This window comes from Arachis hypogaea, chromosome 19 (genome assembly GCF_003086295.3).
Source record: "Arachis hypogaea cultivar Tifrunner chromosome 19, arahy.Tifrunner.gnm2.J5K5, whole genome shotgun sequence".
NCBI classification, from domain to species: domain Eukaryota; kingdom Viridiplantae; phylum Streptophyta; class Magnoliopsida; order Fabales; family Fabaceae; genus Arachis; species Arachis hypogaea.
In genome coordinates, this window is record NC_092054.1 from 155,620,816 (window position 1) to 155,692,904 (window position 72,089).

General features: G+C 32.0%; 7 protein-coding genes and 1 long non-coding RNA gene across 18 annotated transcripts; 4 read left to right on the top strand and 4 right to left on the bottom strand.

The window, feature by feature from the left end:
• Positions 1 to 9,689: 9,689 nt before the first annotated feature.
• On the top strand, positions 9,690 to 11,629 carry LOC112775124 (adenylate isopentenyltransferase-like). Its single transcript, XM_025818595.3, has one exon. The coding sequence runs from the start codon at positions 10,048 to 10,050 to the stop codon at positions 11,044 to 11,046; it is 999 nt and encodes a 332-aa protein (XP_025674380.1). The 5' UTR covers positions 9,690 to 10,047; the 3' UTR covers positions 11,047 to 11,629.
• Positions 11,630 to 23,401: 11,772 nt separating this feature from the next.
• On the top strand, positions 23,402 to 24,571 carry LOC112779567 (uncharacterized). The gene has a single exon (XM_025823883.3). The coding sequence runs from the start codon at positions 23,544 to 23,546 to the stop codon at positions 24,168 to 24,170; it is 627 nt and encodes a 208-aa protein (XP_025679668.1). The 5' UTR covers positions 23,402 to 23,543; the 3' UTR covers positions 24,171 to 24,571.
• A 2,747-nt stretch (positions 24,572 to 27,318) lies between these two features.
• Positions 27,319 to 28,182, bottom strand: LOC112779155 (uncharacterized). The gene has a single exon (XM_025823404.1). The coding sequence runs from the start codon at positions 28,180 to 28,182 to the stop codon at positions 27,319 to 27,321; it is 864 nt and encodes a 287-aa protein (XP_025679189.1).
• A 6,738-nt stretch (positions 28,183 to 34,920) lies between these two features.
• On the bottom strand, positions 34,921 to 37,811 carry LOC112776813 (uncharacterized). Its single transcript, XR_003190190.3, has 3 exons — positions 37,451 to 37,811; positions 37,308 to 37,365; positions 34,921 to 35,444 (listed from the first exon to the last, which is right to left on the bottom strand). It is a non-coding gene; the product is annotated as an uncharacterized lncRNA (long non-coding RNA).
• A 7,593-nt stretch (positions 37,812 to 45,404) lies between these two features.
• On the top strand, positions 45,405 to 47,702 carry LOC112777505 (endonuclease 2). The gene is made up of 9 exons (XM_025821892.3): positions 45,405 to 45,646; positions 45,748 to 45,922; positions 45,990 to 46,097; positions 46,196 to 46,251; positions 46,331 to 46,414; positions 46,503 to 46,595; positions 46,681 to 46,748; positions 47,159 to 47,232; positions 47,325 to 47,702. Exons 1-9 carry the CDS (start codon positions 45,536 to 45,538, stop codon positions 47,417 to 47,419), a joined length of 864 nt encoding a protein of 287 aa, XP_025677677.1. The 5' UTR covers positions 45,405 to 45,535; the 3' UTR covers positions 47,420 to 47,702.
• Positions 47,703 to 47,744: 42 nt separating this feature from the next.
• Positions 47,745 to 50,298, bottom strand: LOC112777506 (uncharacterized). 11 transcript variants are annotated; one of them, XR_011878009.1, is made up of 5 exons: positions 49,911 to 50,298; positions 48,889 to 49,122; positions 48,558 to 48,794; positions 48,298 to 48,389; positions 47,745 to 48,196 (listed from the first exon to the last, which is right to left on the bottom strand). XR_011878009.1 is itself a non-coding variant. In XM_025821895.3 (5 exons), the coding sequence occupies exons 2-5, from the start codon at positions 49,054 to 49,056 to the stop codon at positions 48,155 to 48,157; spliced, it is 405 nt and encodes a 134-aa protein (XP_025677680.1). In that variant the 5' UTR covers positions 49,057 to 49,122; positions 49,911 to 50,271; the 3' UTR covers positions 47,745 to 48,154. The 11 variants fall into 11 exon arrangements, 2 of the variants coding, with proteins under 2 accessions (XP_025677680.1, XP_025677678.1); XR_003190443.3 differs by having other exon boundaries at positions 48,298 to 48,347; positions 48,625 to 48,747; positions 49,911 to 50,271; XR_003190442.3 differs by having other exon boundaries at positions 48,625 to 48,747; positions 49,911 to 50,271.
• A 4,015-nt stretch (positions 50,299 to 54,313) lies between these two features.
• LOC112775085 (uncharacterized) lies at positions 54,314 to 55,812 on the top strand. The gene is made up of 3 exons (XM_025818552.2): positions 54,314 to 54,525; positions 54,621 to 54,750; positions 54,840 to 55,812. Exons 1-3 carry the CDS (start codon positions 54,369 to 54,371, stop codon positions 55,552 to 55,554), a joined length of 1,002 nt encoding a protein of 333 aa, XP_025674337.1. The 5' UTR covers positions 54,314 to 54,368; the 3' UTR covers positions 55,555 to 55,812.
• Positions 55,813 to 65,380: 9,568 nt separating this feature from the next.
• LOC112775630 (glutamine--tRNA ligase) lies at positions 65,381 to 71,513 on the bottom strand. The gene is made up of 23 exons (XM_025819385.3): positions 71,093 to 71,513; positions 70,910 to 70,960; positions 70,651 to 70,722; positions 70,458 to 70,557; positions 70,172 to 70,267; positions 69,817 to 69,878; positions 69,613 to 69,714; positions 69,439 to 69,531; positions 68,962 to 69,114; positions 68,812 to 68,867; positions 68,434 to 68,524; positions 68,267 to 68,353; positions 67,762 to 67,959; positions 67,574 to 67,672; positions 67,362 to 67,493; positions 67,125 to 67,261; positions 66,931 to 67,030; positions 66,741 to 66,836; positions 66,436 to 66,536; positions 66,254 to 66,359; positions 66,081 to 66,170; positions 65,850 to 65,979; positions 65,381 to 65,719 (listed from the first exon to the last, which is right to left on the bottom strand). The coding sequence occupies exons 1-23, from the start codon at positions 71,228 to 71,230 to the stop codon at positions 65,625 to 65,627; spliced, it is 2,385 nt and encodes a 794-aa protein (XP_025675170.1). The 5' UTR covers positions 71,231 to 71,513; the 3' UTR covers positions 65,381 to 65,624.
• Positions 71,514 to 72,089: the final 576 nt, after the last annotated feature.

The following is a 72,089-nucleotide window of genomic DNA, read 5'->3' on the forward strand; positions in this document are numbered from 1 at the left end:
ACAATAATTTTGCTATTTAGAGTACAATATAATGTATTAATCATATTTTATTTTAATTACAGAAATTTAAAAGAGATTTTTGTCTTATATTTTCTTTTTTTGCTATATACTCCAATATATTCTTTCATTTTAATGTAATCCTAAGGTTATATTTTATTTAATTTTATTTTTCTATATATAAAGTTAAATCTCTTTGTAATTATAATTCATTTTATTTATTTTTACCTTGCAGAGGTGAAATGAGATTTTTTTTATATGAAATAAAGTTGTCACATGCATTTTTTTTAAATAAACTTTATTAATATATATTCATTTTTAATGGTTTTTTCACATTTTTTGTAGTCTATAACTATGATATTCATTAGGGTACAGTTTGGTAACTAATTTTTTATTAGCTTGAAGGCACTCCAATAAATAAAATAATTTCAAAAGAATTTTAAGGATTTCTGATCTCTAATCATTTATTATTTTACTTGAATATTAACTCTATTTAAAATATTTATGAATGAATATTTTTAATATTATTTCTACATTTTGTGATTAATTAATAAAATTAACAAATAATGTCAATAATTACTTCATTTCTAATAAGATGGTAAATTAAAAATAACTAATGGAAATAAATTTATATTAAATACTTACTCATAATAAATAACACTTGAACTCTCAAATACTCAACCATTTCTACATGGTTGGATGGAAGTCGGGTTTAGATTATATCTACCTTTACTTGCTCTTAATATATATATTCTTTTGAAGTTTAATAATTTTATTTGTTGGATTTTAATAGTTTTAAGGCAGAGTAAGTTTTATCCAAGTTAAAAAAGGGTGAAGTTAAATAAGATGAGAAAAAATTTATCCCTACTTATTCCATTGTTATCTCTCTCCATGGTTTATTTAACAGAGAATAATCTTTTTATATATATGAAATTATTGCAAAGACAAAATATAATAAATCTATATTTTGGGCTAAAAAATAGTTAAGAGGTCATATTCTTATGGTTAAAATTTAACTTATGTTGAGTTTTTAACCAAATTTATTTGTAATTAAAAGAAGATATTTCATAATTGAAAGATTGATCCATGTGATTGAAGTAACGATTAGTTTATATTCAACTTTGTCTCTAATGTTTAATGATTAAATTCAAAGGCTGGCCACCGCCTTGCAAGGTTAGGGGCAGCAACCTCCTTCCAAGATAACAATAAAGACGAAAAGGAGAGAGAACAAGTTGAAACTCTTAACAGAAAAAAAAAGAATAAAGCTCTACATCCAAGCAAAATAGAGTAAATACTCATAGTTGTCCCTGAGATTCGCGTAAATACTCAATGTAATCCTCAAGATCCCGATTTCCCTATTTTAGTCCCCAGATAGAGCTTCGAGTACTCAAAATGGTCCCTAGACATATTTCTGGTAATGAGTCATCACCGGAGCACTGATGTGGCCTCTGTTTGCCACGCTGGAGGGGTCCAACAGCTATCTGAGCTGGTGAATTTCCAATTTGTACCCACATTGGTCCCTCATTTTATATTTAACCCTAAATCCCCAAATTTTTGTAAACTTCATCTCTTTTTCTTGTTCATCACACTCTCCTCATTCTTCTATCGGGGGCTGTTACTCATGTCGATGATGGATGGGAGTAGCACTGCAGGTGAAAGCTCTGTTCGTTTCCCCTAAGATCAAGAGCCTCAAAAGTACCAATTTACTCAAGTTTCTTGTCAATTGTAACGTCCACTCTACTAATGTAGAAAGCAGCAGAACTTTAAACCTTGAGAGATTAGCCATCTCAGAAGCTTCAAGACCATCCAAGTAAGCATTGATTACTGTTTCGTATTGAGCAAGACAGAGTATAAGCTGTTAAAAAATACACAAAAACAATGAGCATATTGTTGCTTCTGTAAGCCGCAAGGATAAAATTTTGGTGACATCATAATGCGCATAACAACTTGCAGTGACATTTAAACTTATTACACTTTGAATTACGTTTCTAACAGTCAACAAATTTCTGTATCACAAGTCTGAATCTTTTTTCTCAATATGGAAGATCAGAATAATGAGTTCAACAATGTGATTCAATAGAATTTACCCAAATTTTTTTATCTAGAGTTTATACCTTTGGCTTAATCACAAGAGATAAAGTAAATAAAAAAGTATATCACAACCTACTTCAAATCTATATTCTATGCAAAACATTATGTATTGAAAATCAAGTACAAAAGAAAACTTACCTCAACTGTTCACTGTAAGCATTTGATATAGTTATGGCTCTTTCAAAATTCTGCCAAGTAAGAAGATTGTAAAGGAATTAAATGCAATACAAAAAAGAAGTTTGCTGTTAAAGATGAAGATGAAGATAAATCATAAAGTATCGCGGGGTTGCTAGTAACACCCCTGATTCCAGCAACAACGAATGGAGAAAGCAAATCAGAAATTTTGATACAGGGTAAGCAATTTTCTTAACAAAATTAAATTTGATAGCTAAATTAAATTCAAAGCATCTGAAATTTTGTAGTGATCTAGTTGGAATCGGACGAAAACGCCAACCAAGAGCAGAAGATCGGGGCCGCCAGAATGGTGCGGTTGTGAAGACAATGAAGGTGTCTGAAATCGTTCATAGAAAAAGTTGTATTGTTGGGTCAATGGATATTCTACATGAGAAGGTACAAGTGTTAAGCAAAGAATGACGGAGATGTGGGAGATTATGGGCCAAAGCTGTGGATCCTTCATCTGACATTGTTTGCCCAGAAAAGGGCTTCCCCAGATGTTGAGTTGTATTAGAGAGGTAGGCAGCTTTTTTCCTTCCATATTCTTCAACTTGGGACAATCAACAGTGGCTAAATATTGGAGGGAGGTGAGGTGAGGTGAGGAGAGTGCGATGAATAAGAAGAAGAGATGAAGTTTACGAGAATTTGGGATATAGGGTTAGATATAAAGGGAGGGACCAATGTGGGTACAAATTGAAAATTAGACCCTCTAGTGTGGCAAACAGAGGTCACGTCAGTACTCCGGTGATGACTCATCACCAAAAATATGCCCAAGGACCACTTTGAGTAGTCGGAGCTCTATCTGGAGGACTAAAATGGGAAAATCGGAATCTTGAGGATTACATTGAGTATTTACGCGAATCTCAGGGACAATTATGGGTATTTACTTAAGCAAAATACTTAATCAAGTCTAACCAAGTTGTTATAACAACTTTTTAAATCACGCGCCTCCTTCCCCTTTTCCTTTTCCTTATCAGTTTTCTCCTTCTTCTCCTTCTCCTTCTCCTTCTCTGTTTCTTTCTCCTTTTCCTCCTCCTCTTCTTCTTCTTCTCCTCCTCCTCCTCCTTCTTCCCCAATGTTGCGTCTTGTTTTTTTTATTCTTTAAGTAATTTTTTAACTGTTTGTTCAAATCTGAATCGAATTCGGTTCATTTGTGAATTGAGTTAGGTTCACTTGATACTACTTTTAAGTATTCACCAAATCTGTTATTTCTTAAAAAATTCGGTTCATCTCTTTGTTTAATTGAGTTTATTAGCATAATGAATTGAAATGTGCTTTTCTTATTGATTGAATGTTTATCACTTTTTGTTCAAATCTGAACCGAATTCGGTTCATTTGTGAATTGAGTTAGGTTCACTTAATACTACTTTTAAGTATTCACTAAATCTGTTATTCCTTAAGAAATTTGGTTCATCTCTTAGTTTAATTGATTTCATTTACATGCAAAAATGAATTGAAATGCACTTTTCTTGTTGATTGAATGATTATCACTTTTTGTTCAAATCTGAACCGAATTCAGTTCAGTTGTGAATTGAGTTAGGTTCACTTGATACTACTTTTAAATATTTACCAAATCTGTTATTCCTTAAGAAATTCAGTTCATCTCTTAATTTAATTGAGTTCATTTGAATGCAAAAATGAATTGAAATGTACTTTTTTGCTGATTAAATGTTTATCACTTTTTGTTCAAATCTGAATCGAATTTGGTTCATTTGTGAATTGAATTAGGTTCACTTGATACTACTGTTAAGTATTCACCAAATTTGAACCAAATTCGGTTCATTTTTTTATCCAAATGAACCTCAATTAACAGAAAAAGAAAAAGAAAAAATGTAGCAACAATAAAAGAATGACGATTGAGAGAAGAAGAAGGAAGGCGAAAAAGAAAAAGGAGGAAGGCGAAGAAGAAAAAGAAAGAACGCGAAGAAAAAGAAGAAGGAATGTGAAGACGAAGAAGGAGGAAAGCGAAGAAGAAGAAGGAAGAAAGCAAAGACGAAGACAAAAAAACGTTATTGAAACGCGCGTGTGTATATACTGGTGTAATGAAAATGTTTTTTTATTGAGTTTGGCCTACTTGGTTGGACTTAGATACAAAAATACTTGAATATGTAGTTAGGCTAAAAAAAAAAGTAAATGTTTATACATAAGATGTTACAATTTTCTAACTTATATTCAATGTTATCACCAAATAAATAATATATAAAAAAAATTATGTTATAGTTTCAATATTTTTGTCATATTAACAGAATACTTTATAATTTTATAGTTTAATATTACTCCTTTAAAAATTCAAGGACTAAAATCCATTTATAAAAACTAAATGATTAACATTTTTACAATTAACAATTTTGTTAGTTCAAAATAATTTTCTTGAAATTATGGGACTTAAATCTAATCTAATTAGAGAAACTAAATTGTACACTAGATATCCTTGGAAATCAAAAGAAAAAAAAGTCAACAATAGTCCAAACGCCTAGTCCATCCATTGAAGTTCTACTACATCCGGAATTGCTAAATGCTTTGAACCTTGCTATTCTTTATTAGGAATTGGAGAAGGATAATACAAATTGGGGTAAGAGTTCCCTTATATAAAAGCAAAGGAAAAAAGGATTTATCTATAAAGCATAACTTTTCAATTTGTCAACATTTTGAGAGAGAAAGTCCCCTATAAAAATCATTGTCCTACACCAAATGGATACTAGCTAGGCTTCTAATGTTACCTCATAAAACATACTTGTTAGAAATTCTGTCATTGACGTTGCATGCATTACGCTACAACCAAATAGTCCAGATAGTGGCATATATTGCATAGTGCTACAAAGATTTTGGTTCTTTATTGCTTGGAAACCCAATAAACCTAGTCAAAAGAAGTTGATCTATGGTTGTAGCCTTGTAGGGCACACCCAACACTTATCAAAGATGCAAAATAAATTGTTCCATGAAAATACGGCCATCAGGGAATGCAAAAATATATGTAAATTTGAGTCAGAATTTTCTCCACACACCAGGGGAGATAGCCTTATTTAGTCTTAAACATGCAACATGTTATTGGTATTAGTTCTGTTAATCACAACTGCCCATATGAAATGTTTGACATAGAGGCAACTCTGGACTTCCAAATGGGTTTGTCTAGATGGGAAGAGGTTGTACCAGAAAATTGAGTTAGAAATCGGAAGGTTTACAAGTAAAATACTAGAGAAGACAAGAGATCATATCCTTTTCTCAAGTGTGTTAAAAGTTCAAGGGATTTCCTATTATTTTGGATACCAAAGAAGGGGAAGTCCCAAACGAAATAACCCTATGTAATCCAATGTTTAATGAGTAAATTTGAAGGCTTAACATCATGTACTCTACTACATCTATTTTATTTAGTTTGTTGATGCTATAAAAAAAATTCAACAATGCTAGGAACCAAGAGGGTATCAGCAAAAAATCAGCCAAATACCTTTGAGTGAATCTAAAACCTTTACGTAGATAATGTTTATATTAAACATTAGGATGTTTCTTCTACTAAGTATCATAATGTTTCTTTTTCATACTAAATGGATGTTCTTTTATATATTTTATAATTTTTTTTATATACTAAGAATCGAGATTGTTGGAAGTTCCATGATCCCCGCCCTTATTTCTCCAACGTATCATTCAAAATTTTAATTTGGGATGAGAAACAATTAATATCAAATATATTAAATTAAAAAGAAATAAAATTAATTAAATATAATTATAAATTAATTAAATTTTTTATTTTTTGGCTAATCACTTATTAGTTCCATATACTTTTCCAAAAAATTTAGATAACTTAACTACTATAATTTAATACTGTATCGACTACAAAATTCTGTTATTGTATAGGAGAATAAGGGTCTTATTTTTACCTAAATAATAGGTTAAAAAAAATTAATCTTAATTTTAAATTTTGAATTAGTTAAGTTTATTCATGTTCAATAAACTTGAGATGTAATCTATTGTTTACAATCTTCGTTGTCCACTTACCGAAATTAAAAAAAAATAATTTGCTATGCATATATTACTACCTCATAAATGCTTTGAAAGTGGAGTTTTAACTAATATTTTTTTAAAAATAATAAAATTATTACCAGTAGCTTTGCATAAATACTCAAAAGAATTTATGAATTTTCAAAGACACTGGGACAACAAAAGGAATTTTCTATCATTTTTAGAATTTAATATCACCTGAGATTCGCCTAAAGAGTGACACGTGCTAAATGTTATTTTAAGTGACACTGCATATTTACTTATTATCAATATGGGTGATGCTAGGTAACCAAAAAATAATTACAATATAGAAATATCACATAAAAATTCTAATTCTCTTGATAAGCAAGTAACATACACCTTTTTATCACTTATTCTCTTTATCACTTATTATTTTGCTGCATGTTTGGAGTCATTAATGTTCTTTCCAAAATCAATTTCAGTTTCTCCCAAATCAAATCCATAGCATCTCTCAATCACATTATTATCCATTAAAATGCAATAATTCGCTGCAAAAATCATGAAAATTAAATTAAAAATTTTTAACAACTTTTACTATACAACTTATATTTTACATATAGACTATTAAAAAATAAAACATAAAATATAAACAAAAATTAAAAAATAATTTTTTAAAAATAATTATTAACTCGTTATATTAAAATCAATAAATAAGCATACATATGAATATTAAATAAAAATATTAAAATAATTAAAATCATGACCTATTAGTGCACATATGAGATAATTTGAAAAATACAATAAGACGTATAGTTTAAAATTTGATAATATTAATTATAAAAATTTATTAATTATAGACATCATGTAGGTATGAAATTATGAATATTATGAGTACAAATTATGGATGTTATTAACATGAAATAATGGATGTTATGTGTATGAATCTATGGATGTTATGAGTAAATTTATCAATTGAATAAATTAATTTAAGAATTTGATATTTTTTAAATTCAATTATGATAAAATTTAAAAACATCTGTATTAATTTTATAAGAGTAAAGTATCGTTTTTGTCCCCAACGTTTGGGGTAAGTCCCAAAGTTGTCCCTAACGTTTCAATCGTCCTATTTAAGTCCCTAACGTTTCAAAATTGACTCAATGTTGTCCTGCCGTTAGGGATCCATTAACAGAATTGACGGCAGGACAAAATTGAGACGATTTTGAAACGTTAGGGACTTAAATAGGACGAAAACGTTGGGGACAAAAACGATACATAGAAATAAATTTTAATTTTATCCTTCAATAATATCAATGTTTTACTATACACAGTATTCAATTATTTTTTAATCACATCTAAGTAAATTACACTTAATCATATTCCTTTCATTCTAAATAAATTAATTTTTTTTATAATTTTACTCTTAAAGATTTTTAGTTATCATGAAATATTTGTAGAATGATTAGTATATAAACTTGCGGAAAAGAAAAAAATAATATATATACAATAAAATATAAATTATATCTTTTATCTCTAATGTATCAAAATTCTTTAAAATTATAAAAAAATAATTTTATTTAAAATAAAAATAATGTGATTAAGTGTAATTTACTTAAATGTAATTAAAAAATAGTTGAACACTATGTACAGTAAAAAATTGATATTATTGAAAGACAAAATTGAATTAAAAATTATTTTTATGTATCATTTTTGTCCCCAACGTTTTCGTCCTATTTAAGTCCCTAACGTTTCAAAATTGTTTCAATTTTGTCCCGCCGTCAATTCTGTTAACGGATCTCTAACGGCAGGACAACATTTAGTCAATTTTGAAACGTTAGGGACTTAAATAGGACGATTGAAACGTTAGGGACAACTTTGGGATTTACCCCAAACGTTGGGGACAAAAATGATACTTTACTCATTTTATAATTACTTATGCAATAACTAGAAAATGATATGTGTATGGATGTAATATCTAATAAGCATGAATTTAATTTATAGATGTTAGTTGTATGTAATTATGGATGTTATGTATATAACGTATGAATGTTATGTGTATGAACTTAATTAGTACAATATAATTATAAATGCACATAAAAAAAATTAAAACAGTTTATTATCGTACCTCATCAAAGCTAGTGTAGTTTTTCATATTCTCGAAAATTGATTGATTGGCAATAACTTCGTCGGGTGGGTCCATCTGTTGTTCAAATTCTTCAACACTTTTTACCATAAGTACCGTATTAAGGTCGAATTCAAATGTCATACTATTTGTAATGATAAAGATGATTTCTTATAAAATTCCTTGACATATTCTAATTGTGCTTGCAATGGTATTAGAGTTGTGAATTTTGAATAAACATAATTGAATTAACGGAAACAAAATCATATTAAGGTAGCAGATTTTGTATCTCTCCATTGAATGATAATAAATGACTTAACAAAAATAGAAAATTAATTACAATAAAAAACGATAATGATAATAATAAAAAAAATAAAAAAGCGTGTATGATAATAATCAATTATAATTATTGATTTTATGTGATATTATTGTATTTAGACGAAAGAATAAAGCAAGAATCAATTTCAATGATAAATCATAATCGTTATTAATTATTATTATTAATTTTTATATGAACATACCAGAGGAACTATATATGCTATTTAGTGTGTTTTAGGACAATTAATGTCATATAATCATTTTTATTTTATTCTTAAATATAAAAATCAAATTATAAAAAGGATTATTAAGTATTGATTATAAGAATATCTAATAGTAAGGGATATGATATTATAATTAATATTATTAATAATAAGTGGAGTTGATAAGAATATGATAAGTGGAATGATAAGTAGAATGATAAGAGAATGGGCTAAAAAATAAAATTGTTATTAAATGATGTAAATGAAGTATATTATAGAAAGTTTTGGCTAATTATGGCTGGAATTTTTTTGTTACCAAACTTTTTCCTAACAATATACAGAGGGATGAGATAGATTAGTTCAAATAACATAATTTTTCCGTACTCATTTAAGAAGTCGCCAGTTTGTGAGTTCCCTTATTTTTGGTAAAAAAATATATAGAAAGAGGGATGAGATACATTTAATGTTTAAAATATCAATAAATATAATTTAAAATTTCATATGGAACATCTAATCCCATTCCACTCAAGTAATATTAGTAAGAATCAAAATTTCAATTTGGGAAAATGTTTCTATGTTAGTAAGAATGAAATTTCAAACTTTTAGTTGGAATAAAAATTATATAATTGTAAATATAATAAATTAATAAGAAAGGAGATATTTTTGAGATTTGATTTATATAAATTTTAAATTAATCTGTAGTGTAATTAAATAAAAAAATAATTAATAGTGTAAATGAATTAAATAGAGTAATTGAAGGGTATTATTTTTGACTCATTACATTGATCATGCAGTAGTGGGGGTGTTTAAATAGGGCGTGATTGGTAGTCCCTGAGCAATCTGAGAGGATGAGTGAAGCAATTGAAAAGCTGGAAAGTGCAAAAACAAATTGTAGCAGCGAATAAGAGGCATCATATGATTGGATTTGGTGGTACATGTTTATTATCTGTCAAATGACAAAGCAAATGCAGTGTGTGTAGCAGTAAGTAGTAGTGTGTGTTTTCCGCCCCGCTCCATCCCCTCCCTCCACTTCCAAAATATTCATTCCACAACACCCACTCACTCACTACTCACTACTCACTGCTGTCTAACCGTCTACGCAAACACACGCACTTTCTGCATTTTTTCTCTCTTCAAACCGCACATACATCACCCCATTCATTTTCTTTTTCTCTTTCTCCTTTTCCTATGAGACTCTCCCTCTTCTCACTCTTACCCCACCGCCATCCCAATATCATCACAACCACGCCCCGCTCCTCCCGCATGGACGCATCCTTCCACCGCCGCAAGGACAAGGTCGTCGTCATCGTCGGTGCCACCGGCTCAGGCAAATCCCGTCTCTCTCTCGACCTCGCCTCCCTCTCCTTCCCCTTCTCCGAACTCATCAACTCTGACAAAATGCAAGTCTACAACGGCCTCGAAATCACAACCAACAAGATCCCCATTCACGAGCGCAAAGGCGTCCCTCACCACCTCCTCGGCGACGTATCCCCTGCACACGGCGAGTTCTCCCCCTCCGACTTCCGCCGACGCGCCGGAGAAATCATCTCCGATATCACCTCCCGAAATAAGCTCCCCATAGTCGTTGGCGGCTCCAACTCCTTCGTCCACGCACTTCTGGTGGAACGATTCGACCCGGAGTTGAACGTGTTTGATGGGGACGCTGAGATATCGCCGGAGTTGAGGTACGAGTGCTGCTTCCTCTGGGTGGATATATCGTTCAATGTGTTGAGGGATTACTTGTTGAAGCGAGTGGACGACATGCTTGACTCAGGAATGGTGGAAGAGTTAGCTGAGTTCTTCGACCGCGACTCGCCCGATTTAGAACTCGAATCGGCCAGCCGAACCGGTTTGAGAAAAGCCATTGGGGTGCCTGAGTTCGACCGCTTTTTTAAATTGTACCCTCCTGGTTGCCACGATTCACTGCGGGCGGGTGCATACGAGAAAGCCGTGAGGGCCATAAAGGATAACACGTGTCAGCTGGCCAAGAGGCAGATACAAAAGATCCACCGGTTAAAAGCTGCCGGGTGGGACCTACGGAGGCTAGATGCCACGGAGGCGTTTCGGGTGCTCATGACGTCAGGGCGTGACGGCGGCGCCAACGGCGGAGATAGGTGGTCCGATGTGTGGGGGAGGGATGTGTTGGAACCAAGCGTGAAGATTGTGAGGCGCTTCTTGATGGAGTAGGTCTTCCAGCTAAATCCAGCTACTACTCTAACTCTCTTTCTTTTTTTTTTTTAATTTAATTTCATTGTGTTTATTTTACCACCAAAAAAGAGAGGGGAAAAAACAAGCTGACAAAATTGTTTGGGGGAGGGGGGATTGTACAAAAAAAATGGAAATGGGTAAATGCGACTTTGGATAAATTAGGTTGTGCTCTCGGGAGATTGGAGGAATGGGAAATGGCCATGGTCGTGACCATTGGCTACCAAATTTTGGTTTCTGTTCATGTGAGGTTCTACAGTTTTACTCAAGGCTGATTTTCGTGGCAACAATGTAAGAAAGAAAACAAAAAGAAAAAATATATCGATAATAGTACTACAGAAAAAAGATGAGAATTTTTGTTAGCGTTAGATTTTTTATTTTTTATTTTCACCCTTTCCTCCTGGAGCTTTGGCTGGCGTTGTTGTTAATTATTAAAAGGAAAATATTGCAACCTGAAACTGTGAACGAATGTTTGTTGCTGTCGAAGTTATTCATGTGTTTCCCACTCTTGTTTGTTTGTTTTCTCTCACTCATATATTGGGCGTGGACGTTGAAATGATGAGCAAATCACATAACATAGGGAACTTTCTAACAGCAAGTAAGGCACATATTTATTTGTGTTTGGTATATACTAGTAATAACATTACAACATATAACTTATAACCAATAATAAATAAATGGGTACAAAAGATGAGAGGAGAATCTTATTGTGGAATCTGGATTAAGGTTTTAGGAGTTGGGGATGGCAGGCAACAAACACCCAAATTCTCTCCAACCCCACTTTTCATTCCTCCCCTCCAATTAACTAAAGGACAACCATGCGCTTTTCTCCCTTTTTCCTTTTCACCTTTTTTTTTTCTTCTCATATTTAATTCTTTTGTTTTAGGACGGAGTATGTACTACATTATCATTTATCAGGAGGCGAATGACTCTGATGAATTTGTCTTGGCTATGAAACAAATCCTGCTTCCTTTAGTTTTATTCTTTATGTGTAATCATTTCGCATTTACGCTCTCTCAAAATTTCTCAACTAATTGTTTGTTGTTTCCTTCGGCAACGGTGACAACATAAATATCAGAAACCGCTTTTAATTAGATGAAAGGAATACTTGGTTGAGAGAGTGTTAAACCACGTAAATCTACGATTTGTTTCCTTATTTTATGAGCTTTTGAAAGTTTGTTTATGACTTCCTTAGCTTTATTTATCCTACCGTGGCCATTGAGAATCTTAATAAATGGACCCTGTCAATAAACCTACTAAGGTTCCTAACTATATATTTGTCTTGTCCGTGAAAGAATGATTTGGATTAGAAAAAATAGTTGTCTATAGATAGATGGCAGATATAAATTGTGGATACTATCACCTTCTATTCATCGTTATATAAATAAAAATGCTACTTATCCTTTTAAATTTAGTTTTTGGTTAATCTTTTTAAGAATTTATTATTATTTAATTAATTTAAATATCTATTTTTAAATATTAATTATTCAAAAAATAAAAAAAGTTATTTATTTTTTATTTATTTTTTAAATTAAATAAAAGACAATATTTAAAGAATACCTAGTTGTACTAACGTCTCATAAATTGGGTCTACAACTAAATATACACATAATGCAACTCTTTTATTAATTATCCTTCTATTATTGTTTGACAAAATTATTCCGCTTTGGTTTTGTGCAATTATGAAGAAGGCCATGGCATTTTTATTTAGTCAATCCTCCATCAGCAGACTAACAGCACAGATATATAATACTGCTATAAAATATCATATAATAATATATATCTTATCATAGAAGAAGTTCACATATAGTATATCTAATCTAAACTAATATTTTCCAAGGCTGCAGGAATCGGGTGAAAATCGTGAAGCCACCTGAAATAATTTATTGTGTAATCTAATATAATATAATTCCTTGTATATCATGAATTATCAATCTGAATCAGCATGAGATATTCCTTTCCTCTCTTGTAGTATTATCACCTTAGCTTGACTTGTTACACAACAACTATCCAACAAGTGCGCCAATCGTAGCAAAGGAGGAAAGTCCTCAACTATCTCCCATAGGGTCGGAGCAAAATGCTGTTACATCAACCATAAATTAAAGAAGAAAATAATAATAATAACAACCTTTTTATATCAATTCTCACAATTCATGGCATCGAGATGTGAATAGGTCACCGAACAACCAAAAAGTTGGCAATGCTGCTAGGGTTTTAGAGGTCTGCATAACAAGTTGAATATACCATAGTATCAGATATTTATGATTTATATCTTTATTGTAACTCTGTTTTATTTGTCTTAACAACTTAACGATCCCCGTATTGAAAGGAAGCTGTCTAAAAAGGTATTATGAAAAAAATAAGGGAAAAATGGAAAGAAGAAAGAAAACTAGTAGTTAACTGTTGGAGTGGAGGTGATGTGGTGAGGTTGGTTCTCTTTCAGGGTGTCCTTTTAGATGATGTTGATGTGGTTGAGTTTGTTGGAAGCACAGGGGGAGGAGAGTAGCATTTCGTTTTCATAGAATTAAAGGCTACTAGAGCGCATAGGTATATAGTGTTATGAGTGCAATGCAGTTGTCATGTAGTTGCTGCAAGCAACAATGCACAAGTCCCATGAATGCCACAATTTAATTTTGTGTTATATATATCCATCTTCATCCCCCACCCCACCCTGCAAGATTTTCGAAGCTCTCCATGTACCTCTTGGGGCCTGTGGGGGCCGACTCCCATACATGCTCTTTGCTCTCATTATCTTAGGGGAAAAGGGGTCCCCTGCATTTTCAAGGGAGCATGTTCTTTTTCCCCCTTCAATTTTCGCATCACTTTTTATTTTTTTTATTAAAATTTAATTTTAATGCACTGTACCACATTTTATATAATTATTTAATTTATTTTTTAGATGATTATTTACGTAATTAATATAAAAAAAACTAAAAACTACAAATTATTATTATTATTATTAATATAATATTTTGTAATTAAATATGCGTATATTAAAATAGAGGCGGAACTAGACTCCATTTAAAAAAAAAAGACCAAAATTTAATTTTATAATATAAATAAGAATAAAATAAATATTTTAGAGAAGATTAAATTAAAATTTACATATAATTTATAAAAAAAATTGGGAGGGGCAATTGTTCTCTGTTTTTGTGAGAGGTTTCGCCCTATATTAAAGTATATTTAAATTAAATTCTTTTGATAAAAGAAAATATTATAATGTATTATTTTTTTTACATATATTTTGTTTTAATATTAAAAATAATTAATAAAAAACAAAAAATTATCTTTTATATTATAAAAAATATAAAATAAATAGATTAATATTACATGACTAATAAAATTTATCATTTTTGTTAATATTTTACTAATTTTAAATACTAAATACTAAATTTTAAATTCTAATAGTATAAAAATAAAATATTAGTTCAAAATATTAATTAATATCGATAAAAATTATTAATTTTTAAATATTTTTCAAATAAAAATATATGAAAATAATATAATTTTTTTTCCATGAAAATAGTGGTCAATTCTTCTCGAAAAGGAAGGGTGGCAAGAAATGACACACTCAGGATGGACCCCTCCTCTACTTTTGTTCAAGCATCTCTTTCCATCATAATAAATTTTTCTCACCAAACTACACATTCAAGATGCATTATACTCAACATAACAAAAGAATATCACATATAACTATAACCTTCATTTATTATTTATTTTTCTATTTATTTCATAATAAATATAATGAATTAATAGTATTCTAATAATGATTCGAAAACACAACATGCATTTAAAGAAATATATAAAGATTTAAGCTAGCATGAAGTTTTAAGTGGCAATAATATAAGCAAATTGATATTTCAAATTTAAGTGAAGAGTCCTTAATTAGCTTGTTAGGTGCTAGTTGCTATTACTAAACACAAAGTTGCCTAGAGCATGCATGTTTCCCTTGTTCTTTGGTCCAACTAAGTAGAACAGTGTGGTTGTATTTTCATGATTACACGTTCTGCATCAGTTTTTAAGAATAGCTCTCCTAGTAGGCTGCATCAGCATCATCATAATTATTATTCAAACGCGTCCTAGAAGAACCCAAATTTTTCTGACATGGATCATAGGTGGAAGCACATACATAAAGTAGTTTAGTTAGCTGTATGAGGAGGCAATTTGTCAAGCCATTATTTAATGTTACACTTACACTTAAACATAAGTGGGATGATGACAAAGCAAGGGGTTTATGTATGTCATGCCATTAATTTTAAGCAAATGGATCATTTTAATTTACCTAAACTACAGCTTGTGGTCTCAAATGGAAAATAATAATGGAAACGTTCAAAATTAATTGGGGCATGTGCTATGTAGACAAGCCAGGAAATTCTAGATTAGTACTGCTTTTCTCAGATACCAAAAGTCCAAGATTAAGGTTAATCATAACATGTACTAGATTCTCTTGATTAATTAATCATAAATTGTTACAAGTTACAATTTTTTTCTATCAATTGGAAGTGTAATAAATAAATCTTTTTTTTTCCTTATAGTTTATGAAATATTTAGAATCAATTATAGGCTTCAATAATAAAATTAAAGAAACATGTACCTTGACATCAAATACATCATCACATTTGGAGTCAAACATGATCTTAGTTAATGGCATTGAATGGCACAGGGGAATTAAAGAATATGCCATTATCACATTCCGCACGCTAAAGGATAAATTGTATACTCCTTAGTTATGGATCGATAACTTAAAAAAATGTGTGTTCCGACTAGTATGAAATTATTAACACTAAACATTTTTAATGAGAGAATGTCTTGTAGTACAATGATTATAGTGACTGCTACTGGATGGTCACTATAGTTGAATGTTTTTAACCAAAATCTTGATGATGTTTCTCCCCCAATTTCCTTTTTCTTGAAGTAACCTTGCTTCAGGTTATTATTGGCACTAATTAGAATAAGGTCTCCTATGCACCCAAAAACTAAAAAGAAATACTATCATGTGCCAAAGAAGATAAACAAAACAAAATAATATGAGAATTGTCGTCATTAATCATTATCAATTTATCATGCATCTTACAAAAATTGTATTATATTGTTGCAATTTGGCGGAAGATTACAAGCAATCTAGCGCGACTTCACTATTCTATATTCGGACCAATAATAATAACTTTTATGTACACATATACATCTTAGGAGAGGATGTGAAACTCTTAAAAGAGAAAGTAAGGAGGACAACACTTTTTTTAAACAACATATATAATAAGTTAAAAAATAAAAATTAATTTTAATTTTAAAAATTTAATTTTGAATTAATTAGGTTTAATTATAATTTTAAATCTTTTTTATTTTTGAATCATTACCGTTTTTTTGCAATTCTGCACCACTACCACCACTACTGTATCACAATTCCAGTGTTTTTCGCAGTTACTGTCTCGTTACTTATTTTTTATCAACTAAGTCGGATGTTCATTTTATTATATATGCGAATGATTCTTTTTCATTCTAAAGTGGATGTTTATTTGAGTATATCATTAGTATTTTACTTGATTTGCTTGATTCTATATGCACATACTCCGCAAGATGTTAATTGTGGATATTATTTATGTCATACTATTTGGGTGAACGAAGAGCGATAGAAGTGACGAAAACACGATGCAACGGCGTGGAAGCAAGGATAGAAGTGCAACGTTGGAGTAGCGGCGGAACAAAGTCTTTGGCTCGGCGACGGTGCAACGTCACATAAGGAAGAAGAAGGCGCGCAGCGACAGCGGGATCGGAGAACAGGGCAGCGCAACGCATGGGAGAGGAGCGGGGGCGCGACACACGGAAGAAAAAGGTGCAGCGGCGGTGTCGGTTGCAAGGAGTCCAGGAGGCGCAGTGCAGGGAAGAAGAAGGTGTCGTGACGGTGCAGTGCTTTGCTTCTTCAGACGATGGCGGCGACGGTGAGATGCATTGGTGACGGTGCGATAGAAAAGGGGAGTGAAGCAGCTCGATAAAAAGAGAGAAAGGTAGAAGATGAGAAATTAGAATTGTGATGGATAAATATAGTATAATATATTTTGTTTTAATAGACCTAAAATACAACTTAATATTCACCTTGTTCACACCCCATTATCTATCTAATAGAACTTATTGTTAAAAGATTTTTCGAAATCTCTTTATAATAAGGAAATTTGTTAGTTAGCCGTGATTACTTTGTTTAGTTGAATATTTTAACCTAAAAGATTACTTTCATTTATTTTTAGATTACGAACTTATTTAGGTACTATTAAATTATTAAAAAAAATACTTTTTAATGTGTTTAATAAAATTTTAATAATAAAAGTAAAAATATTAAAAAATAAAAATATATATTAAAAAATTATAATTTATATTTTTTTAAAAATATTTTTTATTTACAAAAATATTTTTAATTTAATAAATAAAAAAATATTTTTATATTATTATATATTCAAATATAATTATTAAATAAAAAATATTTTTATATAAAATATTTAAATATAAAATTATTTATAAATTTTTAAAAAAATAAAAAAAATCACTTAAATTTTTTTTAATAAAAATTCACTCAAACAAATTTATATATCTCAAAGTAAACGGGTGGCATTGCTATTGGAGAACTCAATCATACAACAAGTGAAGAAAAAGTTTTTGAACTAATAGATCTCAAATTACAACTATATTAAATGTATACTAAAATTAATCATTAAAATTATAATTATATTGAAATACAAAATATATATTTAAATGAATTAAATAACATATATATAAAATATATAAATATATTGTGACTGATTTTAGTAGTTTATCTTAATGTACAATTTTACTTAAATGATTATGCTACTTATAAAACAAAGTTATAGTTGTAACTTGGCGAAATATTACAAGAAATGTAGCACAATCCAAAGAATTTTATATGATATTAGTCAAAGTAACGAGACATGAAACCAGAGCATGTAGTGGCAATATTGCAATTTGCAGCATCTGAATGGCTGGCGACATATTGGCATGAGCTTCTTCCTAGCTGGTTCTCTATATGCACTCATTTTAATTATAGTGAAACACACTCACAAAAGGACTTAATTATTACTTATTAATCCTTAATTAAGCAAACCACTCTAAATATATGTCAATTATTATGATAAAATTAATGATCACACACCCATTTGTTAATTGGCAGAATCAATTGAGATGAGATTCAAAGAAGAAGTATATGTAGTAAATTGGCAACTTAATATATGTGAGAAAAAGAAGGAAATTAAATAGAATATTATGATATGATGTGGAGTGGAAGTATGTAGTATGTGATATAATGTCCGTGTCAGTCCTGGTTGGAAGTGAACATGCTGGTTTTAATGAGGCTGTCCTTCTAAGAATGTTACCTTGAAGAATTAAGTATTGATAAAGCAAACAATAAATCAATGGCAAAAAGAGTGGGGATGGGAGATCCAAGGAATAAAAGGACAAAAAAGAAATGCTTCGAAAAGAGAGAGTGGCCCTGCCCCCTGGCCTGGCCTCTGTGTGTTCTGTGTTGAGCTTAATGGGCCAAGTGCACCAAACAGGAATATTATTTTATATATATTTGGACTCAGAAGAAGCAACACATGATGGGCAATTGTGTCAGGGAGAGTAGGGAGAGAGTGCGCGTGCGGCTTCTCTTGCGCATGATCCTATCACACCCCCTAATATTTTTTTTTTATGCTTGTGGACTTATGGGGCTGTGGGGGGCATGCCATTTCCATCGTTCTCTCTGGATTTTGGAGCACTACTTCTTCATAGAATGCCGTGTTTGCTTCACCATCCATCACAATATCATCACTTTTATACACTTAACTTCCTTCTAATTTGTTCTTATACTATAAAATAACCACGTTTTAAACTCTCTCTTCTTGTTAAGAGGTGCCAATAATGCAAATGCTGCCTTATTCTTTTGATCTACTTTAGCATTTTTTTTTTATGAGAAAAGCTAAAGGCACGTAGAATTTATGAGTTAATAGTTAAATTGATTTTGAAAGATAGAATATTTTTTAAATTTGTTGCTAAAATATTTTTTAATCAAATTAATCTTTAAAAAATTATGAATTGATCATATTTGTTTTTTAGTGATTCTATTAACAAATTTCGTCAACAATTGATAATACGATATGTTAATTGATAATATACATCGTATTTGACATGTATAATTGGACATTTACTAGATATATTTATGAAAATTTATTAATTTAGTATACTTTTTTCAATTACATAACTATATTTTCAATATGACTTAAATTGATAGGTTTTCATAAATATATTTGGTCAGTGTCTAATTGGATATGTTTTATATCATGTATGTTATTGGTAAATATTCTACGTCATCGTTGACAAAAATCATTAATGAAGAAAGACAAATATGATTAATTTATAATTTTTGAAGGATCAATTTGATTGAAAAAATATTTCAGAGACAAATTTAAAGAATATCCCATTTTTCATGACTAATTTAACTATTAATTCTAGAATTTATTATTTTTTGTCAGTATTTTTAGCCATTAGTCTAATATTTTTAGTCTATTAATTAAACAGTATATTTTTAGTTCCGAAAATATTTGGTAACCAAAGAAAATCAGTAAAAAACAGCCATAACTTGCCTTATTTAGCATTCATTAATAATTGCGACAATTAATGAATGCTAAATAAGGCAAGTTTTGGCTGTTTTTTTTTTTGTCTCCCTAATATTACCCTTTTAGTTCATAGTTTTAAACATTGTTGACTAACTGTTAGCTAAAAACAATAAATTCTATCTACCCTTAGTATTTTTTTTTTTTTCATATATCACCTCTCTATGTTTCCATTTTAACTTTAAAAGCCACATGGTTAGAGTTGTCTTATCATAATGTTATAATATGTTACAATTTGAAATAAAATAAGAAAAATGTTAGGTGTAAATGCTTTTAATTAAAACGAATAAGAGTTGATTAGTGTTGGTTTAAATATAAAGTAAAAATAACAACAACAAAAAATATATTGATTACCTAATATTTATGATGTTTGAGACGAAATTCTCCCAATATACGCCACACCTGCTATATAGTTGATACTCGATAATATGCTAACTAACTTCTCCCTACATATGATATTGAAGAAGACACGCCGAATGAATTTTAAATTATTTTCTGGAAGGATCAATTTTGTTCGTTAGTAGCTTCGGCTAGTTGGTGGCAGACATAGATGTTTCATGCCATGTCAGACCTTAGGAGAAATGGCCGAACTCTATAAAAAACAATATATATAGGTTAAAAGTAGAAAAGTACTACTTAGAATAATTTTTATACAAAACAATAACGTAAAACAGCTTTAGTATACGAAATTTTTTCCTTTAAATTGGTTGTATAAATAATGAAATGAAAGTGTTTATTGTAGTGTATGGAGTCATTCTTACTTCTTCTCACCGTTTTTGGACATGTTACATCTTATCATTTAATAATACTTTTGGGCCGAGCCATAACTGAAGACCCCAATGACTAGTTGGACCACTGCAAAAGTAACATGAGCCCAATAACAAAAATGCTGCCTTCGATTATTTTCTTTTTTATTAGGCTTCTGAAAATTAGCTGGACCGTAAACAGGCCGTACAGTTTTAACTTTCCAAGTCCATGACCAAAAATAACGACTTTCCAATTCAAAAAAGGGGTTTAGCTTTCACAAAATTTTATTAAATTACGCGAGACTAATCTAATAATCTAATAAATTAAGTAAAGGTCGTACTGAAAGTATTTTAGCACATACGTTTCATAAAATTAAGGCTGGTGTCATGCATAACATCAACAAGAGTTCAATATGTAATTATTATATAAAAAGAAGTATTTATGATTTTTGCCTCAAATATCTCAATGAAAAAATGTTAGAGGCCAATAGAATTTATTTTTTTAGTTAGTAATTAGCTATCAATATTTATAAATATAAATTAAAAATATATTATTAAATTATTAAATTTAAAAAAAATAAATTAATAACTAAAAATAATAACAAAAAATAATAAATTTGGCTGATTCTTGAACATTCTTCTATTTCAATTACATAACTTGGGGTCATTAAATTCAATATAATTCTCTTGGTTGACATCAAGACGAAGAAACGTATGTACGTACGTAGTATAATATATATATGGAAAAGTATAAGTAGACAATGAAAATACTAAACAATGAATATATCAGATGTTTAATTTACTAGATATGCAGATGGTTATCTTCATATTAAGATTTAGGTGAATAATTTAGAAATATAATATATTTTTATTTTATTGGACCAATTTTAGAACCTATTGTTCATATTATTCATAAAAATCATTGTCTACTTAGCAAAGTTCTGATATATAACATACCAGTTCGTAGATGTTATATTGTTATGTCAACATGGCAATTCAATACAGTATACTTGTTGAAATAGTGAGAAGTGTGAACTAAAACAAATATTAATTAATTAAAGATTGACCAAAAATATGAGATTAAGCTAAAAGGCTAAGCAAGCAATTAAGTAATTAAGAAGAAAACCTGCAGTTGGTGGATATGATATATACGCTCGTCGCCAGAACCAACCACCCAAGCAGTCAACGCAGCAACAAAGGTTTATTTTTTTCAAAGCTGCTTTCTTGCCTCTTGCATCCCTGCGGAAATTCAACATTATTTGCAACTGTATATCATCGGTTATTATAGTTTCTATCTTCCTTTTTTTTTTTTAAATATTTTTTTGTCAATTATTGACCCCAGCATTTCTGCCCTTCAATTTATAAGTAACGAAATGTATGTGTATTTGCGCCTACAAACATTTTTTATAACTATATAGAAATTAGAAAATTAGGGATCTCGGAATTTGACTTTTAAGATGACATTGGCTAGCAGCCTAGCACATTAATAATTCAGAGTCAAAGCTCAACTTGAATTCATCCATGGAGGTTATTGCTGCACGTACGCAGTTAGCGTTAAATAAATAAAGTAATTTAACCCACCCACCTGCATACTTGTAATTTGTAAATGCCATGTTGTCATGATTTGATTTAATTATATAATTCACAAATACGTACCGTGTCAGCCGCATTCTATTTTATACAAAGAAAGTAAATAATTAAGTGCTGCATTCTATTCTATATATAGATAGGAGTACTACTAATTTCTAATATTATAATAGAACAGAAAGAGAATATATAGTTTTGAAAAAATATTATCTAGAGACTAAAAATTATCAATAAATCATTGTTACACATACATTATTTTATATTTTAATACTTATTTTATACAAATAACTAAGATTCAGTTAATAATAGACAAAATGCTTAAAAAAAAGGTAAAGTATCGTTTTTGTCCTCAACGTTTGGGATAAGTCTTATTTGTGTCCCTGACGTTTAAATCGTCCTATTTGTATCCTTAACGTTTATAAAAGTGATTCAATGTTATCCTACTATCAATTATACTAAGAAATCAGATTATATTTTTTAATTATTCTTACTTGGATGTATTCATTCTCAATTAGGTCTCACTTGGATGTATTCGATTTTAATATTATACTCACTGTTTGTGTTTAGATTCAATTATGTCCCTAAAAAAGTGATTTATGTAAATGTTGTAGGAATTAGTTTCAACATTTGATGAGCTATTTTTCGGAGTAGATTATCGATTCTATCATAGACATTTGTATTCTAACTTCAAGAAGAGATTTTTAAAACTCAAATTAAAGCGCTCATGATGTGTAATTGATGGCAGGATAATATTGAATCACTTTTATAAACGTTATGGATACAAATAGGACGATTTAAACAAAAACGATACTTTACTAAAAAAATGCAAAGTTTTGCGCCGTGTCTAGTAGAAAATAGATCCTCTCCAATTTTTCTATCACTTGAGGAAATGAAGTGTGATCTCTCACCATTAATTTTATAAGTGGGATTAAAATTAAATATGAGAGAAAAAATAATAAAAGATTAAAGATCACAATTGACACCATCCAATTTTTTCTTTATTAAAGAGGATCCACTCTCTGTAGTATTATTGCAAGGCGGCTTATAGCTAGGTACGACAAAGGAGGCTAAAAGTTACTACTATTGTTTATAGCAATATAAAAACACCAACTTAATTGGAAATTTAATACAATCTTCATCATCGATTTTATCCTTTTCTATTTTTCTTGTGTTGCACGTATCTTCTTGGCCACTTTAATTTTCTTTCATGACGCTAGTAAATCTAATGTTTTCACACATGCAAGTTTCAAAGAAATTAAAGAAACTAGCATAATAAAATAATAACGGAGGAAGCAAGCTAAGGGATTATAATTATATGTATCTGTATTTAATATTGACAAGTAGTTAATTGTTAAAGTGTCAACGGTCAGAATAGTTGGCTAAAAAGCTTTCTCCTTTAACGTGTGAGTACATATATAAGAAGTTGAACCTCTTCCCCATTTACCGTACCATTAATAATCATCACATCAAACATTAATTACAATCCAAGATGAGGCGTGATTCAAGGTTCTTCCATGGCTTTCAGGAAGAGAAGAAGACAACGACAAAGAAGGCAGTGATCAATGGCCCACGGCCTTCTCCCTTGATGATCAACAAGGATTCCCATTTGATTCAGAAGCCTTCTTCAGAGCAGAGAAAACCAATCATCATATACACAGTCTCACCAAAGATTATCCACACCAAGGCCCAGGATTTCATGGCTCTTGTTCAGAGACTCACTGGCATGTCATCATCAAATTCCAATAATGAGGCCTCTGAGAATTTTGGGTCGTCTTTGTCAGATGTTTCCAACAACAGCAGCGGCATCAAGCAGCAGCAGATGAATGAAACTAGCTCAGCTCTTAGGAGGGATAATGATATTATTCATGAAGATAATGATGATGATTATGGTGATAATAAGAAACCGGGTGCAAGTATTCATCAGTATAGTCCCAATACTACTAGTCTCATGAATTTTGCTGATATGCCACTCTTCACTCCAAATTCTTCATCAGATATCTTCTGTTCATCAAGATCGCTACTCTTTAAACATTCCGATTCATCACCTTATGGGATTTTGGGTAATTTGATATCTCCTTCAGGCCTCGAATTCATCAAGGAACTTCCTGAATATTGATACCACACCAGCTCATGAGTTTGGCTACTTTACTTGTTCTTGTTAAGTCACTTGATTCCATCATATATAGCTTCTTCTAGCTAGTGAATATTTTAATTTTGCTTCTTCTTCTTTTTTCTTTGTAGATTTGGTTATATTAGTTGTGCTTTTGGAGTTGTTCAGGCATATGCCACCAGGGATGACCAAAATAATAATGTGAATTAGGATATTTAATTCATTCTTTCTGGACATAAACAAGAAAATTAAACTTGATCAATTTGATGTAATAATTTGACTTTCCCTCTTGTATTGTTATGTTACCATGTTTGTTTCTCATTAATTACGTACCATGTATAAAAGTTGTCAATTTGTAATCTTGTTATCTAAAACAAAGTTATCATTAATTAAGTTTACTTCAGCAATTCCCATTTTCATCAGTTCAGTTGTTCATAACTAATGAGTCTTTTATTCTATATATGAATTCAAGCATTATTTAAGTTAGTCAAATTCAAAGTAAACACATTAATGGAAACAAGTTTAATTTCATAGCTTGGATCACCGACAGGTCTGGTTTGGCATATTTGTCAACATGTATGTCCTTGAGCTGTCTGATTTCAAATCCATTACAGAGCTGTACCTACTAAATAAAGCGAAAGTCAACTCCTTGCTAATAGTTGAAAAATCTATAACTTGATGCTTACAATTATTTACATATTAATAGTAATATTTAACATTTGATTATTGTAGGATAAGTACAAAGAGAGAATAGGGCCCCTATTATTGACTCCACTCACTAGTCCATTCCTTTGAGTTAATATATTGAACCGCCAATTAATGATCTTTCTAAATAATGAAAGAAACATATGATTCAAATATTGATTAAGGAAGCTACCAAGAAGGAAATATCGTTTTCTGAATTTAGAGTCAAATTCAATACAACCAATATTCATCCAAGTCAAACAATCCCTCCTTCCGAAAGTGGAGAATAAATAACTTACACGAATTTCAAGAAGAATAAATTAGGGTAGTAAAGTTTTAAAACTATGCTCAACAGAAAAATTAAAAGAATATATAATTCCTAATTTTGTTTGCTAAAAGAAAATGTTAACCAGATTGAGTTGTGCCTTACAAGATGGCAAAATGTCTAATTAATTTACTCTATCAACCATCAATCATGTATAAATCACTCCTTCCAATATCACAAATGTATGTATTTAGCGTCTCAGATCACAACTTTTAATAATGTATATCCGTGTATTCGTTTGAGGAAATACAAATTAAACCAACATATATCTAAGTGTGAACACGATTTATATAAGTAGGACTAAACATTCAATTCGGTTATTGTCTATTTTTACAAAAGATAAAGTAATTTCTGTAAAAAAAATGATATTTTTATTTTTAATTTTTTTTATTTTGGAATAATAGAAGATTATTTTTCTGTTAAAAAATCCGTTAAATAATAACAAAAATTAGTTTTGTGGAATTTTATTTGTATTTTATGGGGTTTTAAATTTTTACAAACTATTAATAAGTTTGTTTTTGAAATTTTCTTTTATTAATGGTGGTTAAATGAAAAAAAACTATTGACAAAAATGATGCCCCAAAAAAAATTAAAGCAATTGTAGTACAAATACATTTTAAAGGAAAAAAAACATCGAATAAGAAATAAAAGAAGAGAACTTTAATGTTGATAATATTTATATTGGTGATGATGACGGTAGAAGAGATAATAATGATGATGATAAAGCAATAAAAATAATAGAGGTATGAGTGATAATAACGAGGATGAAGAAGGTAGTGATATAGTAGTCGCGGTAGTAATTGGTTATATTGTTGAAAAGAATTTGTGGAGGTTTACAACCCCCACAAAATTAATTTTTATTATTATTTATCAAATTTTTTAACAGAAAAGAATTGTATTGTCCCAAAATAAAAAGGTTGAGAACTGAAGTGTCTATTTTTTTAACAGAGATCGCGTTATCTTTTCTGAAAATGGACAAAGACCGCAGAATTAGGTCTTTACTCATATAAATAGTAATTAATTAAGAGAAATTTTTAGAGATGAATAATTTTTAATATTTTTTGTTATTATTTGGTTAGTAAAGATATTAAATTATTTTTAATATTTAGATATAAATTATATTGATTTATGTGTGTAAAACTCTGATAAATATAAATACAAATTATTATTGATAAAAAATAATAATATTTATTGGCCATGCAATATTGTTCATTAATTAATACAAAATAGAGTAATTTTGGACTAATTTAAACTAATTTATATTATTTTCAAATATTTTTGTAAAAACAATGTTAAAATACAAGATAAGAATATCAATAAGATCTGCTGAGGCAGGAGGTTATATGTCATGGTTAGAGAAAAGTTCACCCCCGTAATTTGTGTTGTAACTTATGAAGGCAAGCATTTTGCTCCATTATACACGAAGCTGAAGGGACAAACAATAATGCTTTTTTGCTTCTCACTCATACATACTAGCATATCAATATACATCCATATTTTTCAAAACGCAATGAATTAGTTTTTGCGTTCACCAGCAAGGCTTTCTAAATTTAGAAGAGACGAATGCATGTGTGAGTGAGTGGGGCGCAAATATCCCAATTCCCTGCTAATAAAGCTTTGCGGAAATCTTTTTTAGATGCACCTAGATATATGCATATTTTCCCTTCATGTATTATATAAATTTAACTCGACTTATTTTTATAAATAACGTTTAATTTTTTATTATTCTTATTTATTAAATTGTTTGTATAAATGGATTACTAGTAACAATCATTAATTATATATTGAGATAAACACAAATTAGCAATTATGCCAGGGATATATAAAATATTTCATAAAAAATTGTTTTGATAGTAACTAATTATTTACTAAAAAATGTATAAAATAAATGCATATTCTTTATATAATATTTAATGACTGACTTAATATGAACTTTTTGTATTTAATATTTAACTTTTTTATTATAATAGTAATCATAAAGGGAAAATTTCCAGGGTCAAATAAAGACTTACACGAACATATTATAACCTACTTTTCTAATTTATTGCACGTATTCATAATTTACAGTGACTTACTCATAATTTACAAATTCTAAAGAATAATAATATATTTTTTCATAATTTTCCATTATTAGTTTATTATTTATTAAATTGGAGGAAGAAGAAGGTGGAAGGAGTTAGGCCACCACGTATTATCTATGTAGGATGCTTTGACGTTCGCTAACGGCAACTTGACGTTCCTTATGTCACCAACTCTCAACACGTAACGACCGTCATCTCTGACGTAAGCCTTATCAACCCCGTCGGATGTAGGCCCCCACTCTGCAACCACCGCCGGCGATCGTTTCCGGATCCTGCTGTCCCAAAGCCTCACTGCCAAATTCCCCGATGCGCTCTCTCCACCTAAAACCACGACCGCGGGCGATGCTGATGCGCAAGACATCACCGGAGCCGGAGGGTTGCCGGAGGCAACGGAGCAGGTTCCCGGTTCCTCATTGTGATCGTAAACAGATTCGTCGTCTGAGCAATCAGAATTATCAAAACCTAACCTCAGCCCTAATCCTATGGTGTCCCATAGCTTCACAACGCTCTTGCTGTTGGCGATTTCCGCAAGCGAGAAGAGGTCGCCGATGCTTCGCCGGCGCAAGAATCCTCCGTCATCGTTGCTTGTGCCTCTAACACGGAAATATTCTCCATCTCTGTGTTTAGCTGTGTCTTCTTCGCTTTCATCTTCGGGATCGGAATTAGACGAGGATACAGAAACGACATCGTCTTCGTCAATGTCACTAAAGTCATCGTCATCGAGGATGGAGGAGAGAGAAGGAGCGGTTTGGCTGAACCTGATGATGAGAATGTTGGTGATGGTGCGGAAGGTGGCGAGGAATGCGATAACGAGAACACCCCATTTGCAGAAGGAGTAAATGGAATTTGTGAAAACGTAATTAGGGTTTTTCTTTTGCAGAGAGATTATTGCAGTTTCGAGATTGTTGTGAATGGAAGGAAGTTGCATGTTTTAATATGGTTAAGCTTTTAACTAAGAAAAAAGAGAAATGAAAGGGTGATTTTATAGGGAAAATTAGTTGTTAGAACTTAGAAACGAAAGAATATTCGTTCCGTCTAAGAAAAAGGTGATGGTTTGATTGAGTCATTGCTTCGCTGTTTAACTTTGCTTGTTATCTTTTTTGCCAATTATATGTCTATGTGTCAACTGTCAAGGGTGAGATTTGATTATGAACTTATGATATACAGTCAGATTTGAATACACGCCTATTCGCATTGTATATTGTGTGGTCCAAACAAATAGGGGAACTATATATATTATTATATTAATGCTACTAATTTATCCATGTGCGTCTCGTGCGTAGTAATATACAAAATCTTTAATCTAACTATTGCTGGCCCCCATGGAAACGTGTAATACTATTAGGGGAACTGTGTTTCACCGAAATTTCCCTAATTCGTTATCCTTATTACTTGAGGATATACATACAAGGAAAATTTTATAGTTGCCTTGTTTTAATTTGGGTAGATTTCTTTGCATCTACACTATATCCTTAATCGGCCAAAGTATTATTATTAAGAAAAGTACTTAGTTAATCGTTATAACAATTTACCAGTGGCCAAGGTGATGCTAATAACAATGGTTAAAGATTGCACAAATTAAAGGAGAACGCTAACCTAGCTTTTGTGAGCCTCTATAGGGTAACAATTTCACTTTTTTGTATCATACGATATAAAAAAATATGTTATTTATACACTAAAATTAATTATTATATTTTTATATTATACTTCAATAATCCAAATCAACTACATACAAAATCCTCCACGAATGATTTGTGGCCCTTGGAAGAATCTATATTATTATTTGCGGTAGAAGAGGCGACAGCAGGTTGCAATGATTTCCTTGTGGCTCCTTGATGTGATAATGAGTGCGCTGACACTACATCATATCCGGCAAATAGGAGCGGTTATGGTAAAGATTAACAGCGATTTTTAACTGCTGTCAAACGGATAGCAGCGGTTGAAATATTCGCTAAAAGATAGCATGCGGCTAAAAGCAATCATTGGAACAATTGCTGCTAAATGGTATTTTGCTGCGGTATAGTTTTGCAGCGATTCTTTCCGCTACAAAATCGTAAAAATATGATTGCTTGGAGATGGCAGCGGTTAACAACCGCTGCAAAATGCTATCCGTTGAATTATTCTGTTAAGATATAGCAGCGGATCTAAAATCGCTGCCAAATGTTGAGTTACACTTTTTTTAAAAACCTGAATTTACACTAAAATATGCCCATTCTTTTATTCTTTATACGTTCTTCCACTCAGTTGTGTTAACTTATTAAAAAACACTAACAGCGAATCAAACTATAAATTACGAAACAAAACAAAAATATATGCAAAAGTGAATCATTATAATAGTCATTTGAATTCAGTGCATCGATGACTGTAAAATACATATAAAGTCACCAAAATAAAAAACTACAAATAAATATCTCAAAAGTCATTATGATAGTGAAAAATTAAAGAGTATTCAGATTACAACATTGATAATTCAAATCAGTAGCTGCCCGCACATCATCTTGCATGGGATGAGGTTGGTGCACTTCTCAAAGAATCCAAATCTGTAGCTATTTCAGGTGGCAAATTTACCTCCTTGTTGCTAGATTATGTATCTTAATAAATTTTTCATAGTCTGCATTTTTGTCTTATCCTCTGCTGCCTCTGCCTCCATTCTCTGTCTATTTGCCTTTTCCTCTGTTGCGTCTGCCTCCATTCTCTGTCTCTTTGTCTTTTCCTCTGCTGCTGCTGCCTTAAGTTATGCTGCCTCCGCCTTAACAGATAACAATCATCAAATTATATTACAATCATCAACACACAATCATATAACAGACAACACTATATTACCAGAAACATGTCACCATTCTGGAACTGAATTTAAATTAATTACTTCTTCGTGTCTCTTTCTTGCCATCATTTTCGAACCTCCGGTGTGTGTGTACAGTTGCTTTGAATGATTAATGACATTTTTTTACACTTCTTCTACACACAAAATGACAAACATAAATATTATCGGGATAAATTACTACACTTTTAATGGTTTTATAAGTCAGGCATGTACAACTTTAGGAAACACAAAAAAGGATAAGGCGACGAACTTTTTGGTAGTAGTTTTTTCACTATCACAATAAATTCAGCATATTTAGTAGTAATTCATAACGATTTATATTAGAAAACAACGAAATATCAACTAAATATTTGTTACCTGTGTGTCCTCGTTCAACCGATATTCAAGAAACTTTCTCCAGTGATTTGCCTCTATTCCTGCTGGCTTACGCTTGAGGTTTTTCGCAACAGTCAGTTCTTCGTCATAAACCTTATGGAACAAATGATTTCTTGCGTTCCTCCAAGAACTTCCTATTCTTTGTACAATTCCCCGCTTTATGATCCCTCTTCCATCGTCCTTATAGTGGAAGACTCGCTACAAGTAGTTCAGATCATAAGATAACACAATAAAGATGATAACGATATTGACATCAGTGCTTTCACACCGTCATTGTAACCATTAACTTTAACTCCAAATCCATTCTACATCACAGAAGAACCTATATACACGATTCATCAACACAACACACAAACAAATATGATTGAGAACTTTCCACCATGAAAACTTTATCCTAAAGGCTAAGTTCAAAATGCAAGTTTGACAACCAATATAAGCATATAAATAGCAAGAATCACCTCCAATATAAGCATGCCTAATCACCTTCAAAGTATGAACCGAATCCCCCTTGCTCGACCAGCTTAGTAGTGATCAAATATATATCACTTCATTTAATAATGATTCTAGTTACTAATACAATCCGTTAGAAATTTTTTACAAATGAACCCTTCAAATCCTATTAAAGGAATCAGGCTGAATCTCTTTTACAATAGCTTTCTACAGGCATGGACTACAATAACCAAGTTGAAATGTGAAGGGATTTTTGGTCGGGATGGTTGACAAGGAGCAAACCAATATAGTAAGATAAAGAAAATATATAATCATTAACCACCTCAAACAGACTTACATATTATCAAACGACACATCATTAGACATGATTGATTCTCGGCAACAAAATTCAAAGAAGTGAACAAAAAGAAACCCAACATGCACTATTCTTCTCTAATTTACCAGGCTAAAACAAAAAAATAAAAAACCAAATGGTTCCACCTACTAATAGAGAATAGCAGCACATAAAAACAGCAACCCCATAGTTAGGAAATAATTAAATAATCTCTCAACAAATAATTAAAACCATAAAACATTCAAAATTTCAAAGTTAGAAAGGTAACAGAATCAACTACGAGCATATGTGTTCCATATTTATTTTCCCCTGCCATTTTCATTTAACCGGAAATCATAACCTATAGCTGCTCACTCTCTAATTGTTTACAATAGGAGCAGCTTTAACATTCTCATGAGATTTCTAAGTTTTTTCATTATTATTGTTATTATTATTACTACGACTAGTATTTACATTGTTATACATGAAGGACCAGATTAATTGGGGATTGAGTTATATAATAATGTACTGCAAATTACACTATACAAAAAAGTCATTAGAAATTATTCGATATTCTATAAAAAAATCTATACAGTCGATATCATGTGTGTGCATCTTAATCTTTTCTTGTAGTGTTCATTTAATAGATAAAAAAAGCATTTTACACTAAGCATTGGTAACGCCTTACTTTATAAAAGAAATACTAAACATTACCTTAAACTGGTCAAAGGCATGCTCCTTGGAAGCCTTGCTCATTGTCCTCCAACTTTTTTCAGAAATTGGTAACTGTTGAAAATCATATGCCAATGTCCCCAAGAACCCGCTCAATAGGCCCGCTGCTTGATAAACTTGTTGCAACTCTCTGTTATGGTTTAGCACGATCTTCTTTCCAGGAGGAAGTGCTAATGCCTCCTTAACAGTCAGCTCCATACAATAAGTCACACCATTTTTTAACAGAGGGAACGAACTTTAAATGTTAGTTTACTCAACAAATTAGAATGCACGGATAAGAATAATTACACTTCCTAAGAAACTAGCATCAAAAGAATACCTATGATATCAACAACCCAATAATCGATGTCCTTTTTTTTGCCGTTGGCATTGCCTTGGCGTTCAACTTCATGTGTAGCAAATAAGTCGTCCACATGGTCATCGAACGACTCGACCTCATCCGCCTCCGGGTCATAGTCTTCATCTTCTGAATGGTCGTTTACAACTTCATGTAAATCCGGACGCTTTTTATTTATCGTAAGAGCTCAAGCATCCCGAATGTCACTTGACGGAGCCAGCCGTGCTTCATTGCGCGGTGGTCTAAATGGTATAGCGTTAACCCGGGATTGTCGAGCACCATTGTCGGAATGCGGAGGTGGAGGTACTCTAGCACGTCGCTGTGCACTAGAAGTATTTGCACCCGTATCATGTGTTCCATCCGTATGCTAAAATCAAAGTATTTAGTAAATCAACCAATTTTTTTCAGTATTCCCACAAATTATATTGAATAAAAGTCTATCCTAAAAGGCAAATGAACATGTGATCTAAGTTGTGCATTAAATAACTCACCGGAGTAGCGTGTGTTTGACTATCAGGGAAAGCTACAGCTCCGGCTGCAGTACTAACGGTGTACCGAGGTTTTCTTGGCATTTGACTATTCCTTTACACAACACAAGGTCATTAGACAATTAGCAAAATAACAACAATGTAAAACTCAATAGTGCACAATGATTATATCAATTACATGAATAAAGTTTTAAACAATATAGTGCACTATTTAACAATTTTAATGTCTGAATAGTAGTAAATACATGAAAATAATTAATCAAAAAAAGCTCTGGTATCAACTTTTAAAGGTGCTAATATAGGAGACAAACTTGGTTCTATTAAAGATGACATGGCAAAAATTTTTTATCCCCAAAAAATAAGTCTCCAATTGATGTGAGAAATTAATGAAACTGTGACCTAGAATTATATCAAAACAAAGCGAGCATTACTGTTCTCAGAAATTGATGTTACAAACAATACAGGATGTAATATGTTCCCAGAAATTGGAAAAGCTTATGGGGCTGTATCACATTTTGTACTGACCCCAATGGAAAGAGATCAGACACATCGTTATGTGCTAGTCAATTGCGAGGTCGTCACTCCATTTATTGAGTAAGTATGCACATGTAATCATTAAGCACGATTATAACCAATTTCAAACACTCAGTCGATGGACTAATTTCTTGTTATGTCGTAAAGTACATTTAGGGCAGAAACCAAGCGAAAATTACGGGATCAAACAAGGTCGCAAACTAAGATAGACCGTGTTGTGCATGCAGAATTTCCTCGCCGGTTCAAGCGTGAGGTTCGTAGAAATTTAACCAGACCAACCTATTTGTGCCCTAGAATTATAAATTATAAAGTCCAATTTTTAGACGAACAAACTATAATTTATGGTGCTAGGTTCCAATGGACAGTACTGTCCATTCAAAAGAAATGAAGTTGCTGGCATGTGGTCCCATACTTCAGGCAAGACGTTTTGGGGCATACAACATCAATGGATACAAGTTTAGAACTATCACAAAGGAAGACAGGTTGAAAACACAAAATAGTGGAGTTTATGTGTCATCCAATACAAGAAGTTATGCTAGTATGCGTGACAACAGAGTGGCTGTTGGTAGTGTTCCATATTATGAAAAAATTGTGGACATAATCGAACTGAACTACAGCTGCCATTTCACAGTGGTTTTATTCAAATGTATTTGGGCTGATACAACTACGAGCAGAGGAATCAAACAAGACCATCTGGGCCTTACCAGCGTTAATTTTATTCGTCTAATTTACACCGGTGATCAAGAAGAGGATGAACCGTACATATTGGCATCAGAAGCTCATCTCGTGTACTATGTACGTGATGAAGTAGATCAAGAATGGAGTGTAGTGGTTCATGTAAAATCACGAGACTTGTATGATATGGGAGGAGAGAATGAAGATGTTGAAGCTACTTTTTCTCCTCAGCCCGGGTTGAACATGTCAGCAGCAGGTGACATCAATGATTTACAGTTGACAAAGGATGACGATATAGAAGATCCAGTAGCAGATATTTCTGATAACATCGATTATGTGGCATAGTGAAAATATGGCAAAACATGTACATCATTTTTAGAGTATCTGTGTGTGTTTGATAAGTTTAACAGTGTTCATGATGTACGCAGTTTGCTGGTTACATTACTATATGTGTTTTCGTATTTGAATTAAGATTTCATTTTAAGTTGATTTTCATGAATACCACAAGTTTCTCATTTTTTCCAACAATTTTTGCTTTTAAAAGTTAGTTTTCAAGGATTTGTTGTTCTCATCATCATTGTTATTATTCTTAACCTCCAATAAAGAATATTATGATATCGAGTAAATTATCTTGAATTACGATATTGTTATCATTGACAAATATATTTAATATAAAATGGTGTTGTAACAAGAGTAATGAAAACGGAGGATTTCTCATCATACTGTGTGTAACGGCCCAACTTCCAGCATGTCATGATCATACTAAAAGTTGAACGTTACCAACTTGTTTCCCCAACTTAAGTAATATTTAATAAATATAAGCCTGTTCGTTGTTAACACCTCGCGAGTTTCGAGTAATTTTTTTTTTAAAACAATAGTAGTTTAGAGTCGCATACATAGAGTATAACAACGAAACATGAGTACACACATTTAAGAAATTGTAGAAGGCAATACATAGAATATCACACCACAATATACATCATAATGCAGAAGCAGCTCAGTTATACTAGTAAGGAATTATAACACAGCATCCTTCAGTTAGTGACTCATATAATATATACACATATATACATAAGACGTCCCGGGGCCTGGCCTGTCCAAAAGCCCCTAAGCTGGCACCCAGGTTAGGCTAACTCTATGACATGCCTATTCCCTCTGAGCATGCTAGTACAAGTGAGGGAAACACTCTAAGGTACCGTGGTTAGAATGGACGCCTCAAAAGTCTCCTCGTCTCTGATCCAAAAGCCCCTCACAGAAAACCGTTGGGTAGGTGATGATGCCTGCTCGCTGGTGCCCCATCTGGCTCATTGCTACCAGAAGAGATATCCTCGATCTCAGGGTCACGTACTATATAATTACGTACACAAGGTGCCGCACATCGGATGTAATACTTGTAGTTGCGCACTGGATCGTCGTGGATGTACAGATGATTAATCTCGTAGGGCATGACTCCCGTGTCCATCTGAAGAGGTGTAAGGGGTAAGAACTGGGGAGTTCTTAGTAAGGTCGGGGTTCATAGTTAAGTCCATTTATAATGTCCGCTTTCAAGTTTCTAAATCCTTTGAAAATCGATGGTTTAACAATCAAATATTCAAAACCTTTTCAAAAGAAATCAGTTAATTAACCATAAATCCAAACTTCTTTTCCAGATATAAGAATCTGAAAAGTTTCCTAATGGTATGAATGACCAACTTGTCCCAAGCATAGGTTCAATTAAGTCTATGCTGTAAGAGTTTGATTTTTCATACTTTACTAGACTATAAACATAAAAGAAGTTACCTACGCGGTATAAATGATCATCTTGTTCCAAGCATAGGTTCATTAAGTCTATGCTGAATCAGTCAGATACTTTATACAAAGCTAGACCTCAAACAAACCAACCACAGCCTTAGGCCCAAACAACTCAATCAACATCCAATCACCACAATCCAAACAATCAGTCACAAACACAAGTAATGAGGTTCAAACACAATCAAGAGCAGTTACGTCAAGTATAGCAGTTAGCAATTAAACAGAGTTGTTCACATAGGCAAACCAATTAAAATATGCACAAACAAGTATGATGCATGTCTGATCCTACTGCAGGTAATGAGCTCATTTGTCGGTTTCGACCCGCACCCGACGCAATCCGACCCTCCAGGTCAGATAAGGCCTTCCCAGAACTTAATCCCAGATTAAGTACCGCATACCCTCTACCAAGTACTCTCGACTTGCAGGGCTGGTATTTGCTCAAATCTCAATATACCGCAGGTATGCGAATCAGGCCTCTACCAAGCATTCAGCTTGCAGGACTGGTACATCTCTACCGCAGCCTGTCTGGGAAGCAACATCACAATACGGGCGTCCCCGCATAATATTCACAAGCATCGCCCGAAGGCTCATAAGTCACATATAACCATACTTTTCATCACTTAGTAATCATCTTCATCATCTTTCCACAATCATAAATCAAGCATCACAACGTCACAGTGAGCTCATTTTACAATTCTCTGCTTACTCTGTAAGGTCAAGCACACTGCTATATAGCTTTTAATTCCTTTTCTTTCCAACATGTATGAAAGTTTCTAAAACCTCTTTCATTACCATACATACCTCAATACTTTCTCTTGAACTCTTCCTTAGGTGTTTAATAAAGAGAATTAAGGAATTCTGGACTCAAAACTGCCTTCCTGAGACTTTTAGGAAAAACTGTCTTTTTATCAATATTTTATTATTATTAATAAAATAATATTATTAATAAAATAATATTTTAATATTTTAATATTAAAATAATAATATTTTATTTAACTTTCAAAAATTACATTTTGACCCCTGAATTTTTTGGAAATTGCATTTTGACCCCTTAACTTTTAATATTTGCACTTTGGCCCCTTAACTTTTCTTTAATTAACTTTCAACTCCAAACTTTTTAATAATTATAATTTGACCCCAAAATCATCAAAACCAATGTTTTTCTTGTCCTTCAAAGACCAAAAATATTTTTCCAAAAGTTCATCAGATTTCAACTTGATTTTCAACTAGTTTTTCAATCTTTTCGGTAACCGATTTTTACCTGATTTTGACCAAACCAAAGAGCAACGGTTCAGCCATCAAATACACATCAAAAACACATCAAATATCATGAATTTCATGGCTGGAAAGCCACGTTTTCCAGCAGCAACAACAACAACTTCAGAACCATCAAAAACTTGATTTTCAAGCATTAAACAACAAGATCTCATGATCAAACCATCACACAAACACTCAAAATCAAGCTTCAAGCAACAAGAGCTGATTTAACACTTCAAGAACCAAACCAATCATTGATTAATTTACCAAACCTTACCTCCTTTGCAGCTGCCAAGAATTGAACCAAGAACAAGCTTCCAAAAACACTTTTACGCCTATTTTAACATCAAAAACAACTTTAGAACCATATGAACCATGAAGGTTGAAGCTTCATGATGGTGAAAAGTAGGTTTTCCTCACCTCAAGGCAGCTAGAAATCACGTTTTCTTAGAGCCTGTGGTGATTGAACAAGAGATCTTAAGAGAAAACATGAAGAAAACATCATCAGCTTGACTTCCCACCATGGATGAAACTTCAAGGAGGAGGAGCAGCCATCATGCCTTGATTTACTCCATGAAAATTGATATAGAAATGAAGAGGAGGAAGAGGTGATCATTTTGGTCGGATTAGATTTTTGATAGGGGTTTTAGTTTGAAAAAGAACGGAGAAAGAAGCTTAGGTGTTCATGGAAGTTTTCATGGAAGTTCTTCCATTTCTCTCTCAATAATTTCGAATTCTAACTTGTTTAGAAAGTAAAAATGATAGTAATGATGATACATGGGAGAACGTGGGGTTTGGATAAGCATTATCCTAAATTTTGGTGTAAAAATATCTCAAGAAAGGATAATTACGGAAGCTAGATGTATTAGAACACAAGTATTTCTTACTTTTTCCTTAAGAAAGCTTTGCTTGGAGAGCAAGAAAGGAAACATGTGGTGGCTAACTCTGGGAGAGCCACGTGTCACTGGGTGCTGACTCATCAGAGTTTAATAATAAAATATCATTCTGAAGATAATTACGAAAATTAGATACATCAGATTATACTACTTAAGGATAAACATGAGCTTTACTAGTATAAATAATACTAGTAACATGATAATCATGAGAATAAAAGATATATGATGAAGCATTAGCATTGCTAAGTTCATCTAAGAATGCCGGTATTATCCATTACCGGTAGATTTCTAGCTCAGTTATTATATTACCAAATATAGATCAACATTAACCACATTAGAGAAAATAATAATATAATATTTCAAATAAAATAATAATATATAAATATTATATTAATATAATTTTTCTCTCGAAATTCGAGACCGGCTCGTCACATAGAGACAAACTACGGAAATCAGAATTTTGAAATTCGGACCCGAAGTGGTTCAAAAACGCAACTTTTTGCGACGTGCCTGCTTAGATTAGGAGAGGTGTCTAGTGCAGTCAAGCTGCTGACTCAGCAGCTTGATGACATAGCACCTGTGTAGTGGAGGTGCTTATATGCACTAAAATTCCTAAAAATTCCATAAAAATTCCGGTTGATCCCGAAAAAGCGCCGTTTCTTCGAGGCTAAAGGCTAGGCCGTTACACTATGCAGGCACAACATTCGCTAACGAAATGGCTATGACCTCTCCATTCTCTTCATTGGAACATGCAATTACGGTTGCCAGAGACATATGGTACCGTAAGTTGAATGTTAGGTCTTGGTTGGAGGCTTTATCAGGACGATCTTGTTCTAATGAATACTTGGAAACGGCAAACGAAGCTACTGTGCAGGTCTGTTTATTAGCCGTACCCTTAAACACTTAAGTTAAACATTATTTGATTAATAAGTATTTTACTTTGATATATGCGTACAACATTTAACCAATGATAGTTGTTACGTTCATGCTAAATTTTGTAGGAACTTCATGAATGGGGATTAAGATACGAGAAGAAATTTGGCTATATTTTTGTGACATTTGTAGCTGGAAGGACATCTGAAGACATACTTGCTGAATTAAAGGTTAGAAATAAATTTCTAGCATAGAAAGTGAATTACAAAGACACAATATGCTTTACAAAAAAGACCATCAACTATACATTTTATTATGGTTCAGATGCGCTTTAATAACTCGCATGGTGTTGAGTTGGAGATTGCTTCAACAGAAGAATTGAAGTATATAGAACGTGCTATTAGAGAGCTTCTTTCCAAGAAATCTGTCCAAACTACCGATGAAGGAGATGGTAATAGTTAATTTTGTATTTGTTAATGTTGAAAGTCCTCTTTCCATAATTCTGCAATTTTTTTCCTTAATAACTAGGTAATGACCTGGAAGTTATCAGTATCTTTTAAGTATATTTATATATTGTTGGTTGCATGTTCATATATTCAGTGTCAGCTGAATATTCAGGTGAAATAGTTGCTGACACTCTAGATGGAGCAGACACTGATTCAAAAGACGATTTAGATGTTATCTCCTCTGGTGGATATGACATCTCCAGGGATGTTGAGCTCAATAAGGTTCCAGAAGACAATGAAACTTTAAACACCCAACATAGAGAAGATGTCGTACGTGCTGCAAAAGGGGTTTCGATCTGAACAAGTTGCCATAGTTTGGAGATGACTTATCAGATCCGTTATCACGTCACTGCAGCGGATTTCTGACAGAGTATTTCTGGCCAGGTCAATATGATGTTGATGAGAAATTTTGACTCAAAACTTATTTGTCTACTTTAGTAATTATGATTTTTATGCTCCATTGAACTTTGTTTTGAGTTTATGAATTCGGACGTTCACTTGATTTTTATGTTACCATTTATGGTTGAATACTTACTCAAAATGGCTGATAGTGCAAGAGAAAATCTGATACGTAAATTTATTTTTAGTTATTCATTTATAAATATTTTTTTAATTAATTATTTATTTTTTATGTAACACAAAAATAAAAATTTATTTAATGCATTAAGTTACAATATTTGAAACATGTTTTTTCAGTAAAAAAAATTGCGAGGACTAGAATAGTTTTAAGACGGCAATAATGTTTATACAAAAAAAAAATTCAATTTAAAAATAATATTGCAACGGTTAGAAAAAAACCGCTGCAAAATGAGTATCAATGTATTCAACAACTGTACATTTTACAGCGGTTACAGAAAAACCGAAGCAAAATGAGATTATTTGGTAGCGTTCCCTAAAATCACTACAAAACGGGTATATTTCGCAGCGATTACTAAAAAACTGCTGCAAAATGAGATCATTTGGTAGCGCCCCTTGAAACCGCCACAAGAATAGCTGGCAGATTCTATTTAGCAGCGGTTAAAAAAACCGCTGCTAAATCATTATAGTTGTTGTTCATGGTTTCCAGCATGTGGAGTTAAAGATTGTGACGTTTTAATAACCATTCATAACGTAACAGTTACAGGACTAGTAACAGCATATAACTTTCTCAAGTTAGCTTCAATATCTATGGATCTTGTTGTTAAAATATTTAGAAGGTAAGAAAGAACAGTAAGCTCAGAGAATATAAAAAAGAATAGTAAGCTCAGCTCTATGAGAAAGAGCAGTGATAAATCTAAAAGGAAAAGAAAAATTAAAACAGCAACAAAGACTTATATATATATATATATATATATATATATAGTGACTATTGAAACTCAAGACTTATTAAAAAAGACACTAGTAACTAATTAAGAAAGAAAGCAATGTAAAGAAAGACAGTAATGTAATTTTGCACACTGTTATTGTACACTATTACTCTCTATCCTTAAAAGCACAAAAATTAGGAGAATTGATTTCTTGATTGCTAATCCTATCTGAATTACATTGTATTAAAATAGAATGATTATTATTACTAAAAGGTTTACGAGAATAGGTAGAATTGTAAGATAAAGTAGATTTCTCATAAGCATACCTAGGAACTCTGAGATTGTGAAAGGAATAGATCCCATTCCTAGCTATGCCCTGTAAGAGAAACTCCCTGGTAGCCTGATCATGAATAAGGCAGAAATTAGGCCAGAATTAAAAAAAGACACCATTATCAGCTGCAAACTTAGAAACGTTAAGCAGATTTTGAAAAATTTGGGGTACATGGAGTAAATTTTGGGAAATAGATCCTCTCCGGTTTTTTTTAACACTTGAGGAAATGAAGTGTGATCTCTCACCTTTAATTCTATATGTGAGACCAAAAATAAATATGAGAGAGAGAACAGTAAAGGGTTAGATTTAACACTGGACACCATCCAGTTTTTTTCTACTGGAGAGGATCTACTCCCTAAATTTTGTAATCGAAAAGTAACATTAGCATATGGATCATGCAAAATTGAAGAACCATAGTTTTGAATGGCAATACCTGACCCATTATCTACATACACTTGATCGGAGTCATTGTTACTAGTAGTGGAAGTTAGCAAATTGGATGGATCGGGGTCAAGTGATTGCTCGCACCAAAATTTACAAGCCAGGCAGTATCACTTATGGAGGAGGAAGAGCTTATGAGATATGCAGTTGGTTGATGGAAACTTGAAGAGGGTGGTAGAGGTTGAGCATTAAGGTAGGGAGGCTGAGAAGATGAGTTAGGGTTTCCAGAATTAGGATTGAAAGACTGATCAAACCTATGATAGTAGTTCCATACCACATGATCCATCCTTCCACACAGTTGACACTGCATTCTTGTGTTATTGTTGTTGTATCCAAATCTACCTTCTCCTCTACTATTTCTGCCTCCACGTCCTGTTCTAAAAGCATTACCTCTGTTGGAATCAAAATTTTGAGAAGGATTCTGCACATAATGGGCTATATACATGCCAGAGGTTAGTTTCTTGAAGCGTTCAAGCATTTCTTCATGGAAAAGCAAAAATGATTCAGCCTCTACAATCCTAAAAGACCGTCTCTTTGCTATTACGGAATAAATATACACGGTATATTCTTCAGAAAGACCCTCAATAATAGCTTGAAGATGATCATCTTCTGGCACTTCATATCCCACAGCAAATAGAGCGTCAACAATTCTTCTAATTTTGGACAAGTAATTAGCAGCGGAACCTATTTTCTTGCACGATCTCAATTGACTCTTCAGACTTTGAACACGAGTAAAGGAGACTACCTGAAAGTAATCATCACGCCTATACTTCAGAAAATATTGAGAGGTGAATCACTTTATTCTTGAAACAATTAGTCATGGAAGCAACAAGCCATGTTGTGAGGGTTCTATCTCTCTGGCGCCAGGTTTTGTATTCTTCAGATTATGTTATCATTTTCTTGGTAACATTAGTTGTAAACTGCTCAGGAATCTTGGAGGGGTCAAGATGACTTTTAAGACCAAGACTCTTAATAGTGAGAATTGTAAGGTACCTCCATGTAGAGTAGTTATCTTCATTTAGTTTTTCAGCAATTGGGGAGAAGGTCTTCTTTATTAAATCAGAAAGGATGATTCCATTGTGGAGCTAAAACTAATAGGCTCTTGATACCATAAAAAATTCAGAGAAGGTAAGAAAAAACAGTAATCTTAACTCTGAGAAAGAGCAGTGATAAATTTGAAAGAAAAAAAAAATTAGAACAGAAACAAAAACTTATAATGAGAGTAATCAAGCATCATTTCATTTTAGAATTACACACTTGTTAAGCCAAATTTACTATATATACATATATATATATGATACTAATGACTAATTAAAAAAGACAGCAATACAAAAAAAGATAGCAATATAATTTTGCACATTACTATTGTATACTATTATTCTCTATCCTTAATAGTTGTTTCTTGTTTCTTCTCAAATTTAACTTTCTGCCAAGAATCAACTACATATATAACCCAAATACTGTAACATTAAACATATATTATGGGGTGGTTCTTGCCCAATGTTAATCTTTTTTCTCTCTTTTCCGAAAATTTCTTTTAGATCTGGTACTCCAATCATAACCTAAAATCAAACAAAAAGTAACAAAACTAAATATAAAAAGTAACAAAAATTAAACGAAAAGAAGAAGAACTGTGATTTAAAAACAAAAATGTAAAAATCAAAAAACGCAAAAATAAAGATATCATACCTAAAATCAAACAAAAAGTAACAAAATTAAACACATGAAATAGTAAAAATAAAAAATGTAGAAATCAAACAAAAAGAAGGAGTAGAAATTTTCCTTGATGCAAAAACGAAAATATAGAATTAAACAAGGAGAAAAAAAGAGTAGCAAAAACTAGAAAAGGTTATTATAGCGGATGTGGCATAGAATCGCAACGAAGATGGTAATACATATTGCATAAAGAATCGCACCTAAAATTGAAAGAGAAGGTAGTTTTAGCGCGTGTGACTCATGGATATGAGAAGATATGAGAGCATATGTATAAGTGAGAGTGGGAGTATTTTTTTTAGCTTTTAAATTTTTGTATTTATATACGTAAAGTAATACCATAATTTAAATATGTATAAGTGAGAGCATATGTGCATGAAAATAACAAAGATAGAATAATTTAAAATATAAAACATGAAAACAAAAAGAAAAAAACATTGTCATGATGACGAGGCAGAGAGAAAAGAGTTTTTTTTTTTTGAATATTTATCCTTATTTTTTATAATTTCTTTTAAGGATTACAAAAGCTTTAAAAAAATTCATTTTGATCTTTGATAATTAATTTTTGATAATTAATTTTGTGAGACTGGTTTATTTTTTGTCAATGATTTTTTTTACAACATGCTTATGTGACACATTAAAGTGCCTTTAAAACTTAAAAGTAAATTCTATCGCACCGGCGTACCGCTATAAGACCGGCTATGTTTTATGGTACATAGTGTTGGGCGGCCAAAGGGGAGCACGAACCTAAGCTGAGTGTGGCGAGATGAAGATGTTGAGATGGATAAGTGATCATATACGATTGGATAAAATAAGGAACGAAGATATAATGGAGAGAGTTGGAGTATCACCCATTGTGGAAATGATGGTTGAATCGCGTCTCAGATGGTTTGGACATGTGAGAAGAAGACCGATATAACACCCAGTCAAGAGGGTGGATGAGATGGAAGATAGACAAGGGGCGAAAGGTAGAGGTAGACCTAAGAAGACCATCCATGAGGTGGTCAAACGAGATCTACATACAAACGGTCTCCCTGTAGACATGATACATAACAGAGCACAATGGCGTCGTTTGATTCATGTAGCCGACCCCACCTAGTGGAACAAGACTTTATTGTTGTTGTTGTTGTTGCTTATGTGACACATTAATTACTAATATATCTTTTATTTAATTTTTATAAATAAAAATTAAATAAAAATCACTAATATTTTTTAGTTTTACACAATAAATTTAGTCAATATATTTAAAAAAATAACCAAAAAAATAAAAAAACAAACAATTACCCCTAAAAAATAATGAGACTTCTAACAAAAAAAATTTGCCAATCCTAATTGACTCTTAACAGATAACTTAACAGTTTAATACAAAGAAAAAATATTAATAAATAAGTTAACCAGTCTCACAAAAATAAAATTCAAAAGTCGAAAAAGATATTTTTTTTATTGAAGACTTCATTATTTTTTGAGATAATTATTAGAAACCGTTTATAATTTTTTTCTTTCATTTTTTCTGTTTTTATCTTTATTTTTTGGTCCTTAGATGTGACTCAATTTCAAAAATACCTAGCTAAGAAATATTTGTGTAAATCATCTTCAATCTTATATGTAAGTATGTAACTATTATGATTCTTCACTTTATTACTATTATATAAGATATAAGTAGGCTTACCAACGAAAGACATGATATTTAAAAGACAACTGGACAAATAGGAGTTCAAATTTTCTTCCAAAGTTAAAATCCTCATATACTATATAAATATCTTAAAAATATTATTTATATATTAAAATTTAGCTACTAAAATTAATTATTATATATTTGTGTATAAATATATACGTTAGTTTAATTTATTTTTAATATATATTTTATATTAATAATTAATTTAATAACTAACTTTAGTATATATTTAATATGGTAGAATTATATAGTATGTACATATATGATATTAGATGGCTCCAAAAACTATGACTTCATTCCAAGATCAGGAATATAACGAAGACATAGATTGGTATATCCTGATCACATGCCAAATTGGATAAAACAAATTATAATTCTAAATCAATGTTTATAATTGAATTTCCTCTTGTTTTTAATGATGACGTGGCAGTTATTTCAATATTTGACCACTGAACCGTATGTGTTCCTCTTGAACAGAGTTTTTGGTAATAAATATACAAAATAAATAAATTTATTGAATGCTGTCATAATAAGGAACAAATCATATGTAAATAATTCACAAATATATAATTCAACTTATATAGAGAGAAATGAATCCTATTTATTACTAAAAAGTACCTTAAAGGCAATTGATCTGAACCATAAAGTTGATCTAACGCTCAACATTGGTTACATTTTTCAGAGTTCACACTTCACACTTCACACTGTACACACTCAAGGTCCTTCTAATTCAAAGTTTCACACATACATCATTTGCATCATTGTTGTTTAGTAGCAGAGAAAAATGGAGTGTTACAGAATGCAGGTAGTGGTTATAGTCTCATTGATGCTTCTGTTTCCAAACACACAAGGCTGGGGAGAAGATGGGCATGCCATAGTTTGCAAGATTGCTCAGGTGACTCATTCATTTGGAATCTATGTTCCAACATCACTTTACTTACATACATCATCATGATTGTTCTCTCTTCCTTTCTTTCTATCTCATAATGTGGACAGTCTCGCCTTGGCGACACCGCATCGGAGGCTGTAAAGAAACTGCTGCCAGAGTATGCAGAAAATGACCTGGCGAGTGTATGTTCTTGGGCTGATCATGTCAAGTTCATATTCCATTGGTCTTCAGCTTTGCACTTTGCTGATACACCGGACAATCTCTGCAATTTCCAGTACAACCGTAAGTTATTAACTTGGTTAGTTCAATGTAAATGATTCAACACTAACTTTAAGAATAACTTGGTCAGGGGATTGCAAGGATCAGAATGGAGAAAAGGGAAGATGTGTTGTGGGAGCTATCAACAATTACACCAACCAGCTTCTTAGCTATGGAAGAAACAAAGTTCATTCTCAATGTAAATCCTTCTTATGTAGAGATTTTCTTTGCTGACAACATTAAACAAATTCTTAGCTTGTTTGAAATCACTCTGATATGGTATGAATTATTTATCAGATAACCTCACTCAAGCTCTTCTATTCCTTTCTCATTTCATGGGAGATATCCATCAGGTATATGCATCATGAAACCATTCAAAATCACCCACACATCAAGATTATATATATCTTAGTTTGGCATTTTTGTGTGCAGCCTCTACATGTTGGGTTTCTTGGAGATAAGGGAGGTAACACAATTGATGTTCACTGGTACAAACAGAAGCAAAATCTTCACCATGTTAGTCCTAATTCTCATATCAAATACAAGAACATGATCTATCATATATTTTACTATATAGAGGCTGAATTTTATTGATATCATGCAGGTTTGGGATGATAGCATAATTGAGACAGCAGAAGAAAGATTCTATGGTTCTGAGATAGGCGACTTCATCAATGCCATTCAAGAAAACATTACGGTATTTTGTTTTATGCAAAAGCTAGATGCTGTCTGTGGTCTTAATTTAATAAGTTTAATGTTTATTTCACAATTTTCTGACACAGAAAGAATGGGATTCCGAAGTTAAAGGATGGGAAACCTGCAATTCCAATCAGACAACATGCCCAGATATGTATGTCCCATGATCCCAATGTTTATACCTTCATTCCTTCAAGAAAATTTTGCAGATGCCAATAATCAATTTAACTTTTGCTTTGATATTAATACTTCATTCTTTTTTTTATAAAGAAAATGGCTCTTTGATGAATGAATGAACACTACTACATCATTCTGTCAAAATGATTTAGCATATTATCGACTCTTCGATGAATGAATAGGCACCAGTTTAACACAATTTTGGGAACTAGTTATAAATATATTCACTAGAGGTATTTTTGAAACTTTTAGTAAATTTTAAGGACAAAAATATACTTTATCAAAAAATATACTTTATCCTTATATAAATAACTGATTTAGTAACTGGTTTTTTTATACATGTATATAAACCTAAATCATACTTAGCCTTTTGATTTTGCTTCTCAGATATGCATCTGAAAGTATAAAAGCAGCGTGTCAATGGGCATATAAGGGTGTCACCGAAGGTTCAGTGCTCGGAGGTAAGGCATTAACTAGAGTTATAAACTTATAATGGAAATTAAGCTATTCTTGTTATACATCACTTGTGACATTACCATGAACTGCTCTGCAGATGATTACTTCTTATCACGTTTACCAACTGTCAATTTGCGATTAGCTCAGGGAGGAGTTAGACTTGCTGCAACTCTCAATCGTATTTTTGGCTGATGCCGCATTATGTGTTCATTAATCATGTAGCTTATTGAAATATTAAAATAGGTCTCCAATATATAAATCACAAAACCCTCTCTATTGGAGTATTGGTACCTAGGTAACGAATTTCTCAATTATATTATATTGATATAAGGTATTGAGCTTGCTCATATGTTAAGCCTCACAAGTCTTCATTTGCTGTTATTACGAGTATTTGTTACTTGAATCTGCCAATGTGGTACATTTACAGATGTTTATGTTATTTTGTTATGATATGTTTCATTTAAAGCTTAATAAAGTATATATAAACGTGTATGTGCACCGTGATGTGCATCTATCATAAGTCATAACTGAGTATGGATAAATAAAAGCCAAAAAATGGGGTTCGAAAAGTTTTGCAAAAATATTGCACCTGCTTACAGTAATTACTAATCACAACTTGCAAAAAACATAGTCCAAGTAGCTAAAACGAACCAAACAAAGGACCAAAGCAAAGCAGTGAGATGTGATCAAGTTCTAATTCCCATGTCCTAAGTCAACTGTGATTTTCCATCTAGTGTACAAAATTCGAAGGCATTGGATCCCAATTCGATGTTCAATCCATTGGGGAATTTGTTTGGTCAAGAACCACCACTCGCATACCTCCAAGCAGCCAACCATGCTGTTCTGGTTTCAGGATTGAAACTTGTGGCAGTAAACATGAATATGGTCATTGGCATCAAGTATTATGATGAGAGAAATTGTCTCATTTCAACGTGACCTTTTTCTGGCCTCCTCTATGTGGAACATAAGCTGCAAGAACTTAGACATAAGATTACTAAACTAAGAAAGGAAGCAAAGAGAATAAAAACTATTTGGAATGATGAACAATGCAAATGACGAAAATTTCACACCTTTGTTTCCACGAAAAATGTGATAAACATTGCACCGAGAACAGGCAGCCCTGAGTGATGGAATTACCAGATTAATTTTAAACTGTATTTAACTGCAACGAAGTTTAGAAGACTAAAAATATTAATCTCATAATTAATATTATTCTACATATTTAAGGAATAAAAAGATGTATTAACTGCTACCAAGGGAAATGAAAATTCTATTGAATAACAATCCAATCCAATATTTATATATACAACTTGAAAAACATTTATCTTACGTTTTCATTTTTTTTCCTACTCAGCCTCGTTTCTTTACGAAAAGATCACCGAGATATAGAAGCTTACTGCTCTTCATCAGTAAAATCAGGTTCCGCAGGCTTCTGAAGCAGCATGGGTGGTATTCTCTCCGGCATCCTTGTCTTCCTTGTGTGGTTATGGCACAACAATCTAAGTGCATTGGCAGCAAACCTGGAGGCATATATGGTGGCACCTAGACTTGGTGAGCTACCACCTACCTTTATTTTTTATGCAATTAATGCAGTCATCCAATCTTAAAGAGACCTTTGTAGTTGCATATGATTACATGACAAAGTAGGTGGAGAAACTTACTCTCATCAGCAAAGCCAAGCAAAGATGGCGCTTAATGTCCCTTCTCAAATCCTTTGGAAGATTGCAAATCAAGTTATCCTCATCAACACCTCTGGTTTCTTGCCATTTGTACTGCTCATATTGTCTGATTTGCTGCCTAAGGCTGTCAGGGAGGAGTCTATGAGACATCCGCTATTCTGCATCTCTCCTTTTCACCCTCATCTCCTCTAATGTTGTTGTTGATTGCAAATATGTCTGTTAGAAAATAAGTATAATTGCATAATATTAGTCAAGATGCACAAGCACCAATTGTTTACTTGTACAATACACTGCTAAACATAGAGTACAAAACTGCAGATACACAGATGTCTTAAATGTCAAAACTGCATATTCCTGATAACGAATGAAAATAATACCAACCCAGCGATGGAAATGAAAACTGCAAATCAGATTTCCCACACAAAGGTACTCATCAGGTTTTGACCAACAGAATGCAATTTAAGCACCAATCTCCCCCAAAAGAGGATGGAGGGAAAATGATAGAAAATCAGATAACAAGTGATCAGATACAGTCATATCAAGCACTCCCCCTACACCTCTACGTTCATCAAGCCATTAAAAAGATACAAAATGCTTTCGATGATATAATCTTTCTCAAAGTTCCATCCATTCATTTTTAACCCAAGGGAGGGGGGAGTAGAATCAGAAATGTCAAATAACTTGTTATATGCTCATTTATCTGCAAAGTACATGAAGAGATTTCATGTTCAAAGCACAAATGTATAAGCTAAATTTACAAACAAGAGGAAAGCTCTTACAAAATAGAATAGAGGAAAATTCAACTAAAAGACTTCAAAAGTTTAACTGAGTTCAGTTCAGCAGAGAAGATTCAAAAGTCAATCCAATAACTAGTAAAATTATAAATTCATAATCATATTCAGAACAAAATAGAGGAATATAGCAGATTGAAGTTTGAACATTGAACTTTGAACAGAAGTAGGAGGGGACTATCAGAAGGGGGAAAGAGGAGGTTTGCGGCTTACCTAAACCGGCGGCGCCACGGCGAAGAGATTGTTTTGGAGATGGTGCTTTCTAATGGAACCACGTAAAGCCTCGTCATTGGACCCCAATCGAGCAGCAAGCCGATTATTGAGGTCAGGTTTAACCTTTTTCGGTCCAATGCTTCGTAAACCATCATTTGGCGCAGCAGGGATGACACAAACCTTTGAAACACCACAGCGTGGGGAACAAGGAAGGGCGAGCGGACCGGTTTCGAGACCTTTTGCCTGGATTAGGATTTGTTCATCATTTTTGGGGCAACTTTGACGCTGAAAAACGAAGAGCAAGGATAGCCGATTAATTGATTTTGATTTTTTTTTTTAAATAATTTGATGATTTAATTTTAATTATTAGTGAAGAAGAGTATTTTTCTTACAGAAATAAAAATGATTATTTATTCATTTAATAAAATCAATTATAAACATATATTTGTTTTTTTATAATTATTTATAAAGACATTTTTGTATATATAGTAATATAATATTTTTAAAAAATAAATTAAAAATAAATATTCACAAAGATAAATATAATTCACATAATAAATTTTTATTTGTCTATTTTTATATTGAATTGATACTAATAAATTAATAATTGTATCGAAACAATCACTAATAAAAAAAATAAAACTTAAATATAATTAATTTTATATAAAATTAATAATTAAAAATAATTAAATAATTAAATAATTTAATATATTTAATTATATTATCACCTAACAATTTTTAACTATAAATTTAACGTGAAATTAACACCTTAGTTTTCACCAATAAAAAATTAAAAAAAAGTGAAAGATTATCATCATAGTTGAATATCATGGAATGCATCACGTAAAAACAAAATATCCTTTTGTTGATTGATTGATTCCAATTATGATTTTATTTTTGCCCAACTAGAAGTACTCTCTATTCACAATTTTGCTATAAAAGGATCCTAACTATTCTCAATTTTATCAATTTAGTACCTATTTTTGAGTTTAATATAAGAATAAATAGTTAAATTTATCTATAAAAAATTATTTATTTTTTAAATTAATTTTAAAAGATTTTTTAAATTAAATTTGTTTTTAAAAAATATAATATCAAGTTAATTACATTGATTCTTCTGTCATTCTTTGGTGACGGAAATAGGTTAAATAATACTACAATATATATTTAAAAGTTATAATTAATTTTTAACATGATAAACTTACGAAATTAGATCAATTCAAAACTTAATTGAGAAGAGACCATGAGACATTAGAATCTCTCAATTTGAATTAATTTAACTTAATTTTATAAATTTATCATGTTAATTACTAATTAAAATTATTAGATATGTTGTTGTGTCATTTAACGTACTATATTAATAAATTCTGACATCGTTCGAAATAAAAGTAACGAAATAACGATGATGACTAATTTAAAATTTTTGAACGATGAATTTAATTAAAAAAAAATTTTAATATGATCAATTTAAAAAATATGTAATTTTTGATAAACTAATATGTACTTTTGACTTCAACGGACATATATGCTTTACCTATACATTTAGTGTCATGTATATCACGCTCGTCACAATTATAAAACATGCATGTGACTAGCTAAGAATTTGCTAGTGTGTTTAATCCATTATTTGTCATATAAACCACCACTTCCAGATTAAAAAAATTAAAGGCAACTCACAAATATCAACCTTATCCACCATGCACCGTCACATAACTTTTTAAACTTAACCTCATCCATTCTTTATGCCTAAGTGAATAGCCCTTTCAATGATAGGTCCTTCATATAGTTATATTCCACGGTGCACACTGTTCCCATGTTATATATCATGAACAATGGAAATAATTAATGAAAAATGATATTTGTGTTATTTTTATATATGTATGTTTTTCTATACTTTTTTGTGATATAAAAAAATAACTCTTTATCGTTTTTCATTTATAAATTATTTTTATTATTAAGGATAAAGATTATACAAAAAAAAGTATATATAACATTTTTCTTATTTACAAATCCATTGCTATTGAATCTTATCTAATGGAGCATGCATAATTTATTGAAATTGGTAGTTATCAGTTGATACTAGATTGAGAGGGTCGTTGGCTCCTCGTACTTGGCACACATGGTTTGGATCTCTGTTTACAGAGGTGCGCCTGTTTAATTTAGACACACGTAACCAAAGGAGAAAAAAAAAATTGAATCTATAATAAACATGAAATAATTTATTCTCTAATTTATGAAATTTTAAAACAATTATCTAAATATCTAAATAATATGCAAGATTGACACAATTAAAACTTGTAAAGAATAATATTACGCAATTAATAAAATTTATTATTTTTTATCAATACTTGACTAATACTTTAAATATTAAATATTAAATTTTAAATCTTAAATTTTAAATTATAACTTTTAATTATATAAAAATAAAATATTAACCTAAAATATGACTAATATTAATAGAAAATATTGTCTCTACTAACATTTTTCACTTTTAAAATTACCATCCCAATTAAAATTCACTACATAGCTCATTCTGAATACTGATGCTTATACATTTCTACAATGATATGAAGAAGTGATTTTTCATTCCATTAATTTAACTAGATTGTTATCCATTTAGTCACTAACTTACTCATCCATTATTACATAGAGGTGTATGTATGAAATTGTCCCATGTGAGGAAAATAAATGAAACAGCTAGCTGCCTCAGAAAACATACAAGTGTCCCTACTTACCAATTCTTCACCGTACATTGTATTTCTCCATTGCTGTGTAGTTTTCATTTAGTTTAGTTCAGTCAAAGACGTTACTTATTTGGAAATTAAATCCATCTTAGGCTCTTAGCAACAGTGAGCTATGTATGCCTATGCGGGTCCCATGAATTCATTCATTTTCAAGTCTTAAACTCTTTCAAATCACACCTTCTCAATGTTATTAGTCGGTCAACAAAACTTAATTACTTAATAAACAAAGTACTATTATGATGAGGAAAAAGAGCTACAGTAGTATATAATATAAATTATATTATTGTTACTTTTGAAGAGAAATTCTTCAATACAGAACCATTTTTCTCTCTTGATTAAAAAAGAGATCAGACTGTGATTGTTGGACTAAAACAAGTGATCAAGACCCCTTAATTACTTGAATAAGGTTATATATTATGGGTCACAATGTCATAGAAACACAAAAATGCTAATACAGTACAATTCATCGCTATAGAGTCAACCAATTATTATTCCTTGAAAATAAATATATACGAATGTGTATAGCTAGATTCTGAGTATTAAACTCACAAAAATTTGAGGGCTAATAATTTTAATTGATATTAGTTAATATTTTTGGATAACAATCTAATTGTTCAATACTTTTAGATAATATTTTTAAATATTATTAATTAATTATTGGTAAAAAATAATAAATTATGCTGGTCTTATAACATTGTTCTTAAACTATGGCCTAAAAATGTTAAATTTTCTGCACTAGATAACCCTTAGCATAGAACCATTTCAATTCTTTAGGTGCTTGACAAATCAATAGAAGTAGAAGAAAGTGCCTGTAACTCAAGCCTTCACAATCAAATACTATAGAAAATTCTGGTTTCTACAAAAGTTATATCTCTTAAAGAATATATATTAGATGATTGATTAGATTGTTTCAGTGTATGGTATTGAGAAATTCTTTATGCATTAAACCTAGAACTTATTTACTTGAGAAAGAACCTTTATTAGTATGTTTGTCTTGGATTCTGCTATAGGTCAGAATCGATTCTAATAAAAGTGCGTTGAAAACCCCGTTCCTTTAAGCATATATTTCTTGATTTGCCGATTCTGTTACCTTTCTTAACAACATAACATCACTATGTTCCATTTTGTTTAACTTCCTTGTGTTTTGATCCATGATTACAGAAGCATCATCATCATTTCTAATATTAGATTAGATAAAGCTAAGTATAGACTATTTGATCTAATCTTTAACACTTCATCAAATAATAAAAAAGAACACTATATTAACATATACATGGCATATATGTATGTTATGTTACTACTAATATTATATTAAAAAATACCATTGCAATGGATTAACTATATCCATTATGATGGATGTTACAGCATAAGTAATCATAATTTAGTCGATAGTTAAGAATCGTTAGACGATGATTTAGTCAAACTTGTTAAATCATTGGATTTTCAAATATCACATTCACATGAAGATAACTGCATGCGAGTTTCTAGTTTAAAAGAGTACACAGTCTCTCACACTTTAGGTTACTGGTTACTGTTTGTAGCAGCTAGCTAAGACATATAGGGTGTTGCACCCTACTCTACCAAACCCATTTACGAAATTCCGTGGGGAGTATATATATATATATATATATATATATATATAAGGAGCATGTACACACACTCATTCTCATTCACCTTCAAGCTAACCTTAAGAAGAGCAGCATCAATAGCAACTATGTCCACAATAATAGCAAAGAGAGAGATTGGTTCTTCCAATGAAGAAGAAACTGATTTGAGAAGAGGACCTTGGACTCTTGAAGAGGATAGTTTACTCATTCATTATATTGCTCGTCATGGTGAGGGTCGTTGGAATATGTTAGCCAAAAGTGCAGGTATGTTTATGTACAAACACATGTTATTATTGTATATTATTCTTTATTTGTCATTGTTTTCTCTAACATCATTTCATTATATTCCAACATTTCAGGACTGAAGAGAACTGGAAAAAGCTGCAGGCTGAGATGGCTTAATTACTTGAAACCTGACATTAAGAGAGGCAACCTTACCCCACAAGAACAGCTCTTGATCCTTGAACTCCATTCCAAGTGGGGTAACAGGTAATTCAATCATCACACAAATTAATTGGTACTAATATCTTTATTTATTGTTGCACTACTTAATAATTATCATGTTGATTTGTGTATAGGTGGTCAAAAATTGCTCAGCATCTTCCAGGAAGAACAGACAACGAGATCAAGAATTATTGGAGAACAAGGGTACAGAAACAGGCACGCCAACTCAACATTGAATCTGGAAGCAAGAGATTCATTGATGCTGTTAAGTGTTTCTGGATGCCAAGATTGCTTCAAAAGATGGAACAGAGTTCTGCTTCAAATTCCCCTAAGATCATGAACAACTTTAACAATCATGCAGAAGCTTCTTCAATGAGTACTTCACCAATCTCAAACTTCTCCAACAACATTCCTAATTCTCTATCTCCACCACAAAGGGAATTATTCATGGATGTTCCAAGTAATCATCACTTCAGCAATATGTCCAGCCCCAACAACAATAATGTTCCTCCTTCCTCTGATTCACTTCAATTCTCACAGCTATTTGAGATGTCACAACACTTAACATCAGCAAGTCCTCCCAATGTGTTTGAGAACTACAATGTTTATTACAACAACAATCCAATGATTCAAGAAAACTGGAATAATGTTGTTGATGCCAATGGCAATAATAATAATAATATTAATAACTATGGTGCCATGGTGGAAGGACTAAGCATGGATCCTCTGTCACCAATGGGAACTTATTATGACATTCCACAGTTTGATTTTCAAACCTGTGGGAGTGACTGGATTTTAGACAACAACAACAACATGGGTGATACTTTATGGAACATGGATTCTATGTAACAGTGTGTAAGACAGAGATAGTAGTAATTAAGAAGAGAAGGACATGCACATCTCTACTTCTTTTTTATTATGGGATGGTCTACCAGAGAATAGGAAAAAAAATCATCATATATGTTATTATTATAATTATATATAGATCATAGATTCTTATGCTGTATACTGATTCTTAGTGACTAAACAATATATTGTTATGTATGAATGATAGCATATTTAAACCTAAACTGCAATATATATAAATATACATGAAAGTTTATTAAATAATGGTCCCCTACACCCCCTATTTCAGGTTTATGTATGCTTCTGTAATTTGACTGAGACAGTGTATGTTGGTTTCTTATGTCTACGTTTTCCTTCTTTATTTCCTAAAAATATGAATTTTGCTGCTTGAAAACTAACTAACTTAAATCCAGTCTGTTATCCAAGAAAGAAAAAAGAATAGTGGAGTCACATCTTATTATGAATTATGACAAATTGATGATATGAACAACATGTTCAATTTTAATAATTAGACTCCAAATTATATTTGAAATGATGGCATAATAAGTGGGCACACACATACGTCACAGCTTGTGAGTGAAGAAATTGACTAACTAATAAGAAATCGAAATGTATATTATTCGCATGTGATGAAATGTGACCAAAGAATTTGAACTTTTTGGAAGTCACGAGTGCTTTCTTTTCTTTAATTTCTATGGATTCTTGGTTGGTTGAAAGAAAGAGCCAGCGAAATATTAGCTCATGGCACAGAAAGGACGGACCATTCTAATTTCTAAGTTTCTTCACAAACTACTTTACTGGCGAATCCCAAACTTTGTTCCAACCATGTGACCTAAACAGTGTTTCCTTAATTCATTACATACTATATTTTCTTCCTTAGTTTCCTTTCGATCGAACATGCATGTATCTGTTTTGCCATTTATAATTTAATAATTTTTTTTTTTGCTTTCTCATCAATAGATTTTTTCACAGTTTCGAATCCTCCACTTTGCCGATAAAACTTGCCTGGACTCGGGATATCATCTTAAAAGATGAAAGCAACTATCCCATTAAAGGTTAGATTTTAAAGACATTTAATTTTCACACGTTCTTATTAATAATTAGGGTTGTTGTTTTTATTGATTAAACAAATTTTAACTCTATTTATTATATGGGAAAAGTTCTGGATCCATGTATTTTTTACATAGTTGTTAACAAAGTAATTTCCTCTATACGCGCGTCTCCACCCTTCACTCGTTTGTCATATACCTCTTATTGTCATTCTTTTATTGTTGTTGCTGCTGTATTTTTTTGTTTTTTCCTTCTTCTCTCTCTGGTGAAGAAGCAGTAGAAGGTGAGGAAGAAGAGTTTTGAATAGTGAAGAATTAATCAAACACAGTACTCATGGTGAAATAATTGTATAGTACTGAGTGAACGAAACATAATTCATTATATAAAATCAAATTCAAATAACTCTGCCTATAATTTACATATTATCAATTCAATTCAATTCTGTATATCTCCGTCCATTTAATTCAATTCAAATTAACAATTGCATTCCATTCAATTCGATTCAAAATTGAATAATCCAAACTTTGTCAGTTTGATTCGTTTCAGAAGAGTAATCCAAATCGCTCTCCTGATTTGAAGTTGAGTCATTTATTGTTTCGATTCAAAAGTGCAGATCGAAGAAGAAAACGAAGAAGAATAGGAAGAAGATAAATGCAACCGGATCGAAATAAGGAAACGAGAAGATGAACGCGACCAGAGGAGAACGACGAAGGCAATGCAGATCAACAACAAAAGAATGACGATAGGGTTTCAGGGTTTAGGGTTTTAGGGTTTAGGGTTTATGGGTTCAGGGTTCAGTGTGTTTCAAACTTTTGGTTTGTCCTGTGTATTAATTTCGGTTCACCGTGTTCATGGTTTAGGGTTTAGGGGTCTAGGGTTTAGGGTTCAGGGTTCAGGATTTTAGGGGTTTAGGGTTTACGGTAGGGTTCAGGATTTAAGGTTTAGGGTTTAGCATTCAGGGTTCAGAGTTCAGTGTTCAGGGTTCGGGTTCAGGGTTTAGGGTTTAGGGTTTAGCGTTCAGGTTTCAGAGTTCAGAGTTCAGTTCGGGTTTAAGGTTTAGGTTTTAGGGTGTAGGGTTTAGGATTTAGGTTTTAGGGTTTTAGGTTCAAGGTTCAGTGTTCAGGGTTCTGGTTTTAGTGTTTAGGATTTAGGGTTTAGGGTTCAGTGTTTAGGGGTTCATAATTTTTTGGTAAACAGGAGAGCGATTTGAATTATTCAATTTTGAATCGAATTGAATGGAATGCAATTGCTAATTTGAATTCAATTAAATAGACGGAGGTGTATTGAATTGAATTGATAATATGTAAATTGTAGGCAGAGTTATTTGAATTTGATTTTATATAATGGATTATGCTTCGTTCACTCAGTACTATACAATTGTTTCACCATGAGTACTGTGTTCTGTTCATTCTGCAGAAAGCTGTTTGAATTTGATTTTATATAATGGATTATATTTCGTTCACTCAGTACTATACAATTGTATTGTGGTCGGTTCACCATGAGTACTGTGTTCGGTTCATCATGAGTACTGTGTTCGGTTCATTCTACACTATTCAAAACTCTTCTTCCTCACCTTCTACTGCTTCTTCACCAGAGAGAGAATGAAGAAAAGACAAAAAAAGTACAGCAGCAACAACAACAAAAGAATGACGATAAGGAGAAAACACGTGAAGAAGAAGGAATGCGAAAAAGGAGAAGAAGGAGGAACGCGAAGAAGAAGGCGAAGAAGAAGAAGACGCTCCGTGTGTAAACGAGCGTGAGAAGAAGAAGAAGAAGAAGAAGAAGAAGAAGAAGAAGAAGCATTGGGCAAGAGCGATTTCGTGTGTGTTGGGCGCGTGTATTTCACGTTTCATTTAATGGTATTGAATTTTTTTTGTGTTGGGCCAACTTGGTTACATGGTTACATAGATGTGTAGTATCCCTGTTATTATATTATATCAATGATTCAGATTTAAAATTTAGAATTTAGTGTTTAAAGTATTTTTTAATTATTTGTCGATTAAATGTATATAATTTTTTGAATTAATCTGGGATGGTCGAGTGGTCAACCTATCTGTTTGTTTGAACAAGTGTCGAAGATTTGACTACTGTTTTGTATATGCATCAATCTATTAACGAGCAACTAACCCTTAGATGAAATTCAAATCCAATAGATTAAATTTTGATAAGTTAAATTAGGAATACGCAAAATATATATATAATTCTTTTAATTATATTGTATCTGCACTTTATAATAGTCATTATTTTGATATTAATAATTTTTAATAATCAACACACTTTTCTTTTTTTATTAATTAAAAATAATTTAAATACACATCAATTAATAATAACGATATATGAATGGAATGCTTATAATTATGATTTCCCTGCATCACTCAATTAGTAGTAGTTAAATCACTTTGCATAATTTGACACGCTAAGCAAACTAAGCTAAGGACGAATTTGGTATAATTTGCTTCTTTTGCAATAATCGGTTATGAGAAACTCTTTGGAACATCAATTTTTATTATTTTTTATTAGTATAAATATTAAATTATTATTTTATTAATTTATGTGTATAAATTTTAAAAAATATTAATATAAATTATATTAATTTATATATACAAAATTTTAATAAATATAAATATAAATTATATATTTTTTTATGTGTACAAAACATCTATAAATATAAATATAAATTTAAATTATTATTAACTAAATATTAACTAAAAATAATAATATTTATTGGCCATAAAATATTACTCAATCGATTATATCATATGCCAAAAACATTTAGCTGAAATAACACATGATATTGAGATATGTAAATAGAATATCTAAGAAATCATTTTTACATTACTGTTTTAATTTATTTTGTGATCAAATTAATTATTTAGTTATATATCACATCTATCGAATAAAAAATTGCATCTCGTATAATTTTATTTTTATTTTCAGTTTCGATGACAATAAAGAAATCGTTGTTGGCACTCAAACTAAAGAAGAGAACAAAAGTATCGTTTTCCATTTGTCAATAAATATATCTGTCATTGAATGTTACTGTACATCATATTTGAATTTCAACTTTAAAATTTCACAAAAATTTTACAATTTTATTAGGTAATTAATTAAGGATATAATCAATTGCAGTCGGCTAATAATCTTTTTTTTTTTCAATTTTTTTTATAGAAAATATAAATTCAAACTATCATAAAAAATATCTAAAATTTAATAAAAAAATATTTAAAATTTAAAAAAATTTAAAATTATTTTTATAATCATTATAAAAATTTTTAATAAAATGAAATCTCCGAAACCTACTAAAAAGGAATTTTTAAAACTTAACAAAAAAAAATATATCTAAAATCATTTTAAAAATAAAAAAATCTGATAAAACAAAATATAAAAAAAATATTAAAAAAAACATCTAAAAATTAAGTAAGAAATGTAAAAAAATATTAAAAAATATCTAAAATCCAAAAAAAAAACATCCATAACATAAAAAAGAAAACGTCCTAAATTTAAGGGAAATAAACATCTAAAACTAATAAAAATAAGGAAAAGTATATGGAACCAAAAGGTAATCAGTCAAAAAGTAAACAAAACCATTTAATTAGAATCACTTTTTGAATAATATGTTTGAAAACTGCTTCTCGAATCACGGAGCACAAACCAAAACCCGATTTTTCATGGAACCCAAACACATTTTGGCTGGTTTTTAGCTGATATGCTTTTGGTTCCCTAGTTGTTCTCAATAAATAATCATACAAAACTAAGAAGAAGAGCAACGACTATTCTTGCCGGCTGGATGCGCATGCATACGTTCGCGGAGAGAGGACGCTGCGTTCTTGAAAGAAGGACACGACATCCTTCTTTCTTGTTGGCCGTTTCATCGCGAGTCAGCAACGGCGTGCAGCAGCTAGACGGGTGTGCGTGAGTTTGCGGAGGGAGGGCGCTGTGTTCATAGTAGGAAGGGACGCTCTGTCCATGCGTGCGGCGGTGGTTGGAGGCAATGGCAACGACCCATACGTAATTATAAAAAAAGGAATAAGAGTTTGTGTGATTTTGTTTTGGGTAACGCTAGGTAATTAATAATTTTTTCGAACAACATAAATAACTACCAATCAAATTAAAATACATTACATTTTTAAATTATTCACCTAAATTTTAATATTAGAATAATTAGTCTATCTGCATACCTAGTGAAATGAACATCCGAGATATTCATTGTTCATATTGTTTAATATTTTTATTGTCTATCTATATTTTTTTATTATAAATTATTAATGAGGTGAGGATAAAATTAGAGTTTAACTCTTTGAGAATATTTTTTTTCTCTTTAGGAAACTTTTTTTCTTCTTTAATTAACTGCAGTCTGCAATTGATTGTCTAATTAGTCCCTAGACTTTCTCAAAATTTTATGTGTCTATAAACTGCAATTATTGCATACCTTAATAGTGAAGACACTTTTACTTCTTGGAAATGCATGCAATATAGCCATATAGGTATAACTTTTTCTGCAAGGATAAAATGTCTAGTCAATTTTATTCATTTCGGAGATAAATCATCTTGAGCAAGACGTTGATCGTATATTTGTATTTAATAATTTATAGTTTATTTTCCTACATATTATCGTAAATTAAATTTAGAATCAGTCATTCTGCCTAGCTAGGGTCCAATTATTCATAGTGGTGGGTCACTATTCGCCCTCCTCCAATAACCCCCCCCCCCCCCCCCTTCTCCATGTTTGTAAGTTTAAAATATCTTGATAAAGTAATGAATTCATGAAAATCTGAATAATGTGATGAATCATAACATCAAATATATACCTTCAAGCTTTCAAATTTTATTATAAATAAAATATAGTTATCAATGTTTTCTAAATAGTAGTGATACAATTACAACTAACTCTTGCTATTTAATTCTATATTATTTTTTATAAAATTAGAATCCATCCAAATTAAACTTCACTTAAAATAAATGATAGATTACTACTTAAATAGACGTTAGTTTGTAGTCAAGGGATACACAATCAAAAGCTAATTGCAAAATTTGCTCCAAATAAAATATATTTATTTTATAAGATGTTAATATAAATTAGCACTATTCAGTCAAATCCACAAGTAAGGTATATACTAAATAAGAACAAAGATCTCCCCTATATCTCTGATTAAAAATAGTAACTTGATTTAGAAGTCGTTCAACAATCATTAAAGATACTTCCCAAGAGAGTGGCAAGTATATAAATTATTATTATTAGTTAATTAATTGAAGATGGCGAAAGTATAATTTTGACTAACCAAAAATTCAGTCTCGTTATACGACTTTAAAACAGTAACCACAACCAAATATCCTTATCTTTTGCTAAATTAACGGCTAGGGTGCCACGAAATCACAACAAACTATTTCAGCAACTTGAAAATTGATCGATGTAGATGTGCCAATTAAGGTGGTCTTAGAAAACAAAATAAAATAAGAATGAAAACTACTATAACTCGGTTCAAATTAACATCAAATTCAAGGTTTCTCATCATGCGCATGATAGTGTGAAAGTGACCTATTGAAAGAAACTAAGAAAGCAACATTAGATGAAGCTATATAGATAAACTTTAAATTTAGTTATTGCATTAAGATCAAGGGGCGTGACTTCTCTGTTTTCCCATAGAAAATGACTTGTATTAAAGTTTTGTCTGCTACACTCTCTTTTTTTTTTCCTATCTATTCTATGAATCATGAAAAGAAACATCAACCAAATCATTGAATCACAGCTATATATTGCATACACCATTAACTGTATGTATTTTTTTAAATTAATAAAAGAGGAATATATTATATATTTTCAAAGTCCTCATAGCAAAATAAACAGGGGCATGCATGGGTGGATTGTAGGGTCAAAAACATTTAGCAAAGGAAATAGTAATAATAATTAAATAAAGGTGGAAACTCAGGTGCAGTCGACTTCACGTGAAGTTGATACGTGAAAATCGTTAAATGATTTGACTGATTTGACTAAATTTTTATTTAAGAGCTCTCAGATATCAACTTCACGTGAAGTCGACTTTACCTTTTTACTTTAAATAAAATGCCTCATATTTTACTCATGCTTCAATAAGCCGCCAATCGTCACGCTTATTACTTAGCTTGTGCATGCATGATTCTTTCCCCCAACGTGCTAATTTTGCAGCCACTTAATAAGTCAGAGCATAATAATCTCCCTTTCACTCTTCTCTTTTTTCATTTGTTGATTTTTTTTTCCTCTCATGAGAAATTCAATTAAAGCCATAGGATATATAAGTGATAATGTGTCAGTTCTAGATAAGTTGCCGTACCCAGTTGGTTCAGATAATAAGGGAAAAAAGTTTTTTTTTTTTTCAAAAAAAAAATATTAATGGTGGCACCTCAGCATGTGCATGTGCTCTAATTATTCATTATTCAAGAGAATTGGAACCTTTGAAAGCAAAAGAGATTAGATCGGTTAGATGGATATATAGATAAAATAATACTCATTCCTATGCTTTCATCAATCAAATCAACATCTCTCTATCAAATATAAGCGTGAATAGACCAAACTCCATAACCTAGAAATTATGAAACTATAGGGAGAGCCTTTAGTTTCATTTTATAACTTTATTTACCCTTTGCTTAGCAAGAGTCATCTTTTTTTTTCTTTTTCTTTCTTTGATTGGTTATTGCAGCCCTTAAGTACATATATCTGGATTCTAATTATTCAATCTACTTTTAAAAAAAGAGTTTTGATATTCCAAGTGACGTGATCAATGAGATGTAGTTGATTTGATTGAACATAAATAATTGTATCATTTTGTCTAAATGATAAAATAATAAACAATCAAAATAAAATTCTTTTTACATATGTATGTATGTGTGTGCTAGGGTACGTTGATGCCACCCTAGGCAAAAGCCACCGACCCCACATCCTAAACTAAACTTAATAATTGAACTTCACCTCACAAAAGGAAAAAGGTTGAAAATTTGTCAACGAGTGAATATGGGGTTTGGACATAGGTCCCATTGTCCATTGAAGTGAAAAGCACTAACAAAGTAATAACTAATAAGTCTTCCACTCTTCCCACTTCACTACGTTACGAAGAATATAATGGAAATTGCAATGCGCTTTTGGTATATTGGTATCATATCGGTAATCTTAAGGTCCTTTAGCTTACTTTGAGAATATATCTAACTATCTAAGGTGTCTTTTAATTAGCAAGCGTTTTATGATGAGGATCATGGTATCGTTGAGAGTACTATATATGCATACTATAGTGTAAAAATAAGTATAAGGTTTATAATTTTATATTTTTTATGAGGTGATGGTATACGGTTCAATATGCCCTAGTGATATAGCATATAAGATATAACAGAATAACTACTTTCGGGTTGCTGATTGATTAGTTGGAATGAAAAATATAAGAATAATAAACTATCATTTCTCTTGTCACATTTTCATCGAAGGTCAATGCATGGCCATTCCATTATATTCTTCTAAATTACAGTAATATGCATACATTTTTTATAACTAAAGCATGAATGGATGAAATGAAGAGAGAGATTTGCATGTTTAGAGGTGAATTCTAAGTTATTATTGTTTATTGTAAAAGCTTTCTTGTTAGTTAAGCTTTCTTGATCGTGAGACGCGGCACTCCTGGCAGTTGATATGAAAGTCAGCATGAAAGGTTTATCTTGACACCTGTGTTTGGGTATTACGAATATTTCTTTAAAAGGAAACAATGAAACATGTCCACTTTCACTGCCAGTTTTTATTCTAAATCTAAAACAAACTAACAGCTGCGAAATTTGAATTTGTGATGATGTACCTAATTATACACATTACACGCTCACGATGACCACTGTACACAGTAGGCGCTACAGTCTGACTAATATTTTAGATCTAAACATCCACCTTAAATTCTATTAAACTGATTAAAGTTGGAGGACAACGAAAATGTGGTCCTTTCTTTGACTTGGAACGTAGTAGCAACTCTAGTATTCATCGAAAGGTAACCAACAAAGATCACTACAGTCAGAACATGAAATCGCCGAGGAAAAGTCCCTATGGACGCCGACAATTGACTATGACAGCTGGAGTAATGGAGTTAGGATAACGTGAAAATTGAGACCAATTACTCCACAACAAAGCATGGCAAAATACTAGGATATCAAAAGAAAACAAGACATGACAAGAGAATTGTGAAAGTATTTTAGGACTGTGTTGATAACCGCCGCTGTTGGATGTGTATTGTATTTTTTCTTTTTATTTTGTGGTTATGACCTTCGGATTGTTGGTGATATTTATTAGGATTGTCTTTTTTTTTATTGTGATGTTTCTTATTACTGTTCTGAACTGCTTTCCTCTTTTCCCATTTGGATTATGAGTGTTATTACTATTATCAAAAAAAGAGGATCATCGCGAAAGATTTAATTATATATGCATGAAATTATAAATTGAGACCTCAACACTACTGTTCGCCAAAGAAGATTTCAACACCACTGATATGCTTTAGAAAATAGTTTGATACATCGACGACTTATATCCTGTTACACGAAATGGTGAAAACGCCGGTAACGTTTTGGATAGAGCTTTTGAAAAGAACAAAGCAATTTGATTTAGGGGTTGCAAAAGCTAAGCAATTCATGCTAATGGATGATTCAGTTTTAAGAGTGTAAAACAATCCCCACACACGCTTAACGCTGATGGGTGCCCTCGTCCCAATACCCTGGGATTAACGAAATGGTGTACACTGTACAGTGTCGTGGAAGCGACTTAACTGTATGAACACAAAAGTGGTGTCAAAATAACAGTAATATTGTATTTACTTAACTGAGTAAACATAATGAATACAACCTTCAAACCACAAAACCATAACATGTAATTAAATAAATGAAGTTTGGTTGGTTCTTGCGAACAATGTACATAAACTACATGAACAGTAAAGCCTTACAATGTGTGCGTAAACCCCAAAAACAAAAGTTGATTTTTGTATCTATGGTAAATGGATTATTTGTTCTTGTAACTTGCTCTGACAATCCTACTTTCCACCCTTACCATAGCTTCCTTTTAGGGTCACAGTCCGATTAAAAACAAGTTTTTCCACAGTAGAGTCCTTGTCAACCACAAAATACCCTGGAATTACAGATATAAAAAGATCATGTATTGGGCAAACAATGACAACATCCATCATGCACGCATTATAAACTTCGATGCAGACATGCACACTTAAAGGATCAAATAACAAACACAAGTTGTAAAGTACCTAATCTTTCAAATTGGAACGCGTCCCCAACTTTTGCTTCCTTGAGTGAGGACACGCCATATGCATTGGGAACTATCACTTTGGAGTTCGGGTTTAGATCGCCAAGCCAATTGTCAAGTTCGGCAGGATTCTAGACAGTGATTAAACAAACAGAGCAGGGAAACATGATTAAAAAACAAGTAGGCGTGTAAACGTAATCATGTAAGGAATAGACTGATAAAAGTGACCAACCTCTGACAGGAATAGCCTCTCAAACAACCTGACTTCCATCTTCAATGGATCAACACCTGGAGAAGGCTGAGAAACCCAGTGGAGAACACCCTAAAACAAAAAGTTTTGTATATATCACCAACTGATCATATATTGCATTAACTTGATGACAGGATTCAGTTAAGTCAGCAAACCTTTGGCTTTGTCTTCTTTGAACGATCATACTCAGCCCGAATTTCAAGAATAGTCTCGTTATCATCAGCAAGAATAACTTCAGTGCACTTTATAGGAAAGGCATATCTACACATACAACAAAAATCTTGAATTTGGGACCTACAGTTTCTATTAAGAAGATTAATCTGTACCTCGTACCAACCTCAATATCACAGATTTACCAGGCGCAAGCCCATAATAATCTTTTGAATCTTGCATCCGGAAATCTGAACGCTCAATATATACAACATTGGAAAATGGAATCTGGAACAATTTTATGACCAAAGGATAATCAGAAACGAAAAACAAAGTGGCATGAACTTCAAAGTAGTAGTACCATCAGTCCATGACAACCATAAAAGGACAACTGTTCAGTAAAAATAGTTCAATAGGAACAACTAGGATCATTTGATTTCGAAATACCATTGTAATACCCAAAGATACAAGCTTTGACAAGTTCAATCTTACCTTGTATAAAGCAGATGGATCATCAGCTTGAGCATCAGGCCATTTTTTTCCATCAACCTCTATCACTGAGTTGGCTTCTAGGTTAGTAATTACCACCTTAAAAGACAAACCAATCAGTGTTCAGTTTTAAGTAATAAAACTGCGTTAGGTCAGACAGCATCCTTTGAGAGAACACAAAAGTAAAATATACCTTGAGTGGATTTAGGACAACCATTGTGCGAGCAGCAGTTTTATTCAGCTCTTCCCTCACATGATATTCAAGGCGTTCCACAGATATCAAAGTGCCATCACTGCAGAAGGAAGAGAACAATTTTAACAGAACTAGGCACTAACAGCGTAATGAAAAACTGACAGTAAATACAAAGATTGGAATACGTATCCTACCTTCTAGTGATTCCAATACCACGAACAAAAGCATTGATCGAAGTCGGGGTCATGCCTCTACGGCGCAAACCAGCTAGTGTCATTAGACGAGGATCATCCCACCCATCAACCCACTTCTCCGTCACTAGCCGATTTAGCTTCAACAAAGAAGAACCACTGATTAGGGGGATGAAAGAATAGAAAAATTATGATAACCCAACTCTAAAATGTTTATAATGTTCCAAATTGTTGTCTCACCTTTCGCTTTGACATTACTGTGTTTGAGACATTCAACCGTGAATATTCCCATACATAAGGTTGATATATGCCTAAGGAATGTAACAACCAATAGTATGATGCACGACGTGTCTCAAATTCAAGAGTACATAGCTGCGTGAAATATTCATAGATCAGTGAACCATTTTCTATTAACATGACACATGTAGGGAATTCATTGCAAGAAAACTTACTGAATGTGTGACATTCTCAAGAGAATCCACAGTGCAATGAGCAAAATCATAGCTTGGATAGATGCACCACTTATCTCCAGCATGAGGGTGTGGAGTAAACTGAAGGTAAACAGCATTTGTGGTCATACCATAAAATAACAATCTCACTGAAAATTTGAGTAATCAAACACATTTAGCGGTGTGCTTACTTTAATGCGGTACGCAATTAGGTCATACATATTGTAGTTATCACTTTGCATGTCTTGCTTCATCCTCAGTGTTGCTTTCCCTTCCTCTATAAGTCCACGTCTCATATCCTCAAAGAGTTTCAATGATTCTGAAATCGGTCTGTCCCTCCAAGGACTGTTTAATTTCTTCTCCCTATATTCCTTTACCTCATCAGGTGTCTGCAACCAAATCATTCAATAAGATCGTGTTTGTGATTGTTATAACCCCCCATAAAAGTAAAAAGTAGGAATAATTACATCCGTCATAATTTATTTCACATAAATATTTTGTCCTAGTTGGTATAATTATGCACCACAAGCATTCCCCCCACACAACGTATACCATCAAAAGCCTAAGAGTTATCATTTTGAAGGATTCAATTTATAGCTTATACGTGTATTATACCCACACTTACACCTTCAGTGAAGCATTTAAGAAAACAAAAACAGTTCAGTAATAGTTTATTGCAGATGTTTGGATGTCAACCTGATGATCGACATAAGCATGACCCCTTTTGATGAGCTCAACTGCTAATTCATATAATTCTTGGAAGTAATCACTCGTGTATGTAATCTGCAAAATGTGCAAGGCCGTTACACATAATAGAAAAAGAAGAAACACTCAGTTTGAACAAGGGAGGAAGCACTAATAACCTTGAAAGGTTCCCAACCCATCCACCGGACAATTTCCTCAATGTGATCAATGTACTCTTTCTTTTCTGCTTCAGGATTTGTATCATCATACCTGAAAGTGCCACAAATCATCAAACGTATGTTCAATAGATATCATGCAGAGATACAGAGGAATTGAAAATCTAGCTCCACAGAAACTTTACAAGATCAGACCATAGCACCCAGTCATCAATAAAGCACTCTGAAGCTCAATTTTTAATTCCAGTATGTCCAAGATGTTAAAGAAACCAATAGAATAACTAAAAATTCCATTTCCCTAGCAGCAACCTCTCTTTTTTGGCTGCAGATACACTGGTGACAGTAAAATTAAACATAAGGGATATAATAAAATAAACACACCTCAGATAGCAGCCTCCATTTCTATCTTTTGCCAACCCAAAATCAATAAACATTGCCTGACATTAATTTAAGATAAAAAATAATAACAATAAATCACTGCCAAATGGAAATCATTAATCAGTAATGATCTCAATGTGACACATCACATACCTTGGCATGACCAATATGCAAATAACCATTTGGTTCTGGTGGAAAGCGGGTCAAAACTTTCCCACCTGTTGCTTTCAAGTGCTTGTCAAGAAGTTCCTTTGTATTGGAACATCTCAGAATACTACCATCACTAAAGTGAACATCAGTATGTACCTGAAATGAACATGATCCTCATGACATAGCACAAATGCAACTTAATAAAAATGTAAATTCTGAACAATATCAGGGTCTAGGAATCCTAGTATAGTAGTATTGATAAAAATTTACAATGTTGAAAGCTCAACATTGTGATATCAACTAGGCATTTGCTAAGTGCACTAAGAAGTCAAAAAACACATAAAATTTTCATGAGCAAGCAATACATTGAAAATGGCTCACATATAACTTGAGCTCAGAATCAGAGTGAAGAATTTGTTTCAGAATACTAACACAAAAGAACAGGGACAAAATTATTATCAAAATAATGGAATTAAATACCTTGAAATTTTCCTCCGGATTAGGGAATATCAAGAATGGATTCAGTTCTTCTTCAGGCGGCTTTTCTGGGGCAGCAATAGGTGCTGCCTTCTCCTATTTACATAGATAACACTTGTAAAATTACCAAAAAGGACTTCTAACAAACATCATAAATAAGAGTGAAATAGAGCTCACCTCTACTTTAGCAGGCTTCTCTTTCTTCTTTTTAGTAGGCTTTTCATCATCTGCTGCTGTCTTTGGTCCAAGTAATTCAACTAGTTTTGAATCTACGAGTCCCTGATTCATGAAAAAGGGCAATACAACTAAAAAGTATTAACAAAACATATATAAATAAACCCATTGTCTACAATGTTAGATCCATTTCATAGCCATCATCACCTTGGTAACTTTTGCATCAGCCCATGGGAGTCTCTTCCGAACATGCCCGAGTAACTCACCCACTAATAAAATTAAAAACAAAGTTCATAAGCATTGTGCAAATTGGTAGTTTTAAAAGGGAGAGTTATGAATAAATTTAAAACTGATGGGGAAAAGGGCACAGGCCATATACAAAGAAATGCATCAACACATAAAAAAAAAAAAGTGAGCCATTCATTAAATACTCTTGTCAATAAGATTATTAAATGCGTATTCCAGATTAAATTTTGTAAGCGTGAAAATCTACATGTATAGTTTGTAAAACTGGAAGCCAAAACACATCATATCAAATTCTTACAAGGACATAAATACCTACCATTTATTCGGTAGCGTAGCTCCAAAATTTTCTCCTTATTCTCTTCAAAAACTTCATTAACAGCATTTTGTATATCTTCTGTTGACACCTCAATGCCTGCTCATACATACAACACATCTGAACCTTACTACCTTAGAAAAGAAACTTGGGACACTATAGAACAAAAGAACTAAAATGTGAAATCCAATCTACTTTAGAAAATGGCACATATTTTTTTCTGAAATCTAACGCACTATGAAATCAAGCCATCAAACTAATATCATGCTAAGGATTTTTCTCTGCATACCAACACCACAGGCTTCTTCAAATTTCTTCAAATCAAGATTGTCAGGGCCAATGGCAGCAAGGAAAGCTAGTGCTGCATCTAACTGAGCTGCTGTTTTCACCTGCAACAAGATGGAACAATTTCATGATACAGTTAGCAACAACACGTCAATCCCAGAACATCAAATAGCAGCAACATATTATAGTTCACACACCTTGGACGTGACAATGTATTGAAGTAATGTTGGGCGATTTGGCAGGGCATTCCCAGGGTACTTTGTCGCAACCTGCCACACAAAAACAAAAAACAATAGCATTAATAATCATGTCAAACAATCGAAAGATAAAACAACCAGAATAAGAAATGAAGATTATTCGTTTCTCTCCGTTACTATAACTTTCATGTATTAACTGATTATTAATGGCATCCAAGCAAGTAAGCTTAAAATTAGCTGCATGCAGTAAATATATTACCGTGTAAAGAAGATTTCCAACAGTTCGGTCGCATCCACCAGTAACACCAGCCTTAAAACAAATACACGTCGAAGAACAACACAAAAAATGTAAGAAAACAACGAGCAACGGAAACTTGAAGAGTGCCAGAACAGAACACAGAAATAGAAACAGTTATAGCTAAAAAAGACGGAATAGTTTTACCTCGTCGATTACGGTAATGAGGTTGGTGGTGACTTTTTTGTTGGCGACGGTGTTGCGGGCGGTGCCCTCATCCAATCCTATATCCTTAAAGAGCTCGAAGCACTTCTCCTTATCGGCTCCGTCGTCCTTCGTCGGCATTTTTTGCGGCGGCGCGAATCGGAAAAAGCGAAGCTCTCTTACACGCGCGAATTTAGGGTTTTAGCTCCGACAGCGGTAATTTCTGTAATTAACTGTGTAAGTGCGACTTAGATGCATTAGAAGGCAAAGAAAAGAGGGAGGAGCTTGTGACTGTGTGAGCTTCTGAATCAGGGTGCGTTTCTCTGTTTGCGTTTCGAAATGGAACAGATTCTTTGCTTCGAGAGATTCGGTTTCCTTTGGGCTCTTATCCCCGATTGGGACTTCCGTTGACGTTTACTTCATCAACTTGGGCCTCACGTCAACTTCATTTATTCTACCTTTTCAGTGGCTTGGGCTTTACGCATATGGGCCCACAAACCACTACTGATCTTTAAAAACGCTATATTAATGTAGGATCACGATGACCAAAAATAAAATGTCAGATCACAAAAAAAATAAAACTAGTTAGTTTGATTATCGCGATTAGTGACTGAAATTCCCATTTTGCTTTTCGAAGCAGCACGAGACATGCTACACATACAAGTCTTTTTGGCATACAAGTTTATACAAGTTAACTCTAACTCAATAAAATTCACTTTTATAATGCAAGAAAGAAGAGGAAGAGTTTTAAATTATACAAAACTTATTAATACACATACACCAAAAAATTTTAAACAATACAATATAAATGACTTGTATGAACTTGTATGTGTAAATAACTTGTATGTGAAGAATAATTCTCGAAACACATAACCTATTTTAGGATCTAATCAATTTGGATTAGTCTAGTAATTAATTTATTAGTCCACTTAAGTAGATATTAGAATTTAAAAATTTGAATCTTATCTTATACATACAACAACAACAACACATGACCAAT

What these genes read in the sequence shown, in the direction of transcription:
- LOC112779567 (XM_025823883.3), top strand. Translation starts at nt 23,544, where the DNA reads ATGAGGCGTGATTCAAGGTTCTTCCATGGCTTTCAGGAAGAGAAGAAG.
- LOC112779155 (XM_025823404.1), bottom strand. Translation starts at nt 28,182, where the DNA reads ATGCAACTTCCTTCCATTCACAACAATCTCGAAACTGCAATAATCTCT.
- LOC112775630 (XM_025819385.3), bottom strand. Translation starts at nt 71,230, where the DNA reads ATGCCGACGAAGGACGACGGAGCCGATAAGGAGAAGTGCTTCGAGCTC. An exon ending in AGAAGCCTGCTAAAGTAGAG is followed by an intron (nt 69,532 to 69,612) that starts GTGAGCTCTATT and finishes CTATGTAAATAG; the next exon opens with GAGAAGGCAGCACCTATTGC. An exon ending in TGCATATTGGTCATGCCAAG is followed by an intron (nt 68,868 to 68,961) that starts GTATGTGATGTG and finishes AATTAATGTCAG; the next exon opens with GCAATGTTTATTGATTTTGG.
- LOC112775124 (XM_025818595.3), top strand. Translation starts at nt 10,048, where the DNA reads ATGAGACTCTCCCTCTTCTCACTCTTACCCCACCGCCATCCCAATATC.
- LOC112777506 (XM_025821893.3), bottom strand. Translation starts at nt 49,056, where the DNA reads ATGTCTCATAGACTCCTCCCTGACAGCCTTAGGCAGCAAATCAGACAA. An exon ending in GCTTGGCTTTGCTGATGAGA is followed by an intron (nt 48,795 to 48,888) that starts GTAAGTTTCTCC and finishes TAAAAAATAAAG; the next exon opens with GTAGGTGGTAGCTCACCAAG. An exon ending in GATTTTACTGATGAAGAGCA is followed by an intron (nt 48,348 to 48,624) that starts GTAAGCTTCTAT and finishes TCCATCACTCAG; the next exon opens with GGCTGCCTGTTCTCGGTGCA.
- LOC112775085 (XM_025818552.2), top strand. Translation starts at nt 54,369, where the DNA reads ATGTCCACAATAATAGCAAAGAGAGAGATTGGTTCTTCCAATGAAGAA. An exon ending in TATGTTAGCCAAAAGTGCAG is followed by an intron (nt 54,526 to 54,620) that starts GTATGTTTATGT and finishes CCAACATTTCAG; the next exon opens with GACTGAAGAGAACTGGAAAA. An exon ending in CATTCCAAGTGGGGTAACAG is followed by an intron (nt 54,751 to 54,839) that starts GTAATTCAATCA and finishes ATTTGTGTATAG; the next exon opens with GTGGTCAAAAATTGCTCAGC.
- LOC112777505 (XM_025821892.3), top strand. Translation starts at nt 45,536, where the DNA reads ATGGAGTGTTACAGAATGCAGGTAGTGGTTATAGTCTCATTGATGCTT. An exon ending in TCATGGGAGATATCCATCAG is followed by an intron (nt 46,252 to 46,330) that starts GTATATGCATCA and finishes TTTTGTGTGCAG; the next exon opens with CCTCTACATGTTGGGTTTCT. An exon ending in AGAAGCAAAATCTTCACCAT is followed by an intron (nt 46,415 to 46,502) that starts GTTAGTCCTAAT and finishes GATATCATGCAG; the next exon opens with GTTTGGGATGATAGCATAAT.